Source organism: Pseudochaenichthys georgianus, chromosome 17 (genome assembly GCF_902827115.2).
Source record: "Pseudochaenichthys georgianus chromosome 17, fPseGeo1.2, whole genome shotgun sequence".
Lineage (NCBI taxonomy): Eukaryota > Metazoa > Chordata > Actinopteri > Perciformes > Channichthyidae > Pseudochaenichthys > Pseudochaenichthys georgianus.
This window is the reverse complement of record NC_047519.1, coordinates 11664557-11736645: the sequence shown is the minus strand read 5'-3', so window position 1 is coordinate 11736645 and position 72089 is coordinate 11664557. Positions and strand designations below refer to the sequence as shown.

General features: G+C 41.5%; 1 protein-coding gene across 1 annotated transcript; it reads right to left on the bottom strand.

Moving 5' to 3' along the window:
• Positions 1 to 27356: 27356 nt before the first annotated feature.
• LOC117462119 (activated CDC42 kinase 1-like) lies at positions 27357 to 65850 on the bottom strand. The gene is given in 18 exon segments (XM_034104192.2): positions 27357 to 30003; positions 31550 to 31680; positions 33272 to 33319; positions 33321 to 33368; positions 35430 to 36575; positions 36678 to 37111; positions 38037 to 38125; positions 41774 to 41968; positions 42831 to 42925; positions 43214 to 43360; positions 43527 to 43653; positions 44506 to 44625; positions 46008 to 46171; positions 46529 to 46681; positions 48076 to 48345; positions 56170 to 56240; positions 58492 to 58669; positions 65343 to 65850. Coding segments are annotated over 18 exon segments (3486 nt in total). The 5' UTR covers positions 65406 to 65850; the 3' UTR covers positions 27357 to 29996.
• Between the last annotated feature and the right edge of the window lie 6239 nt (positions 65851 to 72089).

Here is a 72089-nt window from a genome sequence, read left to right as displayed (position 1 = left end):
AATAAGGGGGAGGGGGCTGTGTAATCAGAGTACCTACATTCGGTAAAGGAGAGAGGAGCGGGTGGGAATAGCTGGGTTTTGTATGGGCCCCGTTTGAGATTTCTGCTCTGAGTTAGAGACACCATTATTTTGCATTGTTGTATAATATTCGACTCGTTCCGCTATATAGTCAAGAATGTCTCCATCTGTAGGCACCTTCGTGTCTTTATCTTCATGTTTTTCTATGGGGCTTTGGATTGCCATTGCACCCGGGAGATTTTCGTCTGTGACGGGAGGAACATAAATCCCAATCATTGCGAGCGCAGCATTGTGACAAATCCTCCTCAATCTATCTAGTGCTTGTATTTGTTTGTTCCATTTGCTACGGGCAAACCACCTGGGCTTCTGTTCGTTTAGGTGTGCAAGTTGCTTTACAATCTGTCTTTCATATAGATTCAATGCTGTGCTCAAATTACCGACGTTTTCATCATCTTCCACTCTATTCTCTGTTATCATCTTATCGTGTAGGAATCGGAGATCATTACAAGCCTTTTCTTTAGCTCCCTGTTTGACTCCACTTAAAATCAATCTCTTAATCTGTTCCCATTGCTCCCTGTAACTCCCTGGAATTTCAGAATTGTCTTTACTTTTCTGATGTTCCATTTTGACTTCGCTTTTTTTATCTGACTTAATTAAATATGTGTACACTTGTATTAATATACTAGGCTATTGTCGTCGTTACTATTAACGTGCTTCCCTTCTTCAATACCGAGCAGCAATGTACTTAGTAAACTGTAAGGGTGTTACCCCCTTTCAGCCACTAGATGGCAGCAGCAGACCACAAATGAGCTTCACTCTTCTGAGTGCTTTGTGAATTGCTCACACAAGTATTTTAGGTAAAAATCACACAGATTTATTCCCCGTACAGTTTGTCCAGCTTTATAATGTGATGTTTATTTCAACAGGCAGACCAAACCATGAACAGTGCTTCAACACTCATAAGGAATGTGACCATTCCATGGAGCTTAAACGCCCAGGTTTCAGCGAGCCTTTTATCACATGTTTGCTTTTCAAATTAATGTTTGCAGACAAGGGAAACGAGAGCCGGTCTCGTCACAATGTAGGTGACGTTAGCGTTCTCTCCCAAGGATTTAACATATAGCAGCCCGCTGGCACTTTAGCTTATTTGGCCTTAGTCTGCTATTTACCCCCAGTTTTAAACGGCGGCTTGATCTGAAATATCGAGCTTCCAGGCTTCGTCGTGTAGGAATTTCACCTCACCACCCACGAACTGCACCGTTTCCACGCCACTCAGGAATAAACTACCTGAGATCCACGCTAAACTGCTTTATATCTCGTCACGCAGGACTCTCTGTCTACCTTGCGATCAACGTTCACGTGTTTTATATAACTTTCCTAACATAGTAAAATATGCATCGTATATTCCATTTAAACGTTTTGTTTTTTAAAAAACCAAAAAACACCGTGAAACGCCTACAGACAATCCTAATGTTTTAGATCAACCTGATCTCACCAGAATGCGTGACTCCACCACGACTCCTTAACACCACAATGCGTGGTGGAGTCACGAACTTTGTTACATTTGCGTGTCGGCACCACGCAAGCAACCCCAATGTAAAGTGAATGAGGCTCCTTTGTCGTGGTGCACACACGCATTTCTACAACGTGCATTGTGTGTAATGCAACTGTTAATTTTATTAAATTAGTTTGTTTTTAAGGAAGGCCAGAGCTTCAGCTGTGTCAAATAGATTGTTCCCTTTAGTTAACGTTATTTAAAATATAATGATCATGTCTTGTATTACGAGCGTCCATTCCCATTGGATAACGGAGAATTTTACACCCGGAAGTAAGTAGCCTATTCTCCTTACTGTCGATTGATTTTACAGTGATATCTGCACTACTCATCGACTAAAAAACACCAAATTGTCCTTGTTAATTACACAACATTGATTGGAGTTTTTGGACGGCAGAAGACACTACACTACCCAGAATCCTCAGCTATCGTTTGGGACTACACCATGAACCCCGTGATCAGTCCTCAAGCTCTGTGATTGGTTGACCTCCAACTGCATTCCATATGAAAAAAAAGGTTTCGTAAAAGAGAAAATCATACTTTATTCAGCAGTGCTTGCTTTACTCTTTGATAGTCATCACATGAATGCATTGTAATAAATGGTTTGGCTGCATTAAATATTACACATCTGTCTTAGTTCTTTATTTATCTACAGAGATCGGGCATCAGAATAGACCGGAAACTATTTTTTTACCGTTCTGTTTTAATTTCACAATAAAGTTAGTAGTAATATTTTGTTTTGATATTATTGTTTTTTATTAACTACTAGACGACTGGGTCATGTTAAGACCATCTTTTTTTGGTTGCTATGGGTTTTTTCCATCGCTTTTGTGTTACAAATATCAAAACGATAACAAAATAATATTCGTCGTAAACTAAACCGGAAACAGCAGTATATTTTATTTTGTTAACACTGTAAACTTGACAGCCTTTTAACCTATGCTTTTAACCCAAACCACCTACTGGTTAAAGCACGTTATTACACGTTTAGAGTAATTGCAATGCAGGAAGATTGTGTTGCTTTTTAAAATGCCTTTTTCTTAATGTCTTTCATTTTTGTAACACACTTTTGAATGTGTTATATTTTATGAAAACATTCAAATATTAAGAGTACATACAAAATAGTGGGAAAGTAGAAGGTCAATTATATAAATATAGAATAGAAAATATCAAGAAGATATTCAAATGATATCTAGAGTAAAACAGTTTAGTGCCTGATAGGAGGATGTGCTAACTAATAATGCTTTATTTAAAGAAATGTGCAGAATACGACAGTGTAATGGTGGAAGTATACACACATTGATAGATGTCTTGTAATGCACTGTTGAGGAACCTGTGACCTAAGTTTGTCATTCATTGCATAACTACGCTATTGTGTATATGATATGTCAATAAACCTTAGAAAATCTTGAAATCTTGAAAGGGATGTGCAAAATAGCAATTATATACAGTCTTTAATGAACTATTGGAGAATAACGAGTAATGAATATGCTTTAAACGGATCTGCAGATAAATATTTAGTCTTCTCAAGCACCAACTATCAAATATCTCGCCTGATTGTTGGCACTTGACAATCACCTTCACTGAATTTCATTCAGGTGTAACTAAAGTCTGATTTAAGGGTTGTTTATATTTCACATCATTAATCCAAATCTGTAAAGTAACTAAAATAAATGTAGTGGAGTAAAAATACCAGGTTAACCTTAAAGAAAGCCCTCAGGATTATAAAAGACCACCATCACCCCAGCCACAAACGGTTCTGTCTGCTGCAGTCTGGCAGGCGGTACCACAGCATTCGGACTAAAACCACCAGACACAGAGACAGCTTCATCCCACAGGCCAGAAGACTATTAAACACCTGAATTTAGAAATAACATTCATCTGGCTGCTACTTAGAAATTATTTATCTAATATATCATATTCCAATCACTTGTATATAGACTCTTATTGCACTATTTCACTATTTTTTCTGTGTATCTGTTTTATTGCGTAGCACTGTTGGAGGAGCCTGTGACCTAAGGGGGGGAGGGGGGTAGGACACGTTCGATTCCTGTTTTGAATAGTGTGCCGTCGATGGGTTTCATTCCATTTCAAAGTCCTTTTGGACGCTCTGTGTGTAAACGTCGCGCATCCAATCACAGAGGTTGAGGACTGATCACGGGGTTTGTCAAGCTAAGCACATGGTGTAGTTTCAAACGATAGCTGAGGATTCTGGGTAGTGTAGTGTCTTCGGCTATCCTAAAATGCCAAAAAAATATTTGTTTCTCCGAATCGAAGGGGGAAAATACAAAAGCATTGCACACAATTCAAACCAATCAATGTTGTGTAATTAACAAGGACAATTTGGTGTTTTTTAGTCGATGAGTAGTGCAGATATCACTGTAAAATCAATCGACAGTAAGGAGAATAGGCTACTTACTTCCGGGTGTAAAATTCTCCGTTATCCAATGGGAATGGACGCTCGTAATACAATACAGAGGACATGATCATTATCTTTTAAATAACGTTAACTGAAGGGAACAATCTATTTGACACAGCTGAAGCTCTGGCCTTCCTTAAAAACTAACTAATTTAATAAAAATCACAGTTGCATTACACACAATGCACTGTTTTTTGAGAACACAAATTCGTAACTAATGTAATTTTACATTCTGACGAAAAATTTAAATTATTATGAATACAAATAAAATAAAAGAAGCCTCCCGTGAGTTACTACAAGCTATAAAGTAGATTTAAAAAACGTTGTATAGAATAAAAGCTCACTGTGGGACGTTGTAGAAATGCGTGTGTGCACCACGACAAAGGAGCCTCATTCACTTTACATTGGGGTTGTTTGCGTGGTGCCGACACGCAAATGTAACAAAGTTCGTGACTCCACCACGCATTGTGGTGTTAAGGAGTCGTGGTGGAGTCACGCATTCTGGTGAGATCAGGTTGTTTTAGATATACCCAATCACAGACAGTTGATTTTCATAACAGGCGTCTGTGGTACCTTTTGTCTTGTTGATGCAGGGCCCTGCCGATTGTCTGAGGTGTTTGAAAGCGTTTGTTCCCGACCCAGTCTGGTCGTCAGAATCCTTCCACAGCTCTGTTTATTTGGCACGTCGAGATCACCATTTTTTAGGAGATTGGGGTGGACAACTAGTCCGCTTTCTCAAATCTCCGCGCGTCCCTAAACATGCTGCTTATTCTTACAGGAAGGAATTCACTGCTGCCAAGTAACCGTTAAACAATAATCCACTTTAATGGTAATATAACAATGCAATACAAATCAATACAATCAATACAGTACAAATTAAATACAGTTTATCTGTGGGATCCCATAGTTACCTGATATCACGTGTGCCAGCGAGAGGAGAGAGAGAGGGCACACAGCGTGGTTTCTGTCTAAATACCTCGCTTACAAGAGGAGGAGCTATCTGCGCCTCCCTTCCAGACCTCCGTGATTGGCTGCCCAAATTATCATCAACACCTCACATCTTAAGTTCCCCAATCCCAGTGGCTCAGCTTCATTATCACAGGGATCTGAGATCACTGTATGTTAACTCCTCACCTTCCCCCTCTTCCTTTGTCCTCAAAAAACCACATGTTCACAGGCCCAAAAACAGTTCACAGTTTTCTACCCAAATCATTTTCCCTTTTTAAGCTTCTTCATAGTTTGCATGAATACATACAAATATTCCCTTACAAGAATCAACTGTACTGCAAAGCTGAGAAATGTGAGTTTCATGTCAAGACGGTCTCCTTCCTGGGTTATATCGTCACCGCTAACCATGTTCAGATGGATCCAGTAAAGGTTAGTGCTGTGGAAGATTGGCCAACTCCCACAAACAGGAAACAGATCCAACAATTCTTAGGCTTTGCCAATTTCTACAGAAGGTTCATAAGAAACTTTAGCACCATTGCGGCGCCATTACATGCACTAACCTCTTCTCATGTTGTTTTTAAGTGGAACACTGAGGCGGAGAAAGCCTTTCAAAGACTTAAGACGTTGTTCACAACCGCTCCAATCCTCACAGTGCCTGACCCGCAGAGACAATTCATTGTGGAGGTGGATGCCTCGAACGAAGGCGTCGGAGCGGTGCTCTCCCAAAGGTCTGCTCAGGACAACAAGCTCCATCCTTGTGCTTTCTTGTCACGGAAGTTGACAGACGCAGAGAGGAATTACGATGTGGGGAACAAGGAACTTTTGGCAGTAAAGATAGCCTTAGAAGACTGGCGTCATTGGTTAGAGGGGGCGGAACAACCATTTATAGTATGGACTGATCACAAGAACCTGGAATTCATTAGAAAATCCAAAAGACTAAACTAAACACACGCCAGGCTAGATGGTCATTGTTTTTTAGTCGCTTTAACTTCACCTTGTCATACAGACCAGGCTCTCAAAATGTGAAACCAGATGCTTTGTCACGCATGTACGAGCCTGAACCTGCTGCCAAAAAACCTGAAAGCATCCTTCCACTTCATTGTGTGGTTGGGGCAGTTTCATGGCAAATAGAATCTGTGGTGAAGCAAGCACATGGTGAGAGCCCGGCTCCTAGTGGTTGCCCGCAAAATAGGTTGTTTGTACCTGTTTCTGTTCACTCACAGGTAATTCACTGGGCTCACACGTCTTTGCTCACCTGTCATCCGGGGGTTAAACGCACAATCTTTATGATAAAGCAACGTTTCTGGTAGCCGGCTATGGAGAAACAGGTGGCAGAGTATGTGGCAGCCTGCACCGTTTGTGCCAGAAACAAGACCTCCAAACAAGCTCAGATGGGTCTGCTGCAGCCTCTTCCTGTTCCACATCATCCATGGTCACACCTCTCCATGGACTTCGTCACTGGATTACCCGTTTCCGAGGGAAACACCACCGTCCTGACGGTGGTGGACAGATTCAGTAAGATGGCACATTTCATTGCATTACCCAAACTCCCCTCTGCCAAAGAAATGGCAGAGGTCATGTTACGTGAAGTTTTCCGCATTCATGGTTTTCCCAGGGATATCGTATCGGACCGAGGCCCCCAGTTCATCTCAGGTTTTTGGAAGGAGTTCTGCCATCTCCTGGGTGCCACCGTCAGCTTGTCTTCGGGTTACCACCCGCAGTCCAATGGCCAATCAGAGCGGATCAACCAGGAGCTGGAGACCTGTTTGCGGTGTCTCGTTTCCCAGAACCAGGCATCGTGGAGCAAGCACCTGGTGTGGGTCGAGTATGCTCACAACACACTGCCCACCGCAGCTACTAGACTTACTCCTTTCCAGTGTGTTTATGGTTATCAGCCACCCTTGTTCCCTGCCAATGAAGGTGAGGTCACGGTCCCGTCGGCACACGCCACGGTCCGCCGGATCTGGGCAGGTGCTCGTCGTGCTCTCCTGCTCAGTGCCAGCCAGATGAAGAAGGTGGTGGATCGGCATCGCAGACCTGCTCCATCCTATAGGCCTGGACAAAGCGTTTGGCTGGCTACCAAAGACTTACCCCTTCATGTCATGTCCAGAAAGCTAGCCCCAAGGTTCGTGGGTCCTTTCCAGGTGTCTAAGGTGATTAACCCAGTGTCTGTGCGCTTACGTCTACCCAGGTCGCTCAAAGTCCATCCGACGTTTCATGTGGGGAAGGTCAAGCCTGTAAGAGAGAGTCCTCTGGTGCCCGCCTCTAAGCCCCCACCGCCTCCCCGGATGGTTGATGGTGGTCCTGTCTACACTGTTAAGAAACTGCTTGGAGTCTTTCCCGAAGAAAGACAATGGGTCCCTGCAAGCTTCATTGTAGATCGGAGTTTGATCACTGACTTTTATCAGGATCATCCAGGAGGGCCTGGGACTTCCGGAGCAGTCCCTAGAGGGGGGGGTACTGTGGTGTCTCGTCAATTGTGTTAGTCGTGTTTGTTTTATGTCTGTCACTTCATGTTTAGTCAGGTATGTAATTCCAAGTCTAGTAAGGTTTCTATGTAGAGTCACGTTTTCTTGTTACTTCATGTCTTGTCTGTCTATTTCATGTCATGTTTCGTTTTCCCATTTCCTGTTTTATTTTGTACTTACCTCTTTCCTTTCAGGTCCTGTTAATTCCTCACTTTGGGTGATTTTCCGTCATCGTCAGTGTCTGCCCCGCCCCTGATTGTTTCCACCTGGTCCCTATTCCCTCATGTATAAATAGTCCTTGTCTCCCTTTGTCTTGTGCCAGTTCGTCTTGTTTCAGTGTGCTTCCATGTCCAGAGACCCAGCGTTAAAACCAGAGAGAAGAGTTTTGTTTGTTTGAAATCGAGAAGTTTTGTTTTGTCCTCGCTTGAGTGATTTTTTGTTAAAACCTTGTTTTATTTTTTCATTAAAATCTGAGCCGTCGCATTTGAGTCCAGTATTTTTGTACCCCGTTCTAACACTCTGCCCTTTAGTGAATGCTGGTGTGAGCAGCTCTACACCAGCAATACCCGCAAACTCTTCCTTCACCGTAAACCCCCTATCCGGTAGAACCTGGTCACCCGGGTGATGGTCACATTTAGTCAAGAATCCGCTTTGATGTACTATTTCCACATCGCTCACCCTCCCACCCCAGGCATCAGACAGAAAACAAATGGCACCAAGTGGGTTACATCCAATAAGAAACTTCATAGTGGTGTGACGCTTATAATTTGACCAGACTTGGGCACGAGCTTTAAGGTTCCCTGGAGATTCAATGAACACTTCAAAACAATCTATGATACAAGTCAGTCTAGGGTACAGAGACTAACAACACGCTTCAGTTTCACAAAGGCTACATCCATCCACTTCCAAAAATGATCTATGAGCGTGCTCTGAGGGAGGCCTACCTGGTCTGCCAAATACTCAAACTTCATGCCATGTTTCAACTTCACTATCATATAAAAAAACTGATCAATGTAGGGGATGGATGGGGTACCTTTGCATATCATCGAAACTAGCAAGAATTGAAAAGTGGCTAGAAAAATGGGCCAAGTTAGTCCGGTGTAATACTGACACTTCTCATTGTTTTCAGCAACAGTGTTAGAAGACAGCCGGACAGAGTTGAGGGTGGCCCTAGCATGGTCCCTCTCAGCAAAAGCAGCATCTCTTTCCGCCCTGAGTGCAGAGATCTCATCAAAGAGCATCTGTTGAGGCACGGAAGGTGGAGACACTGAACTGGTCAACGGTTGAGGCGAATCAGGAGTAGGTTGATGCTGTGGAGGTTCGGAGGATGCAAGGGATGTGTCCTGCACTCCAACAGGGACTGCGTAAGCCACTCTGCACTTCTTTTTTGAGGGCCCATTTGCTTTGCCAAGCATCTTCTTGCCATGACGACACATAGCATTCGAGAACCTAATACACACAAACATTACATATACCAGGGGTTAGGGTCGTGCGATTATGGCAAAAATCATAATCACGATTATTTGGGTCAATAATTGATATCACGATTATTAAATACGATTATTCATTGACTTAGAAAAATAAATGTATTGAACTTTAAAACAAATAATAATTTGAACAGTATCTTTTTAACTGTTGTTTACCCTGAACGTATAATTCAACTGAAAAACCAATACAAACATAAATTAAATAAATGCATTTATATTTATATATATCATTTATATAAAATACAATTAATTGCACAGCCCTACCAGGGGTGATAACTAACACCTACCCACAGCTGGTATGTTATTGTAAAATTGTATACTTCACATCTATCACAACAGTATTCGATTTAGGCCAGGCATATCATCAGTATATACTAGGGCTGTCAGTCGATTAAAATATTTAATCGCGATTAATCGCATGATTGTCCATAGTTAATCGCGATTAATCGCAAATGAATCGCACATTTGTTATCTGTTCTAAATGTACCTTAGAGGAATATTTTTCAAGTTTTTAATACTCTTATCAACATATGAGTGGACAAATATGCTTTATGCAAATGTTTATTATCATTTGAACAATGACAAATATTCTCATGAATATTAAACAACAACCTCTGAACATTACAAATATTCGCCTCAATTCAACCTGGAACCTCTCTCATACAATACAAATGGTGTGTGTGTGTGTGTGTGTGTGTGTGTGTGTGTGTGTGTGTGTGTGTGTGTGTGTGTGTGTGTGTGTGTGTGTGTGTGTGTGTGTGTGTGTGTGTGTGTGTGTGTGTGTGTGTGTGTTGGATCGTTGGAGCTATGTGCAACTCAAGGCATATGCTCGAACGGAAGCTGCCTGGACGCTGCAATCATGTTGCTGCAATCATGTTGCTGCAATCATGAGTGTGCTGACTTCTCCTACAATGTCCCGCTGTCTGGCTTCCTGCATAAAGTCAAGTGCTCGGCGCAGTTGTGGCGAAATGTCACTCCTCTGTTTTCATTTAAACAGCTCCTTATATCCGTTAGCGCAGCTAGCTAGCACCAGATGCTAACAACAACAACAATGCACGTAAGGTCTCTCTCTTGCTCGCTCGGGCCACACATACACACACCCTCCCGGTCCTCCCGATGGCCAGTCGGTGCCTGCCGGTGAGCGTGGAAGAGTGGTCTGCCACAAGCGGGCGGCAGGAGCGGGGCTGTCAGCAGATGGTATTTTAAACTCGATGTGCTCTGAAACTACGGGGTGGCCGAGGAAAAAAAATACACATGCGTTAATCGCATTAAAATAATTAGTGGCGTTAATTTTTGTTTGCGTTAACGCGTTATTAACGCGTTATTAACGCGTTATTAACGTGTTAACTTGACAGCCCTAGTATATACATGAATTTTCGCAAACCTTCTCAGTTTCTGGCACTTGTCAGCTGTTGGTAGTTTCCCAGGCGTAGCAAAATTGGTCGGGATGTAATCTGGATGGCCAAGCTCCTTGAAAGGCTGCCCTGAAAAACAGATAAGAACAACCATGATGCTACCATGCTATGATTCTGCTGAAGAGGAAGGTAAACAGTAGTTTGGTCCAGTCCGGGATAGCGGCGGACATCAGATTAATCATAAACATAGTAGTTGTTCTGAAATACAACTTCAAATTACCAGAAATTAAGTGTGCCGAGCAGATGTACACATATTGCACGGTGTCCTTGGGTTTCCACGGCCTGCGAGTGATGGGATCAACGCGAGCGCAAGCTCTCGCACACTGGGCCCTCCGTCCTGGCTGTTTTTCGAGACTGGGGAACTTGAAGAAAGAAAACTTGGATTTCCCATCACTATCTGTCATCCAATGATGATTTCTACAAGTCCCAGCACTACACCACTTCACCATCTTCAAAGTATTGTAACTAACAAGTAAGTAACACGGCGGAAACCCCTGCCTGGTTGCACCTCGCGTAAAATGGCAGCTACCGGAAGTACGGTGTCGTGGTCGGCCCAAAACCCGGATGTGTGTGTGAAAGAATTGCTCTCATGTCAAGAAGCATCAGATCAGTGCATGCACTGCCTCGTCCAATCAGTGAGCGATACACAGTAAGGGGGCGGGGATCTGAGGATTTCATCGGAGGATGGTCTGGTGGTTCCTCGGTTATCGCTCCTCCATGCTCGATCCTCGGTCCTCCGGCAGAAATAAGAGCCATGGTATGGAGTCAGATTTGGGTCAATATTCTAGCGCGCAAAACAAGCTACTCACGAGCGTAAAATGTGCTTTTACACGCGCATGAAATGACCCTTGCGCGCAGATTAAACCCCCGCGAGCGGCTATGCGCTAGCTCGTGAGAGAGACAGCCCTCTTGCTCCCTCACCGGAGTGTCAGCCTCACTCGCTCGCGGAGTCTGTCTACGCGCACGTGAAAAGTTTCTGGCACTTTGGGGCGGAGCCACTGGACTTTGATTGACAGCTGCAAGGAAGCCCGGAGTTGCCAGGTTTGATAAATGCCTGAATTACCAAGAGCCGATGGAGTGAGAGCTGCAAGATCAGTTGGACGAGATTGAATGGTAAAGTTGTCCATAAAAAACTATTATATTCGTAAAGTGTACAGCTAATATATATATTAGTTAATTTTATATAAAACAATATATTTTTGAGTGGGCAGTATCTGTCGAAAACTGCTACTATACTGTCTGCTGTATGCACCTCCCTTACGAAATGAACTATAAATGAACTAGTATTACTATAGTATACTATAAGAGTTGTATAGTGTCCTATAGTAAGTTTGTAGTGTTCTGTAGTATTTTTCAGCAGCTATTGTATTACTATAGTTTTTTCTGTAGTGCCATTTTATTAGCTATAGTAGCCCTATAATATTTCAATAGTAATACTCTGTATCTAGATCTTTGTAGTATTCCTATATTATTTTAAATAGTATAATATATGGTGTTTCTGTAGTTGTTTTTTGAACACACTATAGAACACTCCTATAGTAATAGTATGATATTGTCATAATGAATGCATATTATTACCATAGTGTTTGTAAAAGTATTGCACTCCTAGAATTAATGTAATTTTTTTATATCAAATGAATTGATATATATATTAGCTGTACAATTTACGAATATAATAGTTTTTTTATGGACAACTTTACCATTCAATCTCGTCCAACTGATCTTGCAGCTGTCACTCCTCGGCTCTTGGTAGTTCAGGCATTTATCAAACCTGGCAACTCCGGGGTTCCTGGCAGCTGTCAATCAAAGTCCAGTGGCTCCGCCCCAAAGTGTCAGAAACTTTTCACGCGCGCGTAGACAGACTCCGCGAGCGAGTGAGGCTGACACTCCCGCGAGGGAGCAAGAGGGCATAGCCGCTCGCGGGGGTTTAATCTGCGCGCGAGAGTCATTTTATGCGCATGTAAAAGCACATTTTCTGCTCGTGAGTAGCTTGTTTTACGCGCTATAATATTGACCCAAATCTGACTCCATACATGGGACGGTACTCAAGATGGCGCAGGCAAATCAACTTCCGGTGAGACCGAGGAGCGATGAAATGAAAATAGTCGACCGGAGAAGCAGCCCTGGACTGACCGGTCGGATGAGGAGAGCGCCTCCACTCGCACATTTCATTTTGTACACCACCGCATCTTTTGTGTAATTAAATGCTGTTAACTTTTATAAGCTTCCCTTGACTCTTTTCAGTCTCTCCTGCCTTCAGGGTTCTAGAATACACTAACAATATATTTATTTATATATATAAATTAGGGCTGTCTAACGATTACAATTTTTAATCAGATTAATCACAGCTTAAAAATTAATTAATCATGATTAATCACCATTCGAACTATGTCCAAAATATGCCATTTATTTATGTATATTGTTGTGGGAATGGAAAGATAAATGAAAGAAGGCGGATATATCCATTTAACATACAGTATCTATGTTTATTATAACATTTTTCTGTGTGTCAAAATGAAAGACAACCCACACACCTATCAATCATCAAACCGTGGGGTCTTAATTCATTACGTGTTGATTTCTATCAACGGGGAGTATTTCAGGAAAGTCGACAGAGGGGGGGGCGGCGGCGGCTCGTGGAGTACTTCGTGACCACAGAGTGTGAACGTTGTGATCAGCTGTTTTAGCGCAATTTTCCAGTGAAGGGGGGAGTCTCCCTCCGCAGCCGGTTGGCGTAGTTTTGGCACAATTCCGTTGTACAGACCGACGTTAACAGCAGCCCTGTCTGTGCACACGGAGACCGACTCTGTCGTCTGGTGATCTAACCGCCTTCTGGAAAAGCTTCACAAGTACGTCGGTACGCAAATGCGCTTTGTGACACAAGTGACGGTACGCATTTAAGATTACGCACATAACCTGCGTAGGCCTACCAGTTATGTGCACCCCTCTAATACAACCTGATCTCACCAGAATGCGTGACTCCACCACGACTCCTTAACACCGCATTGCGTGGTGGAGTCACGAACTTTGTTACATTTACGTGTCGGCACCACGCAAACAACCCCAATGTAAAGTGAATGAGGCTCCTTTGTCGTGGTGCACACACGCATTTCTACAACGTCCTGCAGTGAGCTTTTATTCTATAAAACGTTTTTAAAATCTACTTTATAGCTTGTAGTAACTCACGGGAGGCTTCTTTTATTTTATTTGTATTCATAATCATTTTTATTTTTCGTCAGAATGTATTATGGTGCATTAGTTACGAATTGTTGGTCTCAAAAAACAGTGCATTGTGTGTAATACAACTGTGATTTTTATTAAATTACAGTGATATCTGCACGACTCATCAACTCAAAAACACCAGAGTATCCTTGTTGATTACACAACATTGGTTGGTTTAAATTGTGTTCAATGCTTTTGTAATTTTCCCCTTCGATTCTGAGAAACAAATATTTGTTCAGTTTAGGATGGCCGAAGACACTACACTACCCAGAATCCTCAGCTATTGTCTGCGTTGCCTCAAGCTCTGTGATTGGTTGACTTATGAAAACAACGTTTCGTAAAAGATAAATCATACTTTATTCAGCAGTGCTTGCTTTACTCTTTGAAAGTCATCACATGAATGCATTGTAATAAATGGTTTGGCTGCATTAAATATTACACATCTGTCGTAGTTCTGTATTTGTATTTATCTACAGAGATCTGGCTCAGAATAGACCGGAGACTATTCTTTTACCGTTCTGTTTTAATTTCACAATAAAGTTAGTAGTAATAATTTGTTTTGATATTATTGTTTTTTATTAACTACTAGACCGCTGGGTCATGTTAAGACCATCTTTTCTGTGTTGCTGTGGGGTTTTTCCATCGCTTTTGTGTTACAAATATCAAAACAATAACTAAATATATCCGTCGTAAACTAAACCAGAAACAGCAGTATATTTTATTTTGTTAACACTGTAAACTTGACAGCTTTTTAACCCAAACCACCTACTGGTTAAAGCACGTTATTACACGTTTAGAGTAATATTGAAATCTTGAAAAGGGATGTCCAAAATAGCAATTATATACAGTTTTTAATTAACTATTTGTAGAGAATAACGAGTAATGTATATACTTTATAGGGATCTGCAGATAAATATTTAGTCTTCTCAAGCACCAACAATCATTACATTACATTACATTGCATTTAGCTGACGCTTTTATCCAAAGCGACTTACAATAAGTGCGTTCGACCAACAAAATACAAGCTTGAAGAAAACAGAATCATAAAGTACATCAGGCTTCATAGAGCAAAAACATTTCAAGTGGTACTCAACTGGCTTTAGATAAGCCAGTCCTCTAATCAAATATCTCTCCTGATTGTTGGCACTTGACAATCACCTTCCCTGAATTGTACTCAGGTGTAACTAAAGTCTGCTTTAAGGGTTGTTTATATTTTACATCATTAATCAGAATCTGTAAAGTAACTAAAATAAATGTAGTGGAATAAAAATACCTGGTTAACCTTAAAGAAAGCCCTCAGGATTATAAAAGACCACCATCACCCCAGCCACAAACTGTTCTGTCTGCTGCCGTCTGGCACAACAGCCGCATTCTAGGAGAGGATGTGGCTGTTGTGGAGGACTATAGTACCTGGGAGTGCACTTATGGGCTGAACTGGAAGATCAACACTGACGCTGTGTACAAGAAGGAGATGAGCAGACTCTATTTTCTGAGGAAGCTGAGATCCTTCCATGTGTGCAGCAAGATGCTGGAGATCTTCTAGTCTGTTGTGGCCAGTGCACTCTTCTTTGCTGCGGTCTGCTGGGGGGGGGGGGGGGCAGCATCAGAGCCGGTGACACCAGCAGGGTCAATAAAGTGATCAGGAAAGCTGGGTCTGTCATCGGCATCAAGCTGGACCCCTTTGAAGCTGTGGTGGAGAGGAGGACACTGAACAGGCTGTTGTCCATGATGGATAACCCACCCATCCTCTCCACCTGCAGCTGGACAGTCAACGGAGCTCCTTCTCCAACAGACTGCTGCAGTTCCGCTGTCACAAGGACCGATACAGGAACACATTCCTGCCCACTGCAATAACTCTGTACAATAAATCACCTCTGGCTGGAAGAGAACTCTCTGCTCCATAGTTTCTCTAATACAACCTCGCTGTACATTGTACACATATATAATCTGTTCAATATTTGATATTCCATATTCCATTGTCATATATTTTTGAATATGTATATTTGAATATATAATATCTACATGTATATTTTCTATTTCAACACGTATATTTTCTATTTTCTTTTCTTTCTATTCTTGTTTATTTGTGGTTTTGTTTTATTGTAAAATGCTGCTGCAACAAAAACAATGTCCCAAATTGGGATCAATAAAGTACCATCTTATCTTATCTTATCTTACATCCGGACCAGAACCACCAGACTCAGGGACAGTTTCATCCCACAGGCCATAAGACTATTAAACACCTGAACTTTTAAATAACATCCATAACATTCATCTGGCTGCTACTTAGAAATGATTTGTCTAATATATATATTCCAATCACTTGTATAGACTCTTATTGCACTATTTCACTTTTTACTATTTTTCTTTTTGTATTGACGTGCACTATTTTTTCTGTTTATCTGTTTTATTGTGTTGCACTGTTGGAGGAGCCTGTGACCTAAGGGGGGGGGGGGGGGTAGGAGACGTTCGATTCCTGTTTTGAATAGTGTGCCGTCGATGGGTTTCATTCCATTTCAAAATGCTGTTTGTCGCTCAGCATAAACTTCAACATTGTCAAGCAAAGCACATGGTGTAGTCCCAAACGATAGCTGAGGATTCTGGGTAGTGTAGTGTCTTCGGCCATCCTAAACTGAACAAATATTTGTTTCTCCGAATCGAAGGGGAAAATTACAAAAGCATTGTACACAATTTAAACCAATGAATGTTGTGTAATCAACAAGGATAATCTGGTGTTTTTTAGTTGATGAGTAGTGCAGATAGCACTGTAAAATCAATCGACAGAGAATACTTACTTCCGGGTGTAAAATCCTGCGTTATCCAATGGGAATGGATGCTCACATTGCTCTCCGTAATACAATAAAGGGGACATGATCAAATCGGAATATAATGTTCTTTTAAAAAACGTTAACTAAAGGGAACAATCTATTTGACACAGCTGAAGCTCTGGCCTTCCTTAAAAACTAACTAATTTAATACAAATCACAGTTGTATTACACACAATGCATTGTTTTTTGAGAACAAAAATTCGTAACTAATGCACCATAATACATTCTGTCGAAAAATAAAAATTATTATGAATACAAATAAAATAATATTAAGAAATAAGAAAAGCCTCCCGTGAGTTACTACAAGCTGTAAAGTAGATTTTAAAAACGTTGTATAGAATAAAAGCTCACTGAGGGACGTTGTAGAAATGCGTGTGTGCACCACGACAAAGGAGCCTCATTCACTTTACATTGGGGTTGTTTGCGTGGTGCCGACACGTAAATGTAACAAAGTTCGTGACACCACCACGCAATGCTGTGTTAAGGAGTCGTGGTGGAGTCACGCATTCTGGTGAGATCAGGTTGCTCTAATACAGTGTTAATTTCGTTAACGAAAACTATGACGAAAAATGTTCGTCAACGACCTTTTTTACATGACTAAAACGAGACGATGACGAGCTAAAAATAGATTCTTGATAACGAAAACTATGACGAAATGTAAATGTAGTTTTCGTTGACGAGACGAGACGAGACGAAGGTGTTAAGGGTGGACTATCGGACATTAAAAATGCAGGATATTATTTTCCTCCAATTGTCCGTCTTCTCTTTCAAAATGCATCCCTGTCATTGGTTGAATTATTTGGGATTCTGGGAATTTGCACACCTCACTCACCCCCGCCCACCCCAGCTTCACTGCAGCAGCACAGGTGGTGATGATATCCAAACAGTGAAGATGACGGATTCAGCGAAAGCGCTTTTAGTTTTTGGTCACAAAAAAAGAATAGATATATGGACCAACTTTCTTTATAACTCGGTAGAAAATAAAACACACTGCACTGCAACTGTGGGAGAAGGAGAGACGCCATGTGGCTTCAAATTAGTTGGGAAGAATACGACTAACCTGAAGAGGCACTTGAAGGCGCACCATCCTGCTATTTATGCCACGGTAAGTTAGCTAACTGTAACGTTACATGATAAGTCGTAACTAACTCGTATGTGGTAACGCTAACTAAGCATATACATTTGCTAACGTTAAGTCTATGTTACTGGGCAGTCTGCATTTGCAAGTTGCCATTGCCAATGCAGACTGCTAGCTAGTCACTAGTTACTAGAGGCAAATGTACTAACTATCTATGTTAGCTTAGCCTTTCTTGCAAACACGTTTTCAGTTTCCGGTAGCAAATGAATGATTCTGGCAAGTTCCAGGCTAATGTTGGCTGGGCTTGCATTGCAATAACTATCTAGTCACTGCAATTATTGTGTGTTTTTTAAGAGTACACGGCAATTTATTTGGAAAATACTTTCTTATCTCTAAGGCCAGGTAGGCATATATAATAGGCTAGTTGTATTGTATTATCACATAATTAGAATCTTCAAAATCTAAACTTGATATTATTGATATACTATATTTTAATGATAATACTATTACCAAAGGCATATTTTAAAGGGATTAGCCTACATTTAATTAATTGGAATTCATCTGTAGGCGTTGTAGTTCTGTATAGGGAGTAATTATGCAATCTTATTTTTCCTCACCTAGATCCCAGAGACGAGTACTCCAAAACAGCAACCTGGTGCAAAGAATAAACAGTCAACTATCCCAGCAGCGTTCTCTTCCTCAGGACCAAAATATAAAGCAGACTCGCTGGAACAAGGCACCAAAGAAAAGGTCATTGCCCAGTGGATTGGACGCACCGGTCTACCTGCCCGTACAGTTGAGGATGAGGATTTCATCCTTATGATAGAGACCTTCGATAAGAGGAGAAGTGCTTTCCTCAAACTGAATAGAGATCAGGAGGCTAAAAAGTTGTTAATGCTACTACGGATGTCTGTACTTTGTCTGTTACTTTATATGAGAGTGCACTACAGAGGTGGTTCCCTCTGATTGTTTATAAGGCCAAGTTTATTCAAGGTTTATCTTATTCTATAGGTATGTACTGTATGCACTTTCAACATTTTTATTTTCTTTGTAGGTACAGAAACGTATAATGTTAAGGTGAGGGATAGTTTTATACAACAATTTATACTTTATAATTTATACAAGTTACTGCTTTGCACTGCATCTTGTGAGGGATGACCCTCTGTTCTGACAAGTTACTGACACACCATTGATAAATGTAGAGGGTCTACAATGGACTACAGTTTGAGTCACTGAGCTAACTCAAGTCTGTAATTTTCGTGATCCAAAACTTCAGGTGTCATGTCATTGTTCATCATTTATTGCTCTGTTTTGGGCATACGTGTCTTCACTTTTATTGGAGGTTTCGGAAAATAAATATAAGGCTAAAAAAAATAATGTTTTGGTTCTTGACTTGGAGTAAAGAACATTCCACTATGTTACCAGTACCACTTGTATCTATGTGTATGCACTATCCTTACCTTAGAGGATCAGCAAGGACAACACAACAGTATTGCACCAATGTGAGAGGCTAGAGATATCAAACTAACTAAGTAAAGGGTTAAGAGAGTGAAATGTTGCTTTACAAATTTCAACACTTGATACGGTCACCTTGATTCCAATTTCAGATACCTGTATTTGCCTAACTGAATTGGTTTAAAGAGAGAAAACATTTTGACTTGAAGTTAACTAAAATGTAATTTTTCATCGACTAAAACTGGACTAAAACTAGACTAAAACGTTTTGAGTTTTCGTCGACTAAAACTAGACTAAAACGTTTTGAGTTTTCGTCGACTAAAACTAGACTAAAACTATAAAGGATAGAAATGACTAAAATGTGACTAAAACTAATAACCATTTTCGTCTAAAGACTAAGACTAAGACTAACTCAAAAATAGCTGCCAAAATTAACACTGCTCTAATACAGTAAAAGTATTCTCCGTCGGGACTTCCTGCAACAACACCACGCCGTTATCAAAGATGTTCTATTGAGAAGACGATCACTACGTGACAAAAGTTTTCAAAACCGTGGCTACTGAAATCAATCTTACTAACTGCTGTCTGTGCAATTTACTCCGCGCGAGTTGGCAGACTTTATTTTGCTTACTTTAACATCATTTTTCATGGTGGGGCTAAGCCATTTCTTGGTATGGGTGTCGCCTACCCCAGCCATACCCTGGCGCTGCCACTGGTGGCACGTATGGGGCGGGCCATTCTGCACATGCGTTAAATGCGTTAAATATTTTAACGCAATTAATTAAAAAAATTCATTACCGCCGTTAACGCGATCATTTTGAGAGCACTAATATAAATACGACATCTTGTATTTTAGTTACACCCGCTAGACAACAGTGGAAGGTTTGAGAAACAGCCGTGTTTGCCGGGTGCACCCCGGCGCAGGTGGGGAGGTTCCAGCTGGGAACCTCCACCCCGCTGCGGGACCCCTGGATGGTGCGTCTTGGTCACGCTTCATATCGGTCAGCGCGGAGGCCCTCCGACAGTGGGTAGCGATTGCCATTCGATCAGTGAGAGAAGAGGAGAAAAATGCAACAAAAATGGTCAAAATCCGTTAAGAAGGAAGAGTGTGGGGGGGGGGGGCTGGACACAGGCCGTGGGGGGACACCCGAGACCGGGCAATGTCCCCGGTAGAAACCGGGTGAAATAGCCAAAAAAATAATAAAACCGGGGAAATGTGAAAAAAAGTGTCCGAAAATAGGCACTCGTGAGATGGGCAGAGTCCCCTGTCAACTCCCGTTACATTCCTCCATATGGTGTCATTTGAGCGAAAAACTTTTACGAGAACCAGGCTGTTCTGGGAAAAAATGTTACAGTTAAATATGCAGTTGACACTGCCTTTAAGGGCAGCCGACATAAACGAATGCCGTGAGCGTCAAATCCCGACGCAGATGGGAATACATTGCAATCAGTTGAAAGCTATTTGCGTCCCTTTATGACGCTGAAGGAGCCTAGGAGCGTCACAATTGGACGCCACGGACACTGACCAAAGGTCGCTATTGGACGCTTAGGGAGTGAGAGTGTGTTGTCCTGTACTGACAGTGGAGGTGTCCTGAGAGTGGAGGTCTGCACCAAGCCCCCAGGAAGTGCGCCGGAGTCTGATGAGAATATTCGTGCTGGTCAAACGGCGGTACTACACTTCCTTTAGGTTGCTGGGCCCAGAAACACTTTTTCCCATTGACTTACATTGGGAAAGAGTGTTCTGTAACTCGTTGGATAATTTTTTTTAACTAAATAAACTACCCAGTATGAACGTTTGTATAGCCCTTATTAAAAACATTCGTTCCTCAAGTTGTAAAAATGTGCTAATAACGTTATTCTGAGAGTTATTTCCCTCTGCATTATGAATGCGCATCTAACCCACGGGAACGCGCTGCCCGGCACGTTCATGTTACGTGTTCAGTACTACATGAGTTTCTCTTTACCCATGGATGCACAATAACAACGGACCATATTGCCTTACTGCCAGCCCACGGAGCTGTAATAATGGATATATTGCACATGTTTGCTGTAATTCATCATTTGTAAAATATTATACTACATGGGCTGTATGATGTAAATCTTGTACCGTAAATGTTGTATTAAATAAAGTTAATATTACCGACGTAGATTAACGTTCCTGTAGCTTCTTATTGCACTTGCAATTGTTTTAGTTACTTGTGGGCTACTTATAATAATCACAGTTACTATCCTTTTACTCCATCACATTTCAAAATGAAATAGGCTATTGTTATTTTAACTCCACCACAGTAATCCATCATCAGCTTTACTTTTTAGATAACGTTTTAACTCACAATTGATCATAACAGGCTTCAACATATACATTGTTATATATTACCAAGTGGTTTCATGTACAACCCACACAAGTATCATGCTAAATGAAGCTCTGTTGCTTGGATATCACTAGATCCTGATGTCAGCGTAATATAAAAGTACATAACGATTGATGTGTAACTTAGTATAATTTACTAGCTAGCTGCTAACGGCCGCCTCGTTAATATAAATCCATACCATGCTGTCATGAACACGCGGTGCTGTTACGTGTACGCAAATTCACGTGCTTAATGTGAACGAGCCTTTTGGGCGGCGTGGTTAAAGTTGCGCATGCTCTATGAGTGCACATACGGGTACTTCTCAGGCATGCCGGGTAATCTGTGACGTTTCGCTCTCTCAAAAGTTGGGCCATTTTGTCATCATGCGCCATTGAGCAACTCTCATAGGAATGAATGAGGCCCCGCCTCCCACGCTGTATCCAGTTCTTATTATACATCCATGGTCTGCACCGGAACTGTCCTGAGAGTGGAGGTCTGCAGGCAGGCTCCCATGGTCTCTCCTACACAATCTCATCGGATCCAAATATGGTCATTTCCTTTGTATCAGCAACCAATCGTGAAAGCACAAAGGGGTCTTAAACCAAGAAACGAAATCTCATTGGCTGGTGTCAATTTCTGACAACGTGATTCGTTCAGATGCGTCACGTGGTGTGCTAAAACACTTCCTGGTTAGCTTTCCGCTAGAAATTGAAATCTCAAAATGGCAAAAGAACGGCGAAAAAAACATTCACAGAGAAGACGACAACAATTGTCACTTGCACGAAGCAAGGTTATACAAAAAACAAATGACCCCGAACATGAAATACCTTCACGGAGTGCGTCGATGCGCAAGCTGTCATCCAAAGAACAGGAGGGTTTAGCTAGCGCCTCACTGCAATCTTTAAAGGTCATTTTCTCAAAATGAGTTTTTTCTCCTACTCTGAGTTCGAAATGTCAACTTCAGTAGCACGTACATACACCAAACCTTCCAGTTATATTCCTATCAATATTATGAAGGCTTTTACTGAAGGGTTTGTTCATATATAATTCATAGCCTGAATTATACAACATTGTACACCTAAAAACATGGCGGAAATGGATATTTTAGGGCTGTTGATAGTATTTTCTGATTTATGGAGTGATAAAAAGAGATATCCAATATCCCTTCTGTAAAAGCCTTAGATACTAATATGACTACAAAATGAAACAATAATTTTGAATCTGGCTTTATCCAAAGTTCAGATTTCGATTCCTGAAATGTGTTAAAATATGTGCATATTTAAACATGCTATTTCAGAAAACTTGTAATACAAAAGTCAATTGCCTTATTGTAAGTAATTAACTGAAGAAATTTCTAGCTGACCAACAAATTACCCTATTCACCTGGGGTGTCTCGCCGTATTAAAAAATTATGAGGAAAAACTGGCATAGTAGCCTATAGTATGTACATTTCAGAACAACTACATAGTATAGTATGTCAAAATCATGAGAACAAATATGAGATATCAGGGCTCTGACCTCCTCTCTGTAGCCGTTTCGTCGCCGTCGGGGATCAGAGTATAGTTTGTCAGAATGATGACAAAAAACGGCATAGTTTGTTGAAAACATGAGAGAAAAAGACATAGTATAGTATGTCGAATTTTTATAAAAAAACATACAATTTGTATGTTTTAATTTCAGAAAAAATGTAATCGTACAGTAGGCTATGTCGAAAAATGTATGACATATGTATGACAATTTTTGTGGCATGCTATACTCTTACTTATTTTTTGGGTAAATACAAGAAAGTATACTTTCCCTTATGCATGATGCACCAAACTATAACATTGTTAAGTGTACAGATTTACATAAGTAATCTATTATGGTATACATTATCCTATTTGATATAAAAAAACGTACTTATTTGTTTAAGGTCCAGGGCAATACAGTACATGGCAGCACACCATCTCTATTAGTAAAACGTGTTCTCAATATGACAAAGTAAGTCAGAGAAAATGTAACTGCATATAATGGAGCAATTTAGAATCATTATGCAGTACACACGTGATTAACACAAGGCACAAAGTGGAATGAATATGAACATCACAGCTTAATGCACTTTACACACATGAAACCATGCTGCTTAATTTCCATTAACAGTTAATACCATCACACTCCTATCGCACATCTCACATGCAGCTGTTCTATTCAATATGCACATGTATTAGAAATTCCGAAAATCCAATTACAATATGTGCAGAGGTCAGGAGAGGGAACATGCACATAATGTGCCAATATGATGGGCATGAATATGCTCAATCACACCCGGGCTTTAAAAGCATGTTACACGTTCTTAGGTCATTAAGTCAATTGCTCCAAAGAGACTCCGCGCATATGATTACCTCATGTAATGTGGGAGTTTGATACACATACAACAGATATTGAGGGAGTATAGCTTTACTGAATAATCTATCCTTCTCTTTTGAGTTTTTCTGACTCTAAAGCGTCACCCTGCCTTTCTCCCATCCATCCCAAATCAATGAGTTCTGCGTATAGGTTAAGATCTGAGCTTGAAGAAAAACAAAGGGGATGATAGAATAAGAATATACTTTCTTAAAAAAAAGAGGGTGAGAAATCATATTCTGTAGAACAAACAGTAGACACGCATATATAAATATCAAAATGCTGGAGGATTAATTTTCAAGCACATCTCCTCCTTATGCTTTATATGTCCTCCCTCTTTATTTACACTCATCTTTTTTGTGAAATCCACAGTAATTTCTCCGGGGATTCCTGTGAGCCCTCTGCTCTAATGCCCATCTGGAACAACAGGCATTAATAACTTGCCCTGGGACTGAGTAATGGTACTGAACACACCACTAAGATGAATGGAGGGTCTTCTGGGTCTCTCATTAGTAAGTGTAAGGGAAACTTCTGTAGCAATGGAGAGTCAGGACTCAGAGAGACACGGGACGAGCAGGAGTTCTGATGTCAAACACTGAGATGTAATACAAGTAACGGGCCGGAGAAATTCACATCACAAGTCACACAGTCAAAGGTTCTGACCGCTCTGGTGGGTTGCCATGTCAATTCTGACTCTCTTCTCATCTTGGCAGACCTTTAATTAGCTTCACTCAGAGTCATCCCACATATTGGGGGAAGGTGTACGTGACCACCTGGAAGCACTGAATTATCTTTATCTGACTCTAGGGCTCTTGTGACCGAGAGTTGACCGGTCATTAAACTGGCAAGGTCAGCCACAGCTGACCGTTCCCATTCCTTAAGACAGATAACAGACTTCGGCTTGGTCGTAAAACGTCAACAGGCCGAAAGGTCAAATATCTTAGGAGTAAGGAGAATTATTCTTTGACACTTAAGAGTAAAGACAAAATTAATCCCTCACAGTAAGCAGAGGTTTCCTGGGTACAACAGTAAAGTAGGAAGTGTGTGTAAAGAAAATAAAGATATTGAATGTTTGGACAGGAGGGGGGAAAAGTTCAGCAATGTTTTGAATTTCTAACCGGCTGTTCTTCCCTTAGTAAAGTTCCAGTTTTATTGCGTAATAAAGTAGTATTGGCCCGAAGACCTTTTTCAGCATAAGGACTCCAGCTGTATCATTATAAACAAATGAGTGTGTGATGTGTGGGGCGGCTGTGGCTCAGTGGATAGAGTGCTGGACTTCTAATCAGGGGGTAGCAAGTTTGAGTCCCACTGCAGTGAGCATGTCGTTGTGTCCCTGGGCAAGACACTTCACCCCAAATTGCTCCTGTGGGGATTGTCCACAGTATTGAGTATGTAAGTCGCTTTGGATAAAAGCGTCTAACAAATGACATGTAATGTGCTCATTAAGGTCGGAATCAATGCATGAACTATGAACCATAGTGTTGTTTTAATATGAATTAATGGATGTGTCTGATGATCAATACGGTCAACACATGCAAGGTCTGAGCTCTTTCTCTCACGGGGCTCATGGCCTCACAATGGTGGAACGTCGATGATCACAAACACAAACAGCATCATTGATTCACATTGATCCGTCACACGGGGAATGAGAGGACAACTATCAATCAATGTTTATTTATATAGCCCAATATCACAAATGTTACATTTGTCTCAGTGGACTTCACAGTTTGTACAGAATATCAGTATGACAATACGACACCCTCTGTCCTTAGACCCTCACATCGTACAAGGAAAAACTTCTGGAGAAAACCCATAGTTTAAAGGGAACATGGGAGAAACCTCAGGGAGAGCAACAGAGGAGGGATCCCTCTCCCAGGACGGACAGACGTGCAATAGATGCCGTGTGTAAATTGAAAAGATAATACATTTGCAACATAGGTAGTCCAAATGTTTGGAAATGCATGTGTGTATAATAGGAAGATGAATCCACGAGGATATCCATCCAGGACCGATGATCCAGGACCACAGCCACGACTCAAGATCCAGGGCTCGTGATCCAGGACACAGAACCGCAGGATCATCCATGACTCCGGATCCCGGCGTATATAGACACCAAAAAGAAAGACATTTGGGGAAGCTGGGTTAATCGGAACATGAGAGTACACAGGTACAGACAGAGAGAAGGAAGAAGTAAGATGTCCCCCGACAAACTAAGCCTATATCAGCAAAACTAGGGGCTGAATCTAATCAGCCCTAACTATAAGCTTTATCAAAAAGGAAGGTCTTAAGCGCACTCTTAAAAACGGATAGGGTGTCTGCCGCCCGAACACAAACTGGAAGCTGATTCCACAAATGTGGAGCTTCATAAGAAAAGGCTCTGGCTCCCATTGTACTTTTAGAGATTCAGTTCCCTGTATGCCAACTAAGTGCTCTAGTCTTTGCAATAAGATATCATGATCGATAGTATCAAATGCTACTCATAAAGTTACTCACTGTTAAATGTTCACTGCACATGTACGCGTTTAGGGTTGCCCTTTACAATGTTTTATATTACTTTTTAATCCGCAAATTATTCATTTGTCAAAAAAAATGTGATCATATGTTCCTGCTTCCATTTAACAAATCCCACTGACAAGAGGGGACCATTAGCAGGTTGGTCTATTTGGATCAGAGTGGGATATAAATCAGCTGTTGGGTGGATTGCATAGACTGTCAAAAACATTAACTCAACATCACATGACAAGCGGTAAAATGGAACTGTAATGTGTTTCAATGGAGAGAGCGCCGCTACCCACAGTGTTGCACAATGCTGGAAATTGTCACCAAGCGCTGGAACTTCAAATAATTTTAACTTTGACCAATCAATCAACCAATCAGAGGCCAGCAGTATGAAGCAAGGCTAGCTAGCATAGGAGGTAACAAGAGAAACGTAATTTAACTAGCTTGTTCACCATTAATGTCTAAGAGAACATTTTCACAGCAAGGCTCCAGGCTTTACCTCGCAATTAGCAAAGAGCAAATACACTTAATGTGAAGGAAACTTGAGTCTCCTTGACTTATGAAGCTAAACATGTGTGGCTCCAGCCGTTGCCATCTTGACACTCCCGGGCTTTGCTTTTTAATTCCAATGGTAGGCTACCACAAAACGCACAAAACTGTAAACATGTTTGTATCTGTTGTAAAGTTGTGAATGTAAACAAGGGGGTCTATGGGAAGCCAGTTGTATGGTCATTTGAGGACATTTTTGAAACTTTGGCTACATTTTTCTGTATTGGAGTTTGCAGCATGGTGGATGGTTTGATATGTGGTACAAAAGCCTTGCTGTTCTTGACAGGGACGAGTGTAGTGGTGATCCTTAACCCCTCATTCAGCAACATCATGAATTACAACTTCTCAATACCTGCCAAATAATTACACTACCATTAGTGTCAGCTGTTTGTTGTGTTTGGAGCCCATTACAAAATCGCACTAAGCTAATGTGGCTCCCATGGTAAACATTTGAATGTACCTCTATGTACATCAGCAATTTGATATTTTCATAGCATTAGCGGTTAGCTCAAAGTTGACTCATTTTCTTGAATGAATGACCTATCAAGTGTTCAGCATTATACATTTGTTGCCAACAACCGATGATAATCACACAATTTAAATACAAGCTCTTGAGCATTTCAATTCATGGTAACAAAGATAATTAAGTCTGGAAAAAGTCAAAGAAACTGAAGAGAAGGAGTAAAAAATAATTCATTCTTTAATAAAAAATACATTTATAACTTCGGCAGCATGAACTTCTCTTGAACATGAAAGCCAACTGTACAGTAGGCATTGTAAAAATAAAACATATTCAGGGAAGCAAATACATACAAATGAGGAAGAAATGGCAGGTTGGATTGAAGGAAAAACAGCGACAATAAGAATGACTTTTTCTAACGTCAGAGTGTCAACAACATAACAGGAAATGTTGCTTTGGGTTGATCATAACACCACAAGGTTCTCTTCAGTCCTTCAGAACAACTACAGCAGCTGGGTACAAAACAAACAACATGGAGGGACTGTGGAGGCCTCATCAAGCCGTCCTCCTCACACACTGGTTAACAAGCAGCTTCACCACATCAGAGGGGGGGATTAGCACAAATTGCGTCTTGATCAGACAAACTTCCTAATATATGGAGGAAAACTGAAACATTTACTACTGGAAAAGGTGTTTACTGTGCATTCATTCAATAGGGTTAGGGCAACCAGTGTAAACATTTTTGAGATCTGTATGAAATCAGAATTCAGAGAAAAAAGTCAGGATTTTGAGATTAAAGTCAGAATTCCGACTATCTTCGGATTTCTCTTTTACTTTGAGTCAGATCTATAAAAGACTCCATCTGGCGCTGATCCTCTTCTGTATTTACCTACATTTTATTGGACAATGGGATCAATAACGTTCTATCTTATCTTAAAATACATGGAGACAGAGATGAAAGTATTGATGGATGGACTGTAGAGCAGCCTTATTGCACACGGGAGAACACAAGAGGTTGTCATCCAAAATCAGTCCTGTGCATTCTTTAGAAATATACACACATTTTATTTTCCTAGTATTCCACACCAACTGTTGTGGTTTCTTTATTGGAGTATCTGCCCAATCACATCGGGCTCAGACCTGTTATACTGGGGTTGAATGGGCTGTTTGTAGCAAAGCATCTTTTTGAATAGGTGTGCATAGAGGGTTCTTTTTTATAGCACCGAAGAATCATGTCTGTCAAAAATAGAACGCCAACAAAGTAACCTTTTTGACATTTGTTTGAAACATTTATTTTTAGAAGTCACAGCAGTGCCTTTTTATTTCCCTCCCTTCTTAGAGTTCAACAGACTGAATCTGGAGTGAAATGAAGCCGGTCATGCCTAACAGTTTTTTTATGTTCATCGCCGAGGGCAGTGCTGTGACAATACCCAGTGAGAAAATGTACGGTCATGTCCAGCAGCCAGCTGACACGTCCTCCCAGTTCTAAAATGATTACCCCCCCCAACGCCGCTGACCGAAATATCACAGTTGTGGTTTTGAAGTGATGATTATGAGACAGGATCTGTGCCTGGGAGTAGATTTCATGTGCGTGGCTGTTATTAGCTGCCAACGCAGTGTGCAGAGACCCAGCTGGATGGAGCTGTCAGCTGATGTGCAGGAGTTATGTTCGGTGCTTAGAGGGGCGGAGAGACTGTCTGAGGTGTAGTTCCCACTGCCTGCTCTTTTTATTTATTTACAGCCACATGTGACAACAGTCATAGATCAGTGTTTAGCTCAAGGAGAGATTTAAATAATTCAGAAAATGACCTTCCCAGTTATGGGTCCTCTCTTGTCTCTGAGCATTGTGTTCGAAATATATTAAAATAAAATATCAATATTTTGTAAATTAAAACAAATGTATCTTCATTAGGTTTGTACCCTTATATATATTAGACCGTTTTGTGGGTCTTTAAATATGTGAATGTAACCACTTCCCTTCTTTTCTATTTAGATGTATTCTTATGATCTACGTTGTAACTGGGATGGTTTTACTTTTGTCTCTTAGAGATGTCAATACTTCATGTATTCTTAAAAAAGTACTGAGGATATGAACTTCATTTTTTACTTTAACAAAGTCTGAATGTTTCTTTTGCAGCAGCATTTTGTCTTTCAGTCGAATTTTCATATCCACAGCAGTTTTTATTACTACTATCGATAATATGTCCTGTAGTATAATACCTGTACAGCCCTTTAAGTATTAACTTTGTCTTTTTCGTCCATTACTTGGCAGTGGCACTTTCTGGATACAGTATACAGTGTTTGGGTTATATTCTGACACTGTTCCCTAAATGAGAAACCAGTTCTTGGCATATTTTGACAATAAAATGACCTTATGACAAAGTAAGGACCTCTTCTTAGAAGTGCCGCTGTGTATATTGTGCTCTTTAACTCGTTGTGGCCTTTTCAGAATCGCTTAAAACTGGCTATTAACGAAATTAAAAAAGAAAAAAGTCTGCAGTCGGTCAGCAGGGAGAGGATCTGACACAGTAGCACCCAGCATCTGTGACTCTGTCATGATGGCATATTTCAGGCTGATCAAATGAAATCCAACTCACAAGTGTCTTTTTTTGTCTTTGAAAGTCAAAGTCTTATTTTTTTACCCCCAGGATAAATTCCTTTGTCCATGTTAGGTATGAACGGAGCCTTCATAAAGACTTTTCTCTGCTAGTTCAGTAAAAATGTGCTTGATCAAATAACAGTCTGCTGATTGGAGGTGGTCAGAAGCGTTAATGGGAAGACTTCAGGAGCAGATTCACCTCCACTGATGATGTTTTTCTAAGGATGCAGTTCCAATCTGAGCTCAGCAGCTTGAGATTCCTGTCACCGTCTGCAAATATAAAGAAGATTTAGATAAGATTGAGGAAATCGTGAGATGATATGATAGATTCCTCCTAATTTCACTTGAATGATATTTGCATTGTCTTTCCGGGAGGCTTTGAATGTGAGATGCATATTAAATTATTCAAATGCTAACAGATATGTTCCCAATGTATATATCATTTATATTGAAAAAGTTCAACAAAGCAGAGAAGTTTCTCAGTCTAGCTGCCAGATATGATTGTTAGCATCATAACAAGCATACCATCATTGCATCATACTGCTGCAAAACTTTTTCACTTAACTTGCAGTAGTTAGTAGATTCTCAAGCAAGGAAACAGATTTTAAAATAAAAAGTCATAACTTTTGAGCAAAGTCATAACTGATACAATGACATTTCCGGAAAGGATGTCTAAACATGTGGTCAATGAGCATTCACTCCACAATGACACAGATTTCCTCTCTGGACAAGTGGCGAGCCGTCAGGGCCCTCTAGGCCCTCTGTGAGGGCCTAAGATATTCTACAAAATAATATTTAAAAACATTAAAAAAAAAAAAAAATCTTTTTTTAGTTATATTTTTAGTTATATTTTTCATTAGTTTTACCAAAATAACTTGATTTAATTGTATTTAAAATAACATTTCCAAAGAAATAAATCCTTCGAATCTGCCTATTCAGTTTCTGTTGGAATGTGAAGGGTTAAATGAAAGAAGCTCGTCTCTGCGAGTTACTGTGAAGAGAGTTGGACGTCCAGGCAGTCCAGCTATGAATTCACAGAGGGCCCAGCTGTAACTGAACGAGAGAGTAATGTCAAATGACAGTACAATTGACCAATCATATCTTCCCTCTAAATGGGTGGGTGTTATTATCGCGGACTTTATGACAAGTTCCGCCCGCTGTGAAACTTTTCTTGTTTCCATAACAACAACAACTTCCTGTCAACAGGAGTCATTTTGTTAACTCGCCTTCAAAATGCCAAATTACACTTAAGACATACAACTGCAACGAAAGTAACACACACAATGCAATATCCTTTTCAATTTCAAAGAACACAAATAGGGTTATTTACAGGTGTTGTTTTGTGTGGTCGTGGGTCGCTTTCATTGATGCGTTTTGCACCCCGGGCTGTTGTTTTGATATTCCGCTGAAGTATACGCTGTGACGTAATAACTCGAGGGAAGGGGTGGGCGTCAGAGGGCCTAGGTATAAAAGTCACGGCTCGCCACTGCTCTGGACGGAGTATTAAATGATGGTGATATGTGAAGTGACAACGCCAAAGAGTTTACAAAGCTTGATGGATGGACCATTGTCATGAACACAATTATCTTAGGAACGCAGTGATGGAGTTTCTTCAAACATTTTGTGAAATGGCAAAATAGGTTTTTTTCACGTGTTTGTGACATACAAAATGTGACAATTGCTTCTCTAAGACTTTGGGGGATTTTTTTTGTTTGGCAAAGAAGACTTTCTGTACAGCACTAAGGACAGCCGATCAACAGTTGAAATTGAAAGTCATGACCCCCAGTTCAGCTAACAAAGCTCCAGAATAAAGTACCTTAGTCTTGTTGTGGATCCATAGTTATCTAACATGTGAGTGCTGGCCACCTCCAGGTTCCAGTCACACATCTCCAGCAGCTCACGACACTCGGACCTGTTCCTCAGTCCCAAACAGAACAACTGCTCCACCTACAGAGACACAGAGAACAAACCAAGATGAACACCATTGTATGAAGAACCAGCAGTGGGGTGAAAGAGCTGTACTGTCTTAGGAAACACTCCTGCAGTGGGATTACAGCACCAGTTAGCACATTTGGACATTATTTTAATCTTAGGTTAGCTAAACCTACTGTTCAAACACACACTTCTGTTACTTTACTGCCACTATTAAGGAGCACTCAAGTGTGCCCTTTTGCCCACTGCCATCCAAACACATCTGGCCCCAAGCGCATCTGAGAGGAGGCTGAATGCTTCTATAGACACATCATTGACTCTTTATGTTGTATTTATAGCCGGCTCTTTGCAGCAGCAATGACATGATTTCCCCTTAAGGTTCAACACAGTTGCACTAATCTTAACTTTAGATGAAGCAAGAAAGCAAAAATGACATTAAGAAACTTTGAATGACCACAGAGAGGGACTCTGAGATGCAGTGGCTCTCAGAACAGCAATGGTCACGCCTGAGGACTTAGCTACTTTATCAGTAATTGCACTGCTGCAAAATAAGCATCCACTTTCATTTTGATGGACTCAAACTATGAGATGCTGAGGTACTTTCTTTGTATAAAGTGTTGTTTTGCCACCTCAGTTTGCCTTTCTTGTGCAGCGGCGTACTTTTGATATAACAAAGTTACACTAATATTAGTTGTATTGCTCCTGATATTGCATCTTATCATTTATTCCATGCCTCGAATGTTAATTATTATAAGGTACTTCAATACTATGGACCAAAGAAAACTTACAAAAAACAGTAAAAGATGATCAGATGTATCCTTTGAATCTCCAAATACTTGGTAAAATAGAGAGAAGCTGTCATTCACATTAAATAACAAACATGTACAAAATGTCAGGGATTAAAAATCAAAGATCTAGTTATTTTGGTTCTTCCTAAAGAAATGCATCTGGAGATAGTCTTTTCAAGACAGATCTTTCAAATAATTTAAGCTAGCTAACTTAATTAGCGTTAGCTGGACAGCAAAACAGCTTTAGATACTGTTACATTAGTTTAAACAGTGATACTACAGCAGATATAAGTGAACTTTAAATACCATTAGCTAGCTAACTTTTGTAGTTTTAGCTCAACAGCTAAACAGCTTTAGAAGTGTTACATTAGTTAACACAGTGATACTACAGTGGATATAAGTGACATTTAAATACCATTAGCTAGCTAACTCTTGTACTTTTAGCTAAACTGCTTTAGCTACTGTTTAATTAGTTTAAACAGTGATACTGCAGCAGATACAAGTGCACTTTAAATACCATTAGCTAGCTAACCTTTGCACTTTTAGCTCAACAGCTAAACTGCTTTAGCTACTATTACATTAGTTTAGAAAGTGATAATAAAGCAGATATAAGTGAACCTTCAAATACCGTTAGCTTTAGCTTCCTTGCAAGCTGAAAAGGCTTTGGCTTAGTCTTTAAAAAGAATCAGTGTTTTCAGTTAAGCTAGCTATAGTATCAAAACTACAGAAGCCCAGTATGAACAGCAGATGTAGGAAGGGTTTTAGTGACCTGCATAGTGCATTAAGAATGTTCATACTCTGCTATTGAATGCCCTCACCTTGAGATAATGCACAGCTTTCTGGACATTCCAGTTGTGGTTCTGGAGGGGCGGCTTGGCACTCCTCTATCGTGACACCGTGAACTGCATCCTGCACCTGAATCACACAACGTCAACAGTGTAGGCAACATCCAAATACACTCATACACACTCCCCTCGCTCTGATTTATAATTTCTTCATCACTTGATGGAAATTGTAACATTCATGACCGGGTCTTATTGTTGAGATCCATTTATTTACAGTTACAAATCTGGCATAGGAACACATACATGGTCTTGCTTCAGTACATGGACGACTCTACAACATAAATATCCTTCTTTTGTATTTTTGTTTTCCTTACTCTTGCTGTTATCTTTATGTAAGATTGACAGGGTTCAACCTGGTCGTCAGTACTAAGGCCCAGAATGAATATTATGGTTCCAATAATGTATTTTATTTCCCAGGGAGGCAGCTGTGATGATTTGAGTCCTGGAATGACCTTATTGTATCTCATAAACTGTAACCTCCCCTGTCGAGATATGACGGGCAGGAGACAGGCAGGAGGCAGAAAGTCCTCGAACGGTTTAATAAGTTGAAACAGTTGGCCTTTCTAACTTTTTGAGAATAATGCGATTTGTCGAAAGTTTTCTTTGTGCAAATGTTAAATAAATGCCCAGCAAGCACGTACAGTAGCTGGACTTCATCCATATTCAAGATCTCAGAGTGTCTCTTCAAATACATCCCAGAGGGCATACACACAATATTGTTTTTCTTAAAAATATGCTTTCTTGTTGCCTTCATTAGGAATGTATCCAAACGCATTTGTTTACTATAAGATTCACCTGAAGGGATGATAAGATCCACTGGCAGATTGATGAGGCTTTTTCAACAATACCCCATTTGTTCATGATGTTCTCCTGATTATGTTATCTAAAGTGAATGCAGAGTTCATTTCTACTTCTGGCATTGAACTCTTCTGCAGTATGGAGTAGATTCGACCCCTCATCCACAGCGCATCTATCTCACTATCCACTACCAAGTGACAAGTGCTTGATCGATGAACAGCCTCTGGTGTTCGCAGTGATTCTGACTCCAGTTCAATTAGTGTCAGCATCAATTGGCCGGCAAAAGAAACCGATCAAACTTGTTACTTGGTTTTTAAATTCAATTCACAGCTAAGATTGATATGGCCTTTTTCCTCAAAGAACACCAGCATCAGAAGCTAAAGATTTGTGTGCTCTTTTCATTGTGATGGGACTTAAAGTTTTTTTTTGTTGTACTTTAATAAGTAAAAAGCTCTGAGCCCAGTCTGCTCTGGTTGGTTAGCTGGCTTGCTCTGCTGTGATGGGTCAACCGCTTAGAGATGAGTCGCTCCTTAGCCTATCACGTACTGTACAATGTCTAAGTGTTACATAGTGATGCACAAAAACCTTTATAACACACTACAGGAAAGGGAAAACAAAAAGCATAATAGGGCCCCTTTAATATTGTAAATAGCTAAATGTTTCGATCAAACAGAGAAAAGATGTATACATACAGTACAAAATCACTTCTAGGCACTGCACTCTATTACATTACAATTAAAGTAAATCCTACTGAATGACCCTGAACATTGCCCTCGTATTTTGTCTTGTAATAAGGGAGAATTACTCTCTCATACTAGTGATGGGAAACCAATAACTGATGGCTATCTAGTTTAAGAGCTGTACTTTAAAACTTTAATGTGGCTAAACTATCTATCATGAGGCAGAAAGTGACTGAGCTGAGCACTTTAATTAGTGAAGCAATAAATAACCATTAATTATGCATTCCAAGTGAGAGGTTTCAAAAGACATCCAAATATCTCTAATCTCACTTTTAGGTTTTTTAAAAACACATCCAAAGACACCTTTTAGGGGGAAATGTATAGCACTAACCATTACATAACATAAGACAACATTACAAGGGACAACATGAGCTTGAATAAAGAGTGTGATCATATGGAATTTTAAATATGTGTGTTTTTGGTTCTTGGGTGGATGTCTACATATTTATTTGTAATTACCGAAGGGATCCAATCACCTATTATGTTTTTGAATATATATTTCTTTAGGATTTTTCTGTTGAATTCTGTTGTGTCCTATATGTGTATCCTTTGCCCTTACTAAATTAAAAACATTTATTTATGTCTGACCTTACCATTTTGACCCTGTCGGCTGAGTTCCCTCCTCCGTCTGTCCTGATACAGGAAGCCGTGGGGACCACCGCTGCTGTCAGCCCCTCTGTACACACGCGAGGGAGACTGACTGATGTCTTCATCCCTGACCGCGAGCCCCCCAGATTGCTGTTGTTGTTGGAGGAGAAATTAGTCTTCAGCTCGCCTGGCAGGACGAGCCCCTGTCCCTGGCTGCTGACCACCATTGGTCTCACAGTGGCCGTGTTAGCCTGTCGTGCATGTCTCTCTTCCACGCCGCTGGCAGGCAAGCTCTCCGCCTCCCTGAAGAAGCGGTCGTAGCGGTCGAGGTACGGGGGCCTCTCTGGTAGAAGGTAATAGTGTGTATTGCTGACTTTACGTCCGTCACGCACTATGGGGAGGATACAGGGGCCCTTGCTGGCATCCTTCCCCTGCGCCTGGATCACTTTGGGTGCGGCATATTTAGGATCCGAGGCGAAGCTGTGAGTGGTGGGCATGAGTTTACCTGGAGAGGAGGAGAGGTAGGAGCCGTATGTGTGTGCAGAGGAGGAGGATATGGGAGCTGGCATGGTGGTGGGGCTCGCAGAGTAGATTCTCTGCTGAGGGGAGCCCACCACCAGGCCCATGGGGCTGGGGGTCCTTGAGCCCGGCTGGGACAAAGGGTCCCTGGGAGGAATCTGAGGAGGGCGCTCCTGGGTGGAGCCTAAAACCTCCTCAGTGATGTCAGCCGGCGTCGGTGACAGGGAGAGATCACGTGACCAGCGAGGAGAGGTGTAGTCGCCCCTCTTAATGGGGCGAGGGGGAATGGGGACACGTGGGGGGATCTGGGGTCTGTCCTCGTTGGAGGAAGCGATACTCTGCTGGTGTCCCTCCTGGGTCCACGACGGCAAGTTTGAGCGTGTAGTATTTCCTGTCGGGACGTTCAGCCTCCTCATGCACTCCTGCTGGAGCTCTTGGAAGATCTCTGCTGACTGCGAGAAGGAGGAGGACAGGACCTGGCTCTGCCCGCTGGGGAGGAAGAGGTTGTCCTCAAAGCCTGATCTGTCCGGACCCCTGGAGGCAAGACCCTCACCATCCACCTTCTGACTCTCATCTGGGTCACCGCTCTGCTCCTCCTCCTGCTGCTGCTCCGAGCTGTTGATGGAGCTCACCTTAGGGGAGAAAGTATATTTAAAACGTTCTTTACAGATTAGAACCGGAGATAAACCATTTTTTGCATAATGTAAAATGTGCTGCGTCACCCCCTACCGTACCTCCATATCGTCTTCGTCTTGGGCTACATCGTCATATGCCGGGGGTGGAGGTAAGGGCCGGGCATCCCAGTCCACTACAGGTGTAGGGTGAAGGGGGCGAGGCAAGGACTTAGACGGACTCTGAGGCGGCGTTCGGTCCAGGAGGTTCTCTGCTCCCAAAAGTAGCTTCGCCAGTGAAGGAATCTGGATTTCAACCACAGGTGAGGGGGAGGGCGAGGGTGTGGGGAACTCTTCCCCAAAGTCAATGAGCGACACCTCGCTGTTCGGGGTGTGGCCTGAGCCTGAAGTCCGGCCGCCCCCCTGTTTGGAAGCGGAGACCCACGCAGCGGGTTTCAGTTTTAAGCCTTTGATGGAACCGGTTTTCCAAAGCGATAATCTCTTTAGTCCTGCTGAAGTCAGATCCTCTTCGTCGTTTACTGCATCGTAGCAAGGCTCTGGAGACAGGAACACACAATATGTTAGTTTAGTTGCTGAGAAAATGTAGAAAGTGATAAAATCCCGAAACGGCACAAAACACAAGACACACTCCACTCCAAAAAAGTTTCCTGGTTGAAAGTTAGTCATGTTGTGCACACTGCACACCTGTTAGAGGGGAAACAGAGGCGGGAAGATGATGGTAAGAAGGGAAATAAAAGTAGCTGACGGAAGCACTGCACAAACAGGCACAAATACATATGGGATGTACCTTTGAGGAGTGGAGCAAGGAGGGAACAGAGAGGGCAGGAGCAATGGGTGAGGAGCTGCTGAGAGAAACCAGACTTACTCTTGAGTATCACGGCTGGCTGGGGAGGGCGGAGGGGAGGGTCCTCTGGAAGAATAAAAGTGAATAGTGCCGCCGAGAAGGAGAAATAAAAGAAAAAAGAAGCAGCAAAGATAGAAAGGTTAGGAAATAAAGCAGGAAGCATACGTCAGATTGGATATGAAAGTTTGCCAGCAAGTGGTAAGAAAAATGAAAAGCAAGCTGGGGCTATTTTCCAAAGACAAAAATGGAACCGCAATGTTTTAATGAGGAATCTGATCATTGTATGAAAGGGACAATGAGCAGCGACCTGGTCATTATAGAGAAAAGGGGATTGTCTAAATTGACCAATCAGAATCGAGTACCAGCTGCGCAGTGGAATAATGATAAACAATATAGGTATTAGCACCAGACAACAATGAAATGTATCTGAAATAATTGTGTCTTCATGCTGTTGAGATTTGTTTTCATGAGTTACAGAATTAGTTTGAGGTGATGATGATCAGTGTTTTTATGTTTTTGAAGACATAAGGCAATGGTTTATCCTTGGTAAGATATATATTTCAAATGGTGATCATTATGGCGTGGTGCACGTCTTTAATCAGAGCTCTTCTACTCACTTTTTGCTCGTCCTGGCAGATTTAAGGGCCGAGCATTGGGGTCCACACCGAGAACATCTGGAGGGTCCATGGGATTACCGAGGTACAAACTGAAGGGAAGACGGACAGATTTAATCACAGCAGTTGGATTTATGGTAGTGCTGTCAAAATTATCGCGTTAACGGCGGTAATTAATTTTTTGAATTAATTGCGTTAAAATATTTAACGCATTTAACGCATGTGCAGGATGGCCCGCCCCATACCTGCCACCAGCGGCAGCGCCAGGGTATGGCTGGGGTAGGCTACACCCATACCAAGAAATGGCTTAGCCCCACCATGAAAAATGATGTTAAAGTAAGCAAAATAAAGTCTGCCAACTCTCGTGGAGTAAATTGCACAGACAGCAGTTAGTAAGATTGATTTCAGTAGCCACGGTTTTGAAAACTTTTGTCACGTAGTGATCGTCTTCTCAATAGAACATCTTTGATAACGGCGTGGTGTTGTTGCAGGAAGTCCCGACGGAGAATACTTTTGCCGTAGTACAGGCAGGCCCGCCTTAACCTGCCATCAGGCCCTGGGGCTGATAGGTTGTGTAGGCCCCCTATTTAAACAACAAATCAAAGTCATGTATAGCCTCGGCAGGCTCTGTGATCGCACTTCTCCACTCTGCTCTACGCGCGCCTGGTCCTCTCCTCCAGATCAGTGAGTATCGGGCCTCCCTCATGTATCTGTCTGGTTGCCGTTGGCTCCCCTCCACGTAGCAAGTCCTCGTCGTCCTCTCCATCTCCTCCCCTCCCTCCCTCCTGTCTGTTTTTCCTCTCCCGCTACTCCATCGCTATCAGAACCAGACGGCCTACTTGGCTCCGAGGCCCCGCGGCCGGCACCGCTGCCGCTCGGTACAGAACTCATCTGTCCTTCCTCCTCATCCGGGCCTACAGGTTTAAAATCACCTGGAAGCTTCTGCATGTTTTGTAACAGCTGCTTGTCTCCAAACTCCTTTTCCCTCAACAATTTCCTTTTCCAGAGCGCCACTCTCAAACTTTTTCTTCTCAAACTTTTTCTCCTAAACAACCTTCATCCGTCACTCAATTACTCACAATTTGAATAAGTCACATGTGAAACATATTCTCATTCTGATTGGCTGTTCAGTGGTGCCCACTGACTGTTACGGAGTCATCTCTAGAATCCATCGATCTGATTGATTAGCGGAGCAAATGATCAAAATACTACGGAGGGAAGATATTTTCGTTTGGATTACTGGTCTGGGGGAAGCTCACGAGTGTATGTGTGTGTGTGTGTGTGTGTGTGTGTGTGTGTGTGTGTGTGTGTGTGTGTGTGTGTGTGTGTGTGTGTGTGTGTGTGTGTGTGTGTGTGTGTGTGTGTGTGTGTGTGTGTGTGTGTGTTTGCGTTTGTGTGTGTTGTGTTTGTTTCCCGGGGAAAACCCTCAGGAGAAACCCCGGCTGTTGTTCTGCCTGCTGTGACGTCAAGTTACTCCGTTCTCCGCTTGTAATTATGCCGAAGCTTCAAAGCTGTATTTATCATCTGAATTTGCCGAAACAAGTTTAATATTCTGAAAGCCAAGACTTTGTTTATTTGAAACCAGATGAAAACAAACTGTAACGGACCTTGCCGTGTTATCTATGATTACTAAACGCCTTGCATTCATAATGTCAGCGGAGGGAGGGGGGGCTGCGCTGCGGAACAGCAGAGTGAGAGCTGTCATCTCCCCTTTACAAGCTTCAAAAATGTATTTATCGTGTGATTTTGGAAATAAAAGTTTCATATTCTGAAAGCCAAGACTTTGTTTATTTAAATGTTTTTTAAAAACATCCGAAATAAAAAACTTTTTTTTTTTTATTTACATTTTTTTTTTTACTTTTGTATTGACTCATGAGAGGCCCCTGATCTCCGTAGGCCCCTGGGCTTCAGCCCAGGTCAGCCCGTGCATTAAGGCGGCCCTGAGTACAGGGGTGCACATAACTGGTATGCAGGTTATGTGCTTAATCTGAAATGCGTACCGTCACTTGTGTCACAAAGCGCATTTGCGTACCGACGTACTTGTGAAGCTTTTCCAGAAGGCGGTTCGATCACCGGACGACAGAGTCGGTCTCCGTGTGCACAGACAGGGCTGCTGTTAACGTCGGTCTGTACAACGGAACTGTGCCAAAACTACGCCAACCGGCTGCGGAGGGAGACTCCCCCCTTCACTGGAGAACTGCGCTAAAACAGCTGATCACAACGTTCACACTCTGTGGTCACGAAGTACTCCACTAGCCCCCCCCCCCCCCCCCTCCATCGACTTTCCTGAAGTACTCCCCGTTGATAGAAATCAACAGGTAATGAATTAAGACCCCACGGTTTGATGATTGATTGGTGTGTGGGTTGTCTTTCATTTTGACACGCAGAAAAATGTTATAATAAACATAGATACTGTATGTTAAATGGATATATCCGCCTTCTTTCGTTTATCTTTCCATTCCCACAACAATATACATAAATAAATGGCATATTTTGGACATAGTTCGAATGGTGATTAATCATGATTAATTAATTGTTAAACTGTGATTAATCTGATTAAAAATTGTAATCGTTTGACAGCCCTAATTTATAGTGATGCTAATCATCATCATTGTGCGATATAAATCTAGAGACCTCGCACTATTGTCTTCCTTTTCTGGTTGGCTTCAATGGGATAAGATCTGAAATGAGTTTGGCGCGTAAACAGTGGCCGTTAAATCAGGCGCTTACTGAGACATGGCACGAGGCCATATATCTGTGGGTTATTCGTCCAGGGTAGATTTAATACCGTGCAAATGAGGTTGGTATAGAGATGACTATGATGGAGTCAAGTATTGAGGGCCCAGGTGACAATGGGCTCGACGGTTGTTCTGAAAAGATAGAGTTTCATTGCGTTCGGCAGGTCAGATTGCCATATTTGTCCAATTAATTGCAAGGTAGAATCAGTACCAATTTGGTACTGATTCTACCTTGTTGGTGTCAAGTTGCAAAACGTTGGACATGTATAACATTGTGCTACTGCATCTATTGGTTAAAGTGTATAATTACAAATCATTAAAATCTAAATAGACTTTTACCACCAACTTTCAACATGGGTCAAAATTATGATGGATATTTAGAAAGTGTTAAGAGACATTTAGAGCAGTGGTTCTCAACTGGTCAGGCCTCGGGACCCACTTTTTCCTTTGTCAATAAATCGCGACCCGAAATGTTGAAGCACTCAAATCTATTCAACAAAAAATCGTGCTGTAATATATACGCTTTTCAGCATACAATATTAATTAAAGTGAAGTATCTGAAATATCTGAAGTTGTACCCATGAGGCGCGTTCACGCCGCAGTACTTTTCCCACTTTAGTTCCGATATAGTTCCGAAATGTCGCGTTCACACCAAAAAGAGCCGGAACAAAAATGTGTTAATCAGAACCTTTTTTACCCCCTTTTCTGTCCCTGCTAGAGAGCAGGTACTTTTGTGGGAGAAAAAGGTTCCTACAGTATGTCTGATCTGAAGTTTTCAAAACTGTTTATGGTCTCCGGTACTTCCAGTCCAACGCCTACTGCATGCACAGCGTTAGAAAATCGGGCCTACAAAATAAAAGTTAGACTTTTTTCCCAAAAAAAAAAAAAAAATTAACGGATCCGCGACCCACTTTTGGGTCACGACCCACCAGTTGAGAGCCACTGATTTAGACCATGTGAAACATTTAAGATAACAGTGAAAGTAAAGAAGCCGGATCGTACTCGTCTATCCTGTCGGGGAAGCCCCAGCAGTGGTGAGGGTTGCTGTCTCCGTGTCCCGTGTGGATGAAGCTGTTCTTGAGGGGCCGGCTGATGTCGTGCGCTGACAGACCCGCGACTGACGTCACCACGTTTCTGGGGAACGGTCCCAGCTTCAGGGTGCGCTTGTTTTGACCTCGCCACCAGTAGTTCTCTGCTCTGAAAGACAGAGGTAATGAGGTTGAAACATGGACAGTAATTGACAATACAGATATTCTACTGGACTATGCAGCTAACAATTATTTGAATTAAAAGATAATAAATTAAGGAATATTGTCAGAAAATATAAAAAGATTGTCCATTCAGGTTATGTCTTTGAATTTTTTGTTTGATCAGTCCAAAACCCAAATATATAACTTTTAATATGATAATATTAAATAGGATAATACAACTAATAATCTCAATATTCGAGAGCCTAAAAACAGCATTTCTGCCATTTTTGCATTTAAAACTACTGAGACTAATTTATAAAAAAGAATGTGGATTGACTTATCGTTGCATCACTAACGTATCGTACACACGGTTTCGTCGCATTGAAGCTTGCCGCTGGGCGTGTCTGGCTCACGACCAACAACCAATCACATTAATCTCCCGCCCCGTACACACAAGCATATGATTTGATTGGCTGGCGCTTCCGTCGACGCTTGAAAAGTTGAACTTTTTTCAACTTTCAGCGCGAGCAACGGAGCCAAAGCGACGCAACGGAACCACAATGCAGTTCGGCAAAGAGTGACGTCACCCCATTCAACGTTAATGGGAAGCATCTCCGTTGAAGCACGCGACGGAACCGTGTGTAGGGTGCGCAATTAACAATTAAATAATTTGGTTTAATAGCCATTGAACACCTTTTTATAAGTCAGCACTAAATAAGATTTCTGTTATTATTTAGTGAAAAGAGATGCATTTTTCCTTTTAACAGTATGTATCAGTATTGATGTTGGCAGGTCAGTATGTAAGGTTAAAGTACACATTTGTAAGAACATTCTTTTCAAAAAAAACTTTTACGAGAATTAACACCCACCTCCCCTCTATGATGGTGATGACATCATTTATCTGGATGTGGAGTTTTTCAGGCTCGTCAAAGTCCTGCAGAGCACACATGTCTGTTGGCATGGTCTGAAAAACACATAAAACCCATATGAGTAACATTAGACATTTTAGCACAGGCCACATTTATGAGTGGGCCATAATGCAGCTGGTTTTCATAATCCTACCAGCTGAGGGGATGATAGTATGAACTCTGCAGTGACTCCACTAGGTGGAGCTACAACTCCAGTCCTGCAAATATGACTGCTGAGGGAAAAGTGGCCTCTGCACTGGAGGGTTATCCTCAAGTGTCCTTTGCTTAGTGGCTGAAAGTGGCTATATATACTTCTTAAGGGACAAACATGACAGCTGTCGTACCTGCAGCAGGAACTCGCGCAGGGCCACAAAGGTGGGTCTGTCGTCTGGTTTCTGAGCCCAGCACTGCAGCACCACGTGATAGATGTCCTGCGGACAGTCTTCAGGCTTCGGGAGGCGTTCACCTTCTTTATCAATCTTGTGCAGGATCTGGGGTTGTTTGTTTTTGACAATGCAGAAGAAAAACAAAAGAAGACATTGTAGATGTGAATAAATGTTACAATTTGTTTGTGTCTGCTTATGTTACAATAGCTTTAAGATGTTTTTGTATAACTACTGTATCTTTCGGAAAAATAATGATTGTGTGAATGTTCACCTGGCTTCCGTTGAGGCCCAGCCAGGGCTCCTGGCCGTGTGTGAACATCTCCCAGAGAGTGACTCCAAACATCCAGGTGTCTGTGGCGTGGGAGAACGTTCTGGTCTTCAGACTCTCTGGGGCGCACCTGCAGCAGGACGGAGTTTTTGTTTTAAACTTGAACCGTACATGTCTGAACATATTGTCACTTTAGACAGAGAATATTTTACAGTTATTTAATGTAGCTACTTTCACATTTAACAAAATAAGCTCTGTATTTGGAAAATGTAGCCTTTGTACCAAAATAATCTTGCCATATTTTGTTATACTTTTAAAAATACAACGTTTTAAAAATGATAATATAAATCACAGTTTAAGCTGTTTTATTTTTTAGGTTTTTTGGGAGACCAAGGAGGCATAGGGGATGACATGCAACAAATTGTTCCAAGCCGGATTCGAACCCGGGTCCTTCGCATGGGGTACCAAGCCCCGGCTTCATATTTGTTTGGATAGAAATGTACTCTCAGATTGTAGGATCCCTTATTATTAACATCTTTCATAATCGAAGAAGAAAGTCACTCCTTCAAAACAAGTCATTTTAGCCTAAGGTAGGTATGAATAAAATAGAGAGGCAGAAACAGAGGCACACGCATTTCAACTAATATTACTTAGAATCCTGGTATTATTTTTGCATCAAACATATAATGGAATACAATAACTTACGTTTTAGCCCAAAAGGGAAAACAGTTTGGGCCACTCTGATCTATATGAATGAAGACAGCAACAACTGAGATGTCTTGATCAATGTAGAAGTTTGCAAAAGGAAACCTTTCAAATAAGAACTATCAGAATGGCTGGAATGCAGCCGTGACCGATCTGATTTTTCTGTGGAAGATGTCTGCAATAAAATCTGACTCCCTCCCTAAACCCTCTCATGTCCGTGCATGAAATGCATCCAAGTTCAGCTTTGGTTTTTGTGCTGCTCTCTCAATCCACCCACCATGCGAAGGGGACCTTGCGATGCTCCTGCATGACGTAGTGCTCATCGTTGTTGGGCAGCGCCCTCATCAGGCCGAAGTCTCCGATCTTCACTCTGTGAGCCGAGGCCAGCAGGATGTTCCTGAAAGAGAGAGTTATGTTATAGCATAATATTGTAACTGCAATTTAAAATTACAATTATGTTGTATGTATGGTCGGCAAAGGCAACATTCTTAACACATTTTGACTGAAAAACTGAACATTTAAATCCCATACTGGTAATGCGGAATGGTCACAGCCCTCGCAGGCAGAGACAAAAACAGATCATTTTGTTTACAGTCAATCCGATCCAGAGTCAGAATGTAATTCAGTCAAATAAAATGTAGTCCATGACAGTTACAGTACAGTTAACATGTTGTCCAAAGTGTGAGTAGTTTTCTGTTGTGAAAATAGCCCTAAAAAAATAAGGACCTACTTCAGGTTATTTATGAAGGCAATAAATAAACCTAAGATTTATTAGGAATACAATGAACTGTGTTGTAGGTTATAACTTAACTTCAAAAAAGTCCTGTTTTTAAGACCAAAGCTTGAGAAATCCACTTAGTGTTTTGCAAAATAGCTGTGGGCAGTCATTATAATTTTATCACAGCCCTAACTGTGAAAATGACTTATTTTTCCCCATCGTTATGATTATTCTCAAGCATCTATGTGTTGTCAACAGTTAGGTGAAAGTTACTCATTTGGGCAAGACCAAGAGCTAAAACCACATAGTCCAGCCCGCCAACCTCTGACTCATATACTGGTGGGCCAAGTCTCCCTGTAATAGTCTGTAAATCTCTGGGTGGGGAAGGAGAGGCAATATAAATAATTAAACATAGGAGTACAAAATCCCTGAAAGAAACATCTGTTTCATAGAGAATGGGAAAAACACGCTGTTGAAAAATAAGTTTTTAACGTTCAGGAGCACAAATATATAAAAGGGCTCGATTATGCTCATAATCAGGTTCATATTTGTATTTTGTGACTCTACTTAAACATGTCTCCATGCTTTAATGTTCAAAAAGCTTTTTCTCATACTGCCTGTGCTGCAGCACCTCTTTTCACCCTCTGTCTGAAACCAGAGCACAGTCTGCTCTGATTGGTTAGCTGGCCAGCTCTGTTGTGATTGGACAACCGCTCAGATATGTCGGGACATATCTGAGCATATCTGAGCCCCGCTAAACAATAGGAACGCAAGTCTTACTCGTGGTGCTCGGCCATTTTACCCCCTATCATGTGAATGCAGCTCTAATATGCAATGTATCTTAGTTCTGAATAGAGTTTTAAAGATTCCGAACATTAAATGAAGACCTTATGTTCTCAGGAGGTAAAAATTGAACAAACGTTAATTGAAAGTAAATCACAACATTCCGCCCGACCCACGACAGACTTGATGATTTGACAGGCTTTATGCTACAGCACTGCCTTTAAATTACTAAAACGCGATAACAAAATACACGACCACACGTTTGAAGTTGCTCATACCTTGCAGCCAGGTCCCTATGGATGAACCTCCTCTGCTCTAGGTAGGCCATTCCACAGGCCACCTGTACGGCATACTGACACAGAGTGTGGATCAACACCGGGCCCTGTGGACGGACACACCGCAGGCGCTCTAGCAGAGAGCCCAGAGGAGCCAGCTCCGTCACCTGGGGGACAAACAGAGGAGGAGAGGCATTTTGGGTGAAAAGAGCCACGTGGGAGTGAAATGCAAAAGTAATCAGGAATGGATGATGGTGACTAGAAATAGATAGAAGACTAAAGGAGGGAGTAAAAACATTAGCTATCAATAAGCAAACAACTATTGTAAGTGCTACAACGTACAAAAGAGAAGAAACAAATATTGGCCAAGAAAACGGAAAAAAAATAAAAGCAACAGGAAATGACTAAAAAAAGCCTTGAAATGTCAGCCCTTTATTTTGGTCCTCGGCCCACTTGCTCCCCACCCTTCCTGTCTCCCTTCTTCCCTGGGTCCCTTTGGGTGTGTGTTTCTGTGGGTCCACTACCATCTTCATTGGGTGTGTGAGCACCACACCGTAGAGGCGGATGAGGTTCTGGTGGTCCAGGGAGTGCATGGCGTTGACCTCGCAGATGAAGTCCTCCAGAGCGTCGGGCTGGGTGAGCACGTCTGTCTTCAGACACTTCACAGCTACGTTCAGCTGGAGACAAGGACCAACATTTAGTTAGATTCCAAATAATCAACCTTTTCCCCACATGTTTTTATCATGAAAAACCTAGGCCCTTCATGCCAATTATTATTGAATAATAATAATATTGGACATTATATGCAAATAAATATGATTACGTTTACGTTGTTTTACTTATACTGTAGCATGATACTACGGAAGAGGATTAGGGCCACATGAGTTTTTTTTTTGGGAGGATTTGAAAAGAAAACGGTTTTTTTTTGTTCTGAGAAAAAACTCACTAACTTTAATCTCAGAATTCTGACTTTTTCCTCAGAACAAAAATACATAATTTTTTTGGGAGAAAAAAGTCAGAATTATGACAGAATTTTTTTTCTCCCAACATTTTTTTTTTCTTCTGAGAAAAAGTCAGAATTCTGAGATTAAAGTAAGAATTCGGAGAAAAAAGTCAGAATTGTGATATTAACGTCAGAATTCTGACTTTTTTCTCAGAACAAAAAAAAAACATTTTTTTTTCAAATCCTTACAAAAAAAAATTAATGTGGCCCTAATCCTCTTCAGTATGATACTGTACTGTATATAGAAGTGAACGTGATTATTTTTTACTGAAAAACATTTTACATAAGAATGTCAACAACATTGAATTTGCTGTTGCGTGGTTTTATTTTATGAATATTTTAAATAATTAGGAAGTTAAAGGTGGGGTAGGTAATTTTGGAGAAACCAGTTCGAGTGCGCTAGAATTTGAAAATACACAGCCGGAAAAAATCTGCCACTTCCTTACAGAGCCCCTCCTCCAACACACACAAACGCGCACATGACCAATGAGGGCACGAGATAAGTTTGTGCACAGATGGAAGGCTGACAGGCAGGTAGGCTCAAATGATTGGTCGTGCTTTTTACAGTGCTACGGCTTCCACAGATGACATTTTTATATGGATTTTTTGTCAAAGCACTTAAGATATTCATTACTATCGAGATGTTAAGCGCATTCCATGGAATATAACAAAAAGTGTATCTCGAGCCGGTTTATAAAATGTACCTACCCCACCTTTAATAACTAATTGAAAGGGCATTATATTTTCATTAGATCAGTGGCATAAAATGTCCCTTAATCTTAAAAGTTTGTTAGTTTATTGTAATTATTCCTCGTCCAACAAAAGTGTTTTAAAAAGTATTCATTTATAAGGCTTGGGCAGAAGCATTTATAAACAAAATTCACTCAGACAGTTTGAGTACACAGATTGATTTGCCTGCTTTTTTGTATTCTCACATTAGCACAAAATGCTAACAAGCATTATGTAAAATAACTATACCAGTGTACCATGCCCCAGATCCTTAATTAACCCCATCAACAAACAGGAGTTTCTTTATACTTAATGAGTGAACTATTTAAATCTCCTCACCACCTTCCCCGCAGGCGTCAGCCACTCTCCTCTCTTCACTACTCCAAAGGAGCCGTCGCCCAGCTTCTCGAACAGCGTCAGATCCTTCTCCGGGATGAGGCAGGTCAGAGCCTGCTGCTGCCCGTCCATAGGAGCACCATCACCAGGCTGTGTGGATAGGACTCCCTCCCCGAGGCCCAGTGGGGTGGTGGGAGACAGCTTACGGAAGGAGGAGGCCGGCTGGCTCTGCTGGGGGAAGTCTCCTCCGTCTGGACGCTTCCCGCTAAACACCTACAGGGGAACAGAAGAGAGAGAACACATGAAGCTGGGTCTGCAATGAAGGATGCAAAATAGACAAGTGTGTGTGTGTGTGTGTGTGTGTGTGTGTGTGTGTGTGTGTGTGTGTGTGTGTGTGTGTGTGTGTGTGTGTGTGTGTGTGTGTGTGTGTGTGTGTGTGTGTGTGTGTGTGTGTGTGTGTGTGTGTGTGTGTGCGTGCGTGCGTGCGTGCGTGCGTGCGTGCGTGCGTGCGTGCGTGCGTGCGTGCGTGCGTGCGTGCGTGCGTGCGTGCGTGCGTGCGTGCGTGCGTGCGTGCGTGTGTGTGTGTGTGTTTAGGAGAAACAATGTGGTGAAATAGTGTCAAATAATTATGAATAGTAATTAAAAGGCCAATAGAGTAGTGAAGGAATGAGTCCTAAAACCCATAGATGATATTAGAACTTAGCATTATTATCATTAACATATTAGCACTTCGGTCACTTCGTCTCAGAGTCAACATCTTTTTAAAATAGAATATACTTTTTGGTTAGATGCCTGGAATAAGGTCTAAGGTAATAGAAGCATCTCAGATGTTCAGGTTTTGTTATATCAGTAAATACCCCACTTGTGAATGTGTACAACTTTTACGTTTGTTAATGGCAGTTGCTAACATGTGACTAAAGAAGGAGTGTTGGTGCTAAATCAATTATAAACTCTATGTAACACTCTTTGTCATCCGGAAGGAAAACTATTTATTTTTAATTTATGACTATATTTTACAATATAGTTTTAGACCACAACCAAATGGTGATCCCTGGGCTCTTATCTGGGACCTGAAGGGTGTAGCACTAATGCACATACACTCAAAACGACAGCGTCACTACAGGCACAAGCTCTTGAGTGAACACTAAGGCTAGTGTTATTTGAATAATGTACTCATAAAACATATGGTGGATACGCTATGTCAGCTAACTATGTATGTGTAACGAAAGAAGCACACACGTGTGCACACACACACACACACTCCCATCACATTTTGACGGACGGTCAGGGCCCCTCCCCGTCGCTATATTACGTACAGGGTACCCCTTGACCGTCAGGCTTCTACGGGCAGGGCGTCCCATAGACCTTCATTGCGGACAGCGGACCCCTTGACCATCAGGCTTCTACGGGCAGGGCGTCCCATAGATAGATCTTCATAGACCACGTGATCAACAACAATGGCCGACCTTCGTGTTATTCTCGGTGGAAAATGCCTATTTTAAGGTTCATTTGGCCATTAAAATGCGTTTTGATGTCATTTTATGCGAGTAATGAGTTTTTATTTCTGATTATTTGTGCAGTACATGTACATGATGTTTAGTTTGCTAGTTATGACGAAGATTACTTCATGAATGTGTACACATTCATGGTTGCTAAAGTTTTTTTGGTGGAAATGTGTTTTTTCACAGCAAAGTCACCCTCTGTACTTGGACTTATTGGGAGAATCTAAAGGCAAGAACATCCCAAATATTCATTTAGGTCTTTATTGTAGACCTTTAGTGTTGCCGTCTGTGAGAAAATACATGGGGCTCAGAGCCTCGTATTTTTAAAATCTTTTTTTCCTTCTAATTTGTTATTCTTTTCAAAATAACACACTGTTATTTTCTCACCAATAACACACAATTATCCTTGCTTTTATTTATTGGTTTAATTCCATAATCTCGGGCTTTTTTGGCGTCAGGAACTGCATTTCAAAATAAAAATAACCGGAAACAGACGTAGGCCTATAAGGGACATTTCGAGCATCATTGCGATTGTCAACATTTCTGAGTTTAGGATGGCCGAAGACACTACACTACCCATAATCCCCAGCTATCGTTTAGGACTACAGTCCCCGTGATTAATCTTCAAGCTCTGGGATTGGATGTTGGAGTGGCAGTGCGCCAAGGTTACGCCGAGCGTCAAACAGCTGTTTGAAATGGAACGAAACCACGCCAGACAATCCAAAACTGGAATCGAACGCCCCCCCAGAACTACACACTACACTATTGTGTTTCGCAAAATGTTCTATGGGACGTGTCTACTGTACGTTTTCGTTTTTCCCACAATTAAAAGTTGCCAGTATTAAACACAGTGGTGTTATCAAATGTAAAACATAGAATTAATAAATGGGTGAAAATTGCTGTCCATAATGTGCAGCATTAATATATAGCATTAATATATACCCACATGACAGCTCATTGCTACTTTGTAATTCTACTCCACTACAATTCAGAGGTTAACCTGGTATTTTTACTCCACTACACTTATTTGAGTTACTTTGAAGATTCTGATTAATGATGTGAAATATAAACAACCCTTAAATCAGACTTTAGTTACACCTGAGTAAAATTCAGGTAAGGTGATTGTCAAGTGCAAACAATCAGGAGAGATATTTTATAGTTGGTACTTGAGAAGACTAAACATGTATCTGCAATTGACATGAATGGAAACGAGTAATAAAGTATATTCATTACTCGTTATTCTCTACTAATAGTTAATTAAAGACTGTATATTATGGCTATTTTGCACATCCCTTTCAAGATTTCAAGATTTTCAAAGGTTTATTGACATATCATACACAACTACGGTGTAGTTATGCATGAATGAAAAACTTGGGTCACAGGTTCCTCAACAGTGCATTACAAGACATCTATCAATATGTGTGTACCTCCACCATTAAACTGTCATATTCTGCACATTTCTTATTCTATCTATCTACATAAGAATATAATCCATATGTATAATATTAGTTAAAATTAGTGCTTCAACATAGTTAACATTGCAGGAAAGCAATATATTAGACGTTAAGTACTTTGTCAGGCTTAATATTTATCTGTAGATAGATACCCCCAAAGTTTTTTTCTTATTTAAAAGAAGACCTTAATCTGTTATTTAATGTTTAAATAAAGGTTAATTCGTTTTTCTGTTTTGCACCTCCTCCTATTAATATCTTTGTACATCCTGCACTAAACTGTTTTATTGTAGAGATCACTGATAGTATCTTCTTAATTTTTTATATTCTATATTTATATCACAGACCTTCTACTTTCCCCCTATGAAAGTATGTACTCTTCATATTTTTTTAATCAAATATAACACATAAAAACAATAATTCAATAACGTGCTTTAACCACTAGGCGGTGCACACAAGGTACACACAGCCATAATAACTTTGTATTATTAGTGTAGGACACTTATGTATGTACAACATCTGAAGATGTGTAGTTTTATTCATGCTTTCACATAATTTTACAGCATATTGCTATACTATTTCAGACTCAGTATTTACATTCTTACATTCAAAATTCAATCCAATTCAAATCAGTAATATCTTTAAAAACTACAGTCCTTTTATATCAGCTGTGCACCGTTATGGTGTAAATATAACCTATCTATGAATTAGATCAAATGTAAAAGTCAGCCGAATTAGTGTTGATACTGCAAGGAGACGTATTGTGTGAAGAGAAATTGAAGATGTTGTTTAATTGTTGATATATTTATGATCCACGTCAAGTATTCAGTTTCGGCGGCATTTCTTCAGTTTTTCCAAAGGTCTTCTCATCAGGGCGCTATAAATAAAGAACTACGGCAGATCTGTAATATTTAATGCAGCCGAACCGTGTATTACAATGCCGTTATGTGATGACTTTCAAAGAGAAAAGCAAGAGCACTCGGAATTAAGTATTATTTTAAAATGTTTTCCGGATTTCATATAATATAAACACCAAATCCCAGCATGCATTGCGGCTAAAACAGCGTAGCTGAGGATCTTGGGTAATCACTCGAAATGCCTACATCTGTTTCCGGTTATTTTTATTTTGAAATTCAGTTCCTGACGAACGCCAAAAAAGCCAGAGATTATGGAATTAAACCAATAAATAAAAGCAAAGATAATTGTGTGTTATTGGTGAGAAAATAACAGTGTGTTATTTTGAAAAGAATAACAAATTAGAAGGAAAAAAAGATTTTAAAAATACGAGGCTCTGAGCCCCATGTATTTTCTCACAGACGGCAACACTAAAGGTCTAAAATAAAGACCTAAATGAATATTTGGGATGTTCTTGCCTTTAGATTCTCCCAATAAGTCCAAGTACAGAGGGTGACTTTGCTGTGAAAAAACACATTTCCACCAAAAAAACGTTAGCAACCATGTGTACACATTCATGAAGTAATCTTCGTCATAACTAGCAAACTAAACATCATGTACATGTACTGCACAAATAATCAGAAATACAAACTCATTACTCGCATAAAATGACATCAAAACGCATTTTAATGGCCAAATGAACCTTAAAATAGGCATTTTCCACCGAGAATAACACGAAGGTCGGCCATTGTTGTTGATCACGTGGTCTATGAAGATCTATCTATGGGACGCCCTGCCCGTAGAAGCCTGACGGTCAAGGGGTCCGCTGTCCGCAATGAAGGTCTATGGGACGCCCTGCCCGTAGAAGCCTGACGGGCAAGGGGTACCCTGTACGTAATATAGCGACGGGGAGGGGCCCTGACCGTCCGTCAAAATGTGACGGGATGGGAGTGAGAACACACACACACACACACACACACACACACACACACACACACACACACACACACACACACACACACACACACACACACACACACACACACACACACACACACACACACACACACAATTATTATTATCAGATAGAGACATTTCCAGCCTCTTGGCTTAACAGAGCAGGAATGACTTAGCAGTTAGGAAGTACTCATTAAGAAGCACGATTAGATTAAGTGACCTGAATGTATCCATGTGTGTTTTTGTAGGTGAGCTTCCCCGAGTTGTAACCTATACAATGTGTGTTCTGTGCAGAGCCATTCATGAAAACCTTTGTTTTGAGGCCCTAAATAAGACACGGAAAAAACAAGGGTTCCGTCAACATTGCTCCATGGGAAATTGGCATCCTAGGAGGGGATGTTGGCCGAGTGGACCCTAATGTTTGCTCAGATGGTTTACTCTGATGACGTCTGATGGCTAAAATGATTTCATCATGCTAAGAGCAACCCAGATCTAAATAGTTTACCGTAAAAATGCTGACGGTGATTTATGTGACAGTTTGAAATTCTTGGAAATATTAATGACGTTAAGTGTACACAACTGAACAAAATATATTACTTATAGCAAAGGTGCAGTTGAAACAGGTGTTTTTTTTGTCAAAGGCAAAGCAAATTAATTCCAAAGCAATACAATAAAGTCATTGTTGTTTCATTTCCCCAGAAAGTTGAATGAGACCAACGTGAACTCATTATTGGCTGGCAAACAAAGGTCAGTATTTAGAAACAGCACCGTCAGTGAAAAAGAGGTGTCGATGAATGCCCAGTGCCCGACATATTTGACTGGCCCAGATATAAACAGTAGCGAGCGGTGTGTGGTTTCACATTCACACCGGACCAGACATGACATAATGCTGCAGACCTTTTTAAAAACACCACATCTCTGTGGTCGCTGTGTGTATGGGTTTCAAATAGGAGGCTCGACATTCAAAAGATTCTGAATATGGCAGCGCGTGAACACACACACACACACACACACACACACACACACACACACACACACACACACACACACACACACACACACACACACACACACACACACACACACACACACACACACACACACACACACACACACACACACACACACACACACACACACACACACACACACACACACACACACACACACACACACACACACACACACACACACACACGTAGGGGGCTGAGGAAGCAGATTGCTCTAGCAGAGGATGGTGCCAGAGGCGTAAAACGGACAGGTGTAATTATAGAAGGCAAGCACCGTCCTCTGGGCACTGAGACTTCAACTGAGAACAGCAAAAACACACACACACCCTCACACACACAAACTCCCTACTGCCTCCGTTTTAAACCTTGTATGTGTTTAGGTATATATTCCATGAGCGTGTGTATAAGGTTGCTTTAACTTTTTTATAAGCAAGGTTTCCATCCGAATGTTTTGCAATTTCTTAAAGAAGCCCTTTCATGCATTTTGGGGTTTTTCCTTTCCTGTAGTGTGTTATGTCATTTTGTGTGCATGTAAATGGTCTGAAAACGCTAAATTCCTTTCCTGAAACGCCTCCATTGGACTCCTTTGTTAAGTTCCGCAACATAGTGACATCACTACGTAACACTCATGTTTCTATTGGCTAGCGCTCCACCACATTAAACATGATAGTCTAAGGGGCGGTACATCTCTAAGTGGTAACTAAGCATAAAAAAGGTTTTATTCTTGTAATATTTCAAGATTTTAGATTTATCTTAATTGTCTGTGTTTCCACTCAGGTTTTTAATGCACAAGTTGAAATCAGAAAGAGATGGATGGGAATGCACCTTCACACTCGACATTATAAATGGCCCGCTGGCCCGGAAGCACTATTTAGATACCCCGGGCCAGCATAACGTACTTTCCACTTGCCCGCTCGGGCCACTAAAAATATTGCTTTAAACAAAATGTCCTGTGGTATTGGTATTTTGACTAGCAATTTAGTTACATTTTTTCGTTTATCAACGCTACAACATAGCGTTCCGTGAGTCGCTTGTCGTTGTTGGGGGAAAAGCAAACAGCTGTTTGCTGCGGAGCGCAGCGCGAGCAGGCTCCCGTGAGCGGGAGCGCGCTCCTTCACTACAGACTATCGCGCCACCTAACCATTTGCCAAAAATGTTTTTAATACCAGCGGTAGCAGGGCAAAAAACAATCTTCAAATAAAAGAAAGGGAGTATGCGAAGAAGAGGGAGAGAAAGTTTCAGCCAGCTTGATCGATGGAGTTGGCTTCTATAGAGTGGTGACGCGTCCTAAAACCCTTTTATAATCTATCGATTAGATTTATGATTCGAACATTATAAAAATAGGGTAGACATGTGGAGATTATCCGGCTGAACAAAACGTGCATTTATCAAACAGGTTTGTTTTCCACAGATGCTATTTTCCAAAACCCTGTGGAGAAATCCCGTTGCTTTTTGTCGAGGGAACCAGCAGCTTACTTCCATGTTTTAGGACGCGTGATATGATGCCAATATAAACAAGGTCTTCTGTCGGCTCTGGACATCAATGCCGACCTATGCTGACAAGTAAGTGAAGAGTAGACAATATAAAGGTATTGGCGAAATGTCCCAGCAGTTTAGGATAATGAAGGTTCTAATCCAATCAATTACATAGCCATTACATTTCTAACTCCTAATGACAGGAAGGCAGAAAGTGCATTATACAAATAATAATACTCATAATAGCAGACATTTTTTAACAATGACCACAATATCATTATTTTAATAAACCAAATATGAACAATTGAGGAGAATGAGGAAGAACTGATGATTCAAATGTTGTAATACAAGTAGTAATGTAGTTAGTGCATAAATTACTATTGCAACAAATGTGTAAATTTTCTTCATTATTAGTCGATTTTTTTTTTGGTGGACGAATGCTCCGGGCCAGTGGTTACAATGGTGGGGCCAGTGATAATACAATTCTTGAATTGCAGGGGTAATGTCTACCCCTGCATTAAGGGATGAACTTGATCAGATCATATCATCTGTACAAGGGGAAAGTTTGTGCCATATTGTTCATGAGTGTGTCAACGCTAGGACGAAAATGCAGACCATGGCCACCATGGCGACACAACGTTAAGCATACCCTGTACCATAATATATAAGTACTGTGTGTGTGTGTGTGTGTGTGTGTGTGTGTGTGTGTGTGTGTGTGTGTGTGTGTGTGTGTGTGTGTGTGTGTGTGTGTGTGTGTGTGTGTGTGTGTGTGTGTGTGTGTGTGTGTTTCCTGTCTATGTCTGTCACCTTGCTCATCCAGGACTTGCGCTTGCACATGGCTTTTCTCCTTTTCACAGCCTCCCACAGTCGTCTCTGTCCTTTAGGAAAATAAAAAAAAAGAACAAGAAAAATTCAGTGAAGGTCAGCAGATGATCAAAAGGACAAAGACAACAGCTTATCTCTCTGGGTTTAAGCATCAGGAAGTATCTTATGATCAGTTAAGAATGTACCTTATAGAAGGTATCATATACGAAAGGTGGACTATTTCAAATTCAACGTAGTCTCACATAATTGGAAGAAATTCAAATACACGCCTAGATTTATTAGGAAAGGGGAAACAAATACTATACTATATGCAAAGAAATAGGAGATAAAGAAATACAACATACAAAAGATATATGGAGAGCTTACAGAACAGTGAGCTAAGAAGTGATGAATATACGAGCAGGAGAAGTGGGTGTAATTAGTCGTAAGCGGCTCAGTAGAGGAGCCCCTGAGGGCCTCAGTGACTGGATTTGAAACATCACACTGCATACAATAGACTTGTGACTTAAGAGTCCCTTCCTATTGTGGCCAATTACCGGTTGTAAATGAAATAAGGGGTGTTAGTGATGGAGGATGTGCTCGAGCTATGCTGAGCACATTACAGCCGACAGAAGTAAAACTTGAGTGCGCCCTTAATTAAGCAGTTAAGGCTGTACAACTAATCACGTTTTTTTTATTGCAATATGCTAAAATATTTAGATGGCAGGAAGCTCAGTGTTTGTTATGTCCTATTTAGTGCACATGCGCCAACCGTGCATGCAGCCTTTTGCAGTTGCTCCTGCTATATTTGTATGATTTTCAACCTTTATTATTTGACCTGACTTGTTATTTTTCTGCTTTTCATAAATGTGAGAGTCTTAAGAGGGTGGGTGCTGTTGAAGACGTCCAGCCTTGTAATATGCTGTGCCTCAGAGGCTGTCACTGTGGACTTTTATTGCACAGTTTTTACTTCAACTTGTGTTTATATAAATATTTATTTATTTTCTTCTTATATAGTGCACAAAACCTCATTTGCATCTGAGATTAATTAAGTATTTGAATTGATTCATTATCAATGATTAATGTATCGCGAAAGAAAACTAGAAATCCTATTCAACTGACACAAAAATAAATAAATAACCACACAATAATAATTTAATATATTTTTGCCATAAATAATGACCGAGTTGTCCTTCAATATATGTGCATTTTATCGTAATTGCGATCAGTCAAAAATAATCGCAATTCGTTATTTTTTTCCCGAAATAGAGAACCGCTGCACATAGAGAACCGCAGTGACGCGTCCTAAAACCCGGAAGTCAACTCCTTCCGGTTCCTTCGACAGAAATGCAATGCAAATTCTCCATAGGATTTTGGAAAATAGCTCGAAATAAGGTCTGTGGTTGACTGTTCTCTTATCATTTTCGAATCATAAATTTATCGATTAGATTTTTTATTCAAAAATTATAAAAGTAGGGTAGACATGTGGATATTATCCAGCTGAATAAAACGTTATCCGTCTCTTAAATGTGTGTCAACCACAGACCTTATTTCGAGCTATTTTCCAAAATCCTATGGAGAAATTGCATTGCATTTTTGTCGAAGGAACCGGAAGAAGTTTACTTCCGGGTTTTAGGACGCGTCACTGCGGTTCTCTATGTGCAGCCCTAGAACCAATTAGTGATGTTACGTTCACGAACGATCCAATTCTTTTGAACGGCCCTTTGGTAAGAACGAAGGGAACCGAGTCTTACTTGGTTGTTTTTATCGTTGGTTCAATGCCTATACCCCAGGCTCACCAAGCTCATGGTGGAAAGGCTTTGCATTGTGGCAACGTCCGTTCACTCAGAGAAAATATTCTCCAAGACTGGACAAATCTTCTCAGAGAGGAAAAATCGCATTAAGTCCTCAAAAGTGAGGAAACGTGCTTTTCTGAATGCAAATTTGCCAGTTAGTAACCCCGCCCCCTTGTTAAAAAAAACGGCTCTTTTGAACGGCTCTCGGAAAGGAACGGAGCCATAAGATCCGGCTCCCTTCAAAGAGCCGTAATTCCCATCACTAGAACCAATGTTTAGAAAGAAATACCAATGTTGTTGAGGCATTTAATCATGGACATTAACAATTTGCTCACAGCAGCAACCGCTCCTCTTTTTATGCTCAGTTTAAGTGTAATTTTGTCGTGGTTAAGATTATATTCAAGAGCCTAGCATGGCTGACACAGAATTTGGCCTTTGAGTAGACTGATCATAGATGTTTAAGAACTCGTACTGTGCAAACAATCTTTCTCAAGTACAAAACAACCTGCACACACACACAGTTTCTCACCAGGTCGACCCATGCCAATTTTCTCCAGGTCTTCATTCTTGACGTAGTCGAAGTGTGACAGCCGCGTAACGTTAAGGTCATCTCGGATCCGTAGGAGGTACTGCTGCAGCTGCACCTCCATCAGCAGCTCCAGCAGCCATTCTGTGCCTTCTTCACACTGCATGCTACTGCCCAGTTTCTGTAAAAGACCCACAAAGAGCACAGGAAACTGAGTTCAATGTTCTTTCAACACATTCTTAAATGCTTGGTCCCACAGCTATTGAATACAGTTGAATAGAAAGTCACTGAGAAACAATACAACTATTCTTTTCTGTAAAAAAAGGAGAGGAAACTGAGCGCTCATGTAATTGTTACAGCCCACTGAAATACCTGCTTGGACTTAAAATCCACAAGCCAAGTTATTAGATGCTATTTAGGGATGCAGCGAATAGTAAAGAACTTCAATCATAACGCTTTAATTTCAAATTCTAAAAACAACATTTGAATGCTCTGCAGCTTATTTTTTTATTGTTTCTATCCATCAACCCTATTTATCCTATACACTCAAAAATACACACACATTTCGATACACAAGCACACACTGCAGACTGGGTTGGCCTAATTGGCCTCACATAAACAAGGTCATGTTGGGCTAAATATAGCATTAACTGCTCGTCAGTGGTTCAAAAACTGACAACACTTATTTACTTAGTAATAAATAGTTGATTACCGTAATTTTCGGACTATATGCCGCGCCTTTTTCCCCATTTTCCGACCCTGCGGCTTATATAATGGTGCGGCTAATCTATGGATTTTTACAGCTAACGGCCACTAGGGGACCTCCTAAATCTATGGATTTTACAGGTTACAGTCCACCACCTTTAACTCTATGGGCTCTATGGCCGGTCCGCGCCCCCCACCTTTAAGCGGCGGGCTCCAGCAGGAAAAGCTGGAGGCCGGAAAAGAGTGAGACAGGTAGCGCGCAAAAGTAAAAGTGGAACCGAGAGTGGTACGAGAGACATTACGAGAGCGAGACAGTTTGTGCAAAGGAAGTTTTCATGCACAAACCCTCATTATGGAAAACAAACGTAGAAATGCATATGATGCAGCTTTTAAGTTAAAGGCAGTCAATCTGGCAGTAAAAGTAGGAAATAGAGCTGCTGCACGTACCCTTGGCATCGATGAGTCAATGGTGAGACGTTGGAGATGCCAGCGGGAAGAACTGTCTCAATGCAAAAAGTCAAAAAAAGCTTTCAGAGGTAATAAAAGCAGATGGCCCGAACTTGAAGACTTTCTTGAAGATTGGGTGAACACACAGAGAGCAGACGGCCGAGGTGTTTCCACCGTGCAGATCTGACTGAAGGCCAAAACAGTCGCCACCTAAATGAAAATTGAAAATTTTAGAGGTGGACCATCCTGATGTTTCAGATTTATGAGACGAAAGGGACTGTCCATCAGGACGACTGTGTGTCAGCAACTCCCTCCCGACTACCAGGAAAAAATAACAAACTTCGGCAAATTCACACAAAGAAAGATAGAGGAATATTCCATCGGACCGGATCAGATCATACAAATGGATGAAGTGCCTTTGACGTTTGACCTGCCTCTCACTAGGACTGTTAACAAGAAAGGTGAATCGTCCATCACGTTGAGAACCACTGGCCACGAGAGAACGAATTGCACTTGTGTTCTTTGCTGCACAGCATCTGGATTAAAGCTTCCGCCAATGGTGATTTTTAAGCGGATTACAATGCCAAAAGAAAAGATCCCGAACGGCATCTCCTTTAAAGTCAACAAGAAAGGGTGGATGATGGAAAGCGTAATGAAGGAGTGGCTGATTGAGTGCTACGTCAAGCGCCCTGGAGGATTCTTTCGCCAAAAAAAAGCTTTGCTCGTTTTGGACAGCATGAGGGCCCATATAACAGATTCTGTGAAAGCAGCCATCAAGACCACAAACTCAATTCCAGCTGTGATTCCTGGGGGCACAACGAAGCATCTGCAGCCACTCGACATCAGTGTCAATCGTGCGTTCAAAGTGGCACTACGCGTTCAGTGGGAGGCGTGGATGACTAGCGGCGATAAATCATTCACCAAAACTGGTCGCATGCGAAAAGCAACTTTCGCTCAAGTTTGCGAGCGGATCCTGACAGCGTGGAGGAGTGTCAAAACATCCACGATCACCAACGGGTTCCAAAAGGCTGGACTGCTGCGTGATGAAGAGGAGGACGCCGCCACAGCTGAGGCCCTTCAGAGGCTGTTCGATTCCGACAGTGACGAAGAGGAGTTCGTTGGTTTTGAGAGCGACAACGAAGGAGAGAGGAGAATGGCTGACGAAGCCACCCTGAGCCTGTTCGTTTCCGACACTGAAGATGAGGACTTTGGTGGTTTTAGTACGCAGGAAGAAGACGAAGATGAGGATTAATGACTTGACTTTTCTGGTTACGCGCTTACTGTCGTGTTACAGGCACTTTATTTTGCACTTTTAAAAAAACACATTTAATTAAGCCATTGATATTGCCTCGTCAAGCGCTGTAAGCTTTGTTTTTTGTTATGGTACTACTGTAGGCTATAATGTAGATCAGTGGTTTTCAACTTTTTTCATGCCAAGGACCCCTAAATTGATACACGTTTGGCCGCGGACCCCCAATTGAAAATATTTTGTGCCGGGACCCCCAGAAGCAAAAATATAATATAAATATTCAAAGATGTGCACACTTTTTCAAGGTTTTTCAAAAATAGCCAAAGCTAAGTGGTTAAATGATTGTGATGCTATTAACTAATTTTGCTGGGGAACCCCTAGCACTACCTCAAGGACCACTGGTGGTCCCCGTACCACTGGTTGAAAACCACTGCTGTAGATCACTGCCGGTACGTGCGCTGGGAGCGCACCGTTTAAGTTTGCAAGTTGAAAAGTGTGTGTGTCTGAAATGCTATGTGATATAGTACAGTTTACACAGCACAGTACATGTTCTGTAGCTACTATTGCACTAAATGGTTACACTTGAATACGTTATGCAACTTGTTTGTTGAAACGTTAATAAATGGGAGCTTCCTCAAACAGCCATCTCTTTCCCGACAATCCCCTCTGTGCACAAACCCTTACATATGGTAATTAAACATTAAAACACCTGCGGCTTATAGTCCAGTGCGGCTTATATATGTACACATCATTCAATTTAGCTGCTGCGGCTTATATTCAGGTGCGCCTTATAGTCCGAAAATTACGGTACATAGATCTTGTGTCATTTTGGTGTTAACACCCTTTTAGTCAAAACTATGGTGGCTGACAGGTACAAACGCGTTAAAATGGCCCGATACACTTTCATTAGGAGAAATGTGCAGCGATTTCCAAAAAATTATACAAATAAAAAAAACACAAATGGGCCAAAACACGTGCAAATGAAGACAAATCTTCAACTTGATAACGCATTCGCAGCATTTACAAAACATTAGACCATTTGACGAAACATGCCCAGCGTTTACTAAAAGCACTGTAATGAAACCTGCAAATACAAAAAAGGCTACAAGAAGCTCAAAACACAACTGAAACGGGGACACTACGGAGTGCTTGTTGAGGTTTGGGGATTATAAAGTTGGCCAACTGTCGCCGTCACTAGAAACTTAACTCAAATGGAAGTTTGATTGGCTTATTTTAACGAAGTGATCGAAAGATGATTACTTCCGATATAATACAGATTGCTGTAAGCTAGCTAACTAACGTAGCTAACTTAGTCATTTCAAGTATACTGACAAAACCCTTACTTTTATTAAACAGACTAACTCAGTGACAGTGACAGTTGGCCAACATACAGCACGTTACTCCTAATGAAAGTGTTTTTGCACCTGTCGACCACCGTACAAACGGCAGTGGAAAGGGTAATTAAAAATATATAACTGCTCTTGAAAACAAAAAGAGATTGATACATGAGATGAATAACACACATCTGGTATCCATGACCCCCTAATCCCACCAGGAGCGTCTGCGCTGCGGCGTTTTTAGCGATCGCGGCCACTCTAGTCAATGGGTGCTATTCCACCAGACCCGCTGCGCCGCGGTGTAGCGCAGCGCGGCGCAGCGGGTCTGGTGGAATAGCACCCAATAGCACGCTCGAAGCGTCCCAGAAGCTCCTCGCCGCAAGGAATTTCTAAAATATAGGATGAATCCTATTTTTGACGCGGCGCAGCGCAGGCAGGAAGTGGAACGTTCATCCAACAACTGCGAGGCTGCACACACGACGCTCCGCTTCCGCAACGTTTTGAAACGCGCCTGGTGGGTTATGACGCAGGAGGAGGTCGCAGCGCGGCGCAGCGCAGACGCTTCCAGTGGGATCAGGGGGTAAGTGTCAGTAAAGAGAAACGGGAGGCTCCCTAACAATCTGACCACAATATATACACAATTTAAATGCAATTCCATTTAAATCCTGATGGGCTTTTTCAAAAGGACATCGCAGTTGAATAGAGAGTAAATCCAGTAAAGAACTTTAAAGATAAACCACTTCAAAAGCTCATCTTCTGAATTACACCTGCTCACACTGCTCCACAGTACTGTTCCCATACTCATTGGGGGAAGTGTCACAAAAAAATGACAAACATTCCTAATCTGCAGAGACTGACAGGGAGGGGTGCAGGCTCCTAGGCATAGGGGTCACTTCACTGAGTAGCAATTACACCAAGTGAATGAGGAACTTCCTGTGCTGGGGTAGGCAGGTTACAAGGTCCAGAGGGTCAGAGGTCGTGGCTTCCTTTCCGTCATTCAAACGTCTTAATGGGCTCGGTTAGAGGTCACTTTCTATTGCTAAATGACCTGTGGAGTTAAAGAACGCCTTTCTTTCACACACAAACACACACCTAATAATTGGTTGTAAAGAAAATAGGCATCTACTGTGTCTACTGTGCCTTTTTCAGAGTGGATTTTCACATGAATTTGGGATGCAATGAGGCCGTTTGAGAACTCAATCCCCGATGGTTGTGCCAGATGTCCGTATCCTGATACAAATTCATTGCAATGCACATTAAAGTGGGTCAGCTGATATCTCTTGAGCCATGTCTAAACATGCGGCTTTGGCTCACAAATGGAAAATAGTCCACTTGAAGAGAAATCCTCCGTTTCGCGCTTAGCAGGTAAGCCCATTATCAACCGAACACAATATAATATAATAACCTGTGAGATCCACTTCATAGAGAAGCAGGATGCACAGAATGCCTGTGGCTTTAGGATTAACTACAGTTGCAGTCACTTGAATCTGTCGCCATATTTTGCATTTTGCTGCATCATGCCTGACCCCTACTCTGAGAAAGACGATACAACCGTCTGTTTGGCTGTTCCACTTCGCCCTCAACTGTGCCAAATGCTCTCCTACCACAATCATTTCCACCACAATTAGGAGTTTAGATCAAATTAAAATATTGTTTTTGCATCCAGGAAAGAAACATATTTTTTTAAAGCGTGCTATAGTCCAATATGGGGCGTAACTTTATTTGTCCTCCACATTGCAGTCCAGAGTCTGGTCTTCCTTGGCAGTCAACATGCAAGTGTTATTTCACTTGACGGTGCCAAAAACGCAAGTCAGCTTCCTCTTGGGCCTCTTTCCATGACAGTGTCATATCTGAGGCATGAGGGGTCAAAATCAAGGTGCTTGAGCTCCTCATATCAGATTACTCTGTCAACTTGCTAACCAATTTACAAAACTCATTAAAACAAGATTTTTGGAGACAGGTGCTGCTCAGACGTTGTGTACATTGTCAAACGTCCACTTGTAAAGGTGGGTCAGATAGGTTGTGTCTTATGACAAAGATCATGTATTGTTGCCAACCAATATAGCAAATAACATTTTGGAAAATTGTATGTTTTTTGTTATCTTGTCATATATTAGACATCTTGAGCTGCCTATCTTGTTTTTTCTATAATGGAGGAAGAATCACGTTATGGAGGTGTGAGTTCAGCAGGAGAAACACTACGTCCAAACTCCTTTTGAGGAATCCATCAAGGGCCAGTATTAGGGCTCTTAATAATGTCATGTCAAACCTTTCTAAACATGTTTAAAGGAAAATGAACTGTGACAAGTATAACACAATTAGTACCCAGTGCAAAATCAGAGTAATACACACGACAGAAACAACACGTTTGATACAGAAAAAGGGGAGATGGATGTAGGAGTTCAGATGCGGAATAACAACAACATGATGTCCCTGCTGAGAAATGCCTCTGGCCTGAACTCATTCCCCATGGTAGTGGAGAAATAAATGCGCACACACGCACACACACACACACACACACACACACACACACACACACACACACACACACACACACACACACACACACACACACACACACACACACACACACACACACACACACACACACACACACACACACTCCTGGCCAAAGCCATGTCCTGTATCAGATCAATTCTGCTCTAACATCCTGCTGCAATAACAACAACGGTCCCAGAGGATGGCCCTTAGTCCAGCTGAGAGCTCACACGCACGCACGCACGCACGCACGCGCGCGCACACACACACACACACACACACACACACACACACACACACACACACACACACACACACACACACACACACACACACACACACACACACACACACACACACACACACACACACACACACACACACACACACACACACACACACACACACACACACACACACACACACACACACACACACACACACACACACACACACACACACACACATGATATTCATAATACAAACGCTATGTCCAAACATCTGGGAGGACCACCTGATTCTGACTAAAGTTACTAAAAGTCCATGTCATATTTCATAATGTTAAAAATCCTCAATGGACCAGGGATAGCAGTCATCAGACGGGACACCAGACTTACTCGATATACGTGAAAGTGTGCCAGGAAGGGGAATGACTTTTTCAGCATGTCAAAGCGCCGCATCCTGAATTCCTTCGTCTGGATGAATGAAAATAGAAAGAAACGTGTGCTTCTAAAATGCCAGAGGTGGCTGCTTGTCTCTTATACCATTACCAGAGATACAGTCCTTCCAATTTGACGTTTCCAGTCTATGAGGGGATTCCATGAAGCGTGCACGCTCCTCAAATCCAAAGCCCAGAACCCAAGAAGAAAAACTTCCTAAGATCCTGGAAGCAAATCTCCAACATTCCATGGCGGGGCAAAAGTCCTGTAAGCCCCTTGTTTGGTCAGCTCCCTCGAGAAGGCAAGCAGGCATCCATGCAGCACCTCAGCATGCAAGAGATTACGATGATCTTTTAATATTTGGGAAAATATGTGTAAAGAGCTGGTGTTTGTAGCAGATCAATGCTCTCAGCGTTGCCCTGTGCCAGTCACAGCCATGTGTCCCCTTCAGACAGCAGCGAGCCAGTGATCCAAACTTCAGAAATAAGTCACTCCTCCTTCCTCCCTTCCTTTCACTCCCTCACAGACACAGACTCCCCCTCTATGTCTGTCTGTCTTTGCACGTGCAGCTACTGTCTGTTTGCTTTTCCATCCCACCATCGAGCATGGGGCTAAAAATAGGAGCGACTTCTCCCCGATTGAATCGCTTGCCAGTCGGACGTGAGAGCCAGGCCGAGTGACTGTCTCTGGTTTCACATGTTAGGGCGCAACGAGATGTTTGTCCGCTCGGTTACGGAGAACAGCAAAGTGGGATTATGCAACTTTCTCCCAAAATGTACCCCCTTTTCCCACCCCCCCCCCCCCTATCTTTCTGACCCCCCCCTGCAGTCAGGCCGGCAGTCCGTGCAGCGCAGAGCAGTGCGTGGTGCGGAGGACAGAGGCTTCATGGTATTCAGCCCCGAGGAGCATTTGATCCAGGGCCAAAGGTCACATTCAACTGCAGGATGGAGAGCTTGTTTCCTGTGATGCAAGCCCCGAATACACACACGCATACCCAGGCCCACAACCTCTTCTTCCCGCCACAATACATTTTCACTTTTGGGGTTTTCTAGTTAGACTTGAACTGGAACCACTGGTTTTGAGGACACTTGTGACACTCTTTTGTTATACTGTACAATCTGGGGGTAGTGAAAAGGACCAAGTGTGTATGGGAATATTTATAAAGAGGTCCTACAACTAAAAGGGATAATAATACCTTTAAGACTTTAAGAGTATCTCAACAAACCCAGACGCCAACTTCAAGCACCATCCAACTGAAATGATTGATTGATTAGTTTATCAGTTTAAAGTCATTTTCCAAATACAATAGTTTCAGCTTCTCAGAGTTTAGTCAAATGCGTGTATGGCTTGGTCTAACATTGGCATTACGCTCATCATTAGGGTTAACCATTGTTTGGGGTTTGAACTTATGATTGGACAAAAACAGCTAATTTGTTGGATAATTGTATTAACTTAGGCTTTAGAGAAGCATTAAAGCACTCAATTATGTATCACTTAAAGTACGAGATGATCAATAGACTAATTGATCAGTTGCAGCACTACACATTAAAGCAATTTAATGTACTTTTTAGATTAGACAAGAACTTTATTGTAATTTCTAACCAGCAGTGTGAAAGAAGCAGTACAGTGCAGTGTTATATATAGGCATTATACAAATAGATACATATATGACAGAGCTAGTATTTAAAAGTATGAACACTATATGTGGGTAAATACACTATGGCAGTTTAAATATAACACACTATAGACGGTGAGACTTTTATAAATATGACTAAATATGAGTATGACATAAAAGATATAACTGTACTTGTGTGTCATTTTTAACCTAAAAAGCAGGTTGAAAGATGGCAGTGTGTGGCTTACGAACCGTCACAGCCCAGTAGCAGCAGACTGAGTCCACTTATGCATTGCATAAACATTCACACATCTAACACACTAAATCATTTTCAAATAGAGCCAATGAAAAATGCCTGATGACTGGTGGATATAAATCACAGAGGGAGAAGATGTCTAGCAGAGGGTGACTTACAGTATACTAAAGCAAGAAACCAATTAACTTAACAATATCGACCCGGCCCAGGCCCCCCAAGTCCTCACCTCACCCTTCTCCTCCCCTCCTTCATTAATCTCTGCTCTTTCACTCTCTCTCAGCCTTCTCCCCTTCTTTATTTGGTGCTGCCTTTTATTTCCTGCCTCTAATCCTCCAACATTTGTATCTCTCTCCCCATCTGCTGACTATAAACAAACCCTTACCAGCTGCATTTCGGACCCTCTGTAGCAGCAAGGCCCCTCTCCTTCTGTCTCTTGACATACACTATTAAGCTTTTGCATTTATAGTACAGCAGGTTTTTCATTGTTCCTTGCTAGTTAATCAACCTATTCAGCGTTTTGACTTGGCCTCCTGCTTCTAGATATTTCTTCTGTCGCACTCTCTGCTTCTCTACTCTCCTCTGCTTTTGATTAGGAAGTTTCGTGTTTACTAGAGGAAGGAAAAGAAGTGAGTAGTGGGTCGGTGGGTTCACTTATGAGAAGGAAGGATGTTGAAATGAGGATGTTGTCATAAATCTAGTCGCTTTAATTAAAGACGGGAGAGCCGAGATATCTGAAGAACATGTGGTGCAGTTTAAGATGGTTTGTTTAAGAGGATGCTGGTGTGTTTGTGTCTGTATTCCAGGATTATTATTCAAAACTTAAACGAAAATAAGAGCTAAAACGGGATTAAACGATATTGACCATAAAAAAAAGAAAAACATTTAATGTTATTCATTCCAGATGAGTTTTTTATGCTGTAATAAATCAAAACTTTGAATTTCTTTCAATTCAAATGCAATCAGGTCTTTATATACTATACAGTATGATTTCAATATTATATCTAATGGCAATTAATGAGGCTATTTAAATTCTCAGTTTGGTAGTGGAAGAGTGAATGAAAACTAATTGATAATGGAAATAGAAAGAATCAAACATTTAAAATAATCATATTGAAAAATGTACACTTTGATAACCTTTTTCCTTTGGCGGCATCTCTAGGGAGATGGCTTGGGAACAGGAGGGTAGCCAGTTGATTGGACCAAGTAAGGAGAATGGTACCAGTTATCGGCCCCTCGTATAATAGCTGCACACTGCTCTTAATAGTAGGACGGGTTAAATGCAGAGACAATGTGTGTGCGGTGCTGTGTACAAGTATGTGTGTGACGATTAAAGAGCAGTTCCTTTGAATCCTCCATTGCCATTAACAATAGGACTAGTCCATTATTTTCCATGTAGGTGTGGATTCCTCTTCACTTGACAGCCACCAGTGGTAATATTCTCACAGACGGAGAGGTGACGTTGTGGATTTAAGAGGAGAAAGAAAAAAGAAAAACCCTGCACTTTCTTTCCCTTTGCAACACACACACACACACACACACACACACACACACACACACACACACACACACACACACACACACACACACACACACACACACACACACACACACACACACACACACACACACACACACACACACACACACACACACACACACACACACACACACACACACACACACACACACACACACACACACACACACACACACACACACACACACAGAGCCTGGAAACAACTCCCTGTAGTGAGTAATGCCATTAATTATAAATTCCTTCAAGTCCACAAGAACTCTGCTAAAACACTCAATCACCATTATGACAAATAGGAAAGTATTGTTAGATTGAATATAGGAACAAGTCAGGCTGAAAAATAGGTTATATAAAAGAGCTTGAATTCCTTAAAATCAGCAGCAGGGAAAAAAGCCTGTAATTGATTCATGAACTACCAGAATGCACTTGAAGTCTGAAAATAAACCATTTATTGGAAACAGAACGAACTGATAGATGTTGGTTAGATTTATATCAGTGGAAAGAATGTGTCACAGTGCTGTCAGCTGCCTCTCACTAAGGAGATTATATACGATTAATGGTCAGTATGTTGACCTGCAGCTCCACTGTGACACCACTAGGTAGGACCAGTCTTATGATGGAGCATTCAGGGAGATGGATGGCTAGTCTTACTTAGCATTGGGTTACTTTATGCTGACTGACATGTAGATTCCACAGAATGACATTAAGTCACTTATGTTCAGCTCTTATTCATTGGGTGGGTGAGTTATAAGTGATGACTGCAAAGTAAAACCTCTTATCTTTCTGAAAATATTTAACATCTTACAATTCTGCAGTTAAACTCCCTCGCTCACTGTCACAATCTACCTCTATTTTGTCATTATGAGGTGTTCACAGTTGTTGGTTCCTACATAAATAGTGACACAATGCATATTGCGTGCTAATTGTATTAGCATGTGTTATTCCTGACTGCCTTAGTTTCTGTCCTGGTGTCTATCGTGACACAGGGGGACACTTGATGGGAACTACGGTACACACATTTTATCAAAAATCATACTTGTAATTCCTATGTAAGTCTGCCCAAAAATAGTAATAGTAAACATGAGCAGCTCCTAAAATCCCAAAACTACAATGCTCAAACTCTGATGTCCACAAGCAAAAAGTGTGGAAGGGCTTTATGAATTGTAAAAGAATAGCTGGTCCCTCTTAACCTGTTAACCACGCCTGCTTTTCAGGTTTCAGGCTAGAAAATGACATGCCCAGAACAAATTACTATAGGGGTAGATTCATAATCTTTTTTCTCAAAGCAATGATAAACCTGTGAGTTGGATGCAGAAAATTCAGAATCAATATAGATGTTTTTATTTTAAAGTAAATTCAGATTGAACATAGTAAAACAATTTTTATTATAGTTTCCGTCCAAAAAAAAACCCATTACTTATCATGAAAACCACCCTTGAATGATGGGATAGTAGACAAATATCTTTAGGAATCCAAACATATAATAATATATAATAAGTACCCTGTATCAAGATCGATGCAAAACAAGTGGAATTTGACCTTTTTAGAGAGGTTTAGAAAAGAAAACCCACCTCTGGGGTCATTTGGGTGTATTTGCCATATCTCTGGAACCCATCGGTCGATTTGGGTGATTGACACCTCTTTTTAACCGTTAGAGCCAATAGAATCAAGGGGAAGTTCCTAAATCCATCTAAACATTACCATTGGTGAATGAGAGTGATGTGCAGCCAGCATGCCCAAAACCAGAAGCTGGGTTACGCTCTATAGAAAACTACGCTTTTTGCCATAAATATGATGATGGATTATCAGGAATCGTTTCAAAGTGACACAGAGACATTGGATTAACCTTCAGCAACGTTTATATGCATTTTAAAGCCATTGAACACAACTTTTGATCAGAAAACAGCAAAGGTAAGACGTATTTGTCGTGTTGGCCCCGTAGAGTGAAGTTGTGTGTTGTCTTTGCTTGCCTTCGCTGCCCTGAGTTTTGGTCGCACAGTGATGATACCTGAGACCAGAGGTGGGAGTAAGTCATACATGTGCAAGTCTCGCTCACCTTATTGTTGAAACAGCTTATAATCTCTGTTAGCTCCGAGCTAGCACCAGATGCTAACAACAACCCCTGTAAGTCTCTCAGTCTCTCTATCTGTCTCTCTCTCAGTCTCTCTCTCTTTCTCTCTCTCAGTCTCTCAAAGTTTAAAAAGTGGGGGGACACAAATGGGATTTTGAAAAGTGGGGGGGACATGTCCCCCCTGTCTCCAGTGGAAATTACGCCCATGCTCATGTATACATATGGAGTTGGCTAGATGTAAATTACTGTTCATGGTCATTTGAAAACAAATGCTGTTGTCAGACACACACAAACACAGAACACACACACACAGAGCAGAGCACAAAAACTATAGGTTACTTACGTAACCCCAAGCCTCAGAGTAACATGAAGTGAGATGTCTCACTATGGGATGCGCCTCAACGCGTATGCAAACAGAAGCATCAATCTCATTACGCCAATCCTGATTGGCTGGTGATCTTGACGTCTACGTCAGGGAATCCATCGCAGCGTCATTCAAAATAAGCACCTCTTCTCAAGAAGGGCCGTCTGGTGAGACATCTCACTTCATGTTACTCTGAGGCTTGGGGTTACGTAAGTAACCTATAGTTCTCATTCATAACACTCCGTTTGATGTCTCATGGGATATTGAAACTCCCGTATTGCTAGACATGCTTATCTCGAAAATCACCAAAAACAACCAGAACTTAACAGGTAGAACCCTGTCTCAACACGGGGCCCAGCACTGCGCGGGCCATACTTGGAGCAGAGACATCTAGCCTGTAAAAGCGGGCAAAAGTGAGCGGCGAGGACCAGCTCGCTGCTGCACAAATGTCTTGGATGGAAACACCCTTGAACAAAGCCCAGGATGTAGCCAGGCTCCGAGTAGAATGAGCACGCAGGCCCGTTGATGCCTGCAAACCCTGACTCGTATAAGCCAGAGCAATCGCTTCCACAATCCAGTGGGAGAGCCGTTGCCTGGTAACGGGCTTGCCCTTATGAGGGTTAGCCCAGGATACAAAGAGTTGGTCATTGCATCGAAACTCTTTTGACCTGTCCATATAGGTGCGTAAAGCACGGACTGGGCACAGCAAATTCGGCCGCTGTTCCTCAGAGGAACACAGCGGCGGAGGAAATGCCTCAATGTCAATGGGGGTACATGAGCCAACCACCTTAGGTACAAAGGCAGGGTTGGGCTTCAGCAACACTCTCGTTTGCCCCGGGGCAAACTGAGTGCATGAAGGATGTAC